Source organism: Mobula birostris, chromosome 21 (genome assembly GCF_030028105.1).
Source record: "Mobula birostris isolate sMobBir1 chromosome 21, sMobBir1.hap1, whole genome shotgun sequence".
In the NCBI taxonomy this organism is placed as follows: domain Eukaryota; kingdom Metazoa; phylum Chordata; class Chondrichthyes; order Myliobatiformes; family Myliobatidae; genus Mobula; species Mobula birostris.
The window spans coordinates 59,454,367-59,526,455 of NC_092390.1; the positions used below are offsets into that span (position 1 = coordinate 59,454,367).

The 72,089-nt window shown below is 40.9% G+C and overlaps 1 protein-coding gene across 1 annotated transcript; it reads left to right on the forward strand.

Annotated features, from left to right (window-relative positions):
* The first annotated feature begins 1,312 nt into the window (after window positions 1-1,312).
* On the forward strand, window positions 1,313-53,467 carry vwa2 (von Willebrand factor A domain containing 2). Its single transcript, XM_072239802.1, has 13 exons — window positions 1,313-1,369; window positions 19,066-19,140; window positions 19,903-20,036; window positions 21,342-21,451; window positions 22,474-22,668; window positions 24,375-24,508; window positions 28,795-28,927; window positions 30,261-30,316; window positions 31,492-31,599; window positions 34,334-34,912; window positions 37,616-38,167; window positions 44,769-44,891; window positions 51,476-53,467. The coding sequence occupies exons 1-13, from the start codon at window positions 1,315-1,317 to the stop codon at window positions 51,604-51,606; spliced, it is 2,385 nt and encodes a 794-aa protein (XP_072095903.1). The 5' UTR covers window positions 1,313-1,314; the 3' UTR covers window positions 51,607-53,467.
* The last annotated feature ends 18,622 nt before the right edge of the window (window positions 53,468-72,089 follow it).

Below are 72,089 nucleotides of genomic sequence, written 5' to 3' on the forward strand. Positions count from 1 at the left end.
ATGGTTAGAGAACAGGATAAGAATAACAGCGTGAAGGAGTTTTCCCCATTGGGAATGATCATATAAAAGACAGATAGATGGAAGACTATGCTCGCCCACGTCATCCACACGATGATGATGACGTCACTTGAACCTTGACATTTTTCAGTGTTAGGTTATGAAATTTGCTGTTGGTGGTTGTTCTATAATCTAGATAAATAAATAAACCCTTATTGTACGGCCAAACATCAGAAATATTGATACTAGCATTCAAATAACAATAGACGTGAGTCATACACAATTCATTTAATGTGAATGTTTTGATTTTACAGTTCAATTGGAAGCATTGGTGTTTCTGAGCCAGGTCTGAGGCTTAACTCACCTTTCAGAATCAGAATCAGGTTTATTATCACCGGCATGTGACATGAAATTTGTTAACTTAGCAGCAGCAGTTCAATGCAATACATAATCTAGCAGAGAAAAAAATAATAATAAATAACATTAAAAAAATAAACAAATAAATCAATTACATATATTGAATAGATTTTTAAAAAGTGCAAAAACAGAAATACTGTATAATAAAGCAAAAGTGAGGTGGTGTCCAAAGCTTCAATGTCCATTTAGGAATCAGATGGCAGAGGGGAAGAAGCTGTTCCTGAACTTTCAGTATTTATTCTAGATTAACACTCTACCTGTAGCACTGAGAGAATGCTATTCCATTGTGGGTAGTCTTGCATCTGTATTAAGTTACATCCAGCTATTCAGGAGAATGTAAAAGTTCCTTCAGCAGGAATGATGGGGAAAAAATACAGACAGGTATTTTGAGCAACTTTTTCTCTCAACCAACAATGCAAAAATAAGTTAATTGGTTAAAAGCAACACACACAAAATGCTGGAGGAACTCAGCAAGCCAGGCAGCATCTATGGAAAAGAGTACAGTGGATGTTTCAGGCTGAGACCCTTTGGCAGGACTTTTTTTCATAGATGCTGCCTGGCCTGCTGAGTTCCTCCCGCATTTGTGAGTGTTGCTTGGATTTACAGCATCTGCAGATTTTCTCTTGATTGTTAATTGGTTAAAAATTCCATTTAATATTTATAGATTCTTGCTGTGCTAAACTTAGCTTTTGCTTTATATTCAATGTCACTACACCTTGAGTTATTGGCTTTATTGGTTATAATGTGCACAGAATGACACATTATAACTGCAAATCATTTACTGTTCTTTTCAGTTGTACTTTAAAATTGGGGGGGGGGACCCTTCATTTGTTCCTGTAAACAAAGAATTGATCATTCAATGGAATTTGAATCACTTATACTTTTGTTTTCAGTTCTGCCATGATGGTTCAAGCCTTCCAGTTTCAGATTGGGTGCATTTTCTTGCTTACACAAGGTAAGTAAATTTTAATCATTTAATGAGTTTGTGCCACACATCCAAGGAAGTGACGAATATGCCTTACTTCAAATGTTTCTAAACTTGTTACTGCATTAAGTGTAACTGTAAATTTAAAAACCAACACTTAGCAGATTATAATTTTAAGTATTAAGTTTGCTTATTCTGTACAAATAATTATAATATTCGTGTTTCCTTACCCTTAAGCTGTCTGATAAACAAAAAAAACTGAAGGTCTGCAGGAAGAGCTACTACTATTGCCATGAGCATTTAGTGGCTGCGCATGGTTATTGGGAGGTGATTTACAACCGAGATGAATTAACTTACTCAGCCGGTAAACAAAGCTTCGACGCAGCATTAAAAAAACAGCTTTTAACTCCATAGCTGAATGGAAATCTGCACCAGTAGAACAGGTTTATCCATAATGCAGAACATGAAAGTCTGTTCACGTAGACTGAGGATGTTTTGTATAATTCTAGACATTGGAATGTTACTTGGATATAAAACATGTCCCTCCAATTTGGAGACTAGAAAAATAGTCATTTGAAGCCACAGTCTCACACACACACACAAAATGCTGGAGGAACTCAGCTGAAAATGAATAAACAGTCGACGTTTTGGGCTGAGGCCCTTCCCCAGGACTGGAAAGGAAGTGGGAAGATGTTCCCTTCCCACCCCCACCTCTGGCATTTTCCCTCTTCCTTTCCAGTCCTGATGAAGAGTCTCGACACAAATTCTCAACTCTTTGTTCATTTTCATAGCTACTGCCTGACTTGCTGAGTTCCTCCAGCATTTTATGGGTGTTGTTTTGGATTCCCAGCATCTGCAGAACGTCTTGTGTTTAGATTGTTTTATAATGGATAAAAACTACAGGTTTTAGCTATAGAAGTACCACATACAAAATGCTGGAGGAACTGGGCAGATCAGGCAGCATTGATGGAAAGGAAAAAAACAGTCAACATTTCGGGCTGAGACCCTTCTTCAGGACTGAAAAGGAAGGGGGAAGCTGCCTGAATTAGCAGATGGGGGAAGGGGTAAGAGGCCAGCTGGAAGGTGATAGGCGAAGCCAGGTGGGTGGGAAAGGTCAAGGACAGGAGAAGAAAGAATCTGATAGGAGAGGAGAGTGGAGAGTAGGCGAAAGGGAAGGAGGGGACCCGGCGGGAGTAGTCGGCAGGGTGAGAAGAAGTGAACAGTCAGAGTGGGGAATAGAGGGCGGGGGGATTTGTTCGGTTACAAACCTTCTTCCACAGATGCTCAACACCAAAAACAAACTGCTTCAGATGAAAATGATTAATGTTTCTTATAAACCATTAACCAACAGAAATATAAAACATTTTAGATTGCACTATACTGCAGACTTTTCCTGCCTCCAGGCAAGGAAATTTGAACGAGGGATATCTTGCTTATGGATCAGAGGCATGCATTGTTTGCACTTGCACACAAGGAGGGGGAAGCTTCAGAGATTATTTTTGTTTGCTGGCTTCTGAAATCTAAATATGGAATCAACAGAACGCCTGTAGTGTTGCATGTTGCAAAGAGTAGCAATGCAAGAGCAATCTTTCTCCTCATTGTGCCCTTGTCAAATTTGTATGAGAAGGTGTAATGGGAAAAAAATGTCTTCCCAACAATTAACCATCGATCTCCCAGAACAAGAAGGCACAGCAGCGCTTCCACTTCTTAAGAAGATTGAGGCAAGAAAGGCTCCCCTCTCCAACATCTTAACTGAACATTACAGGAGCACCAGTTGCATCTCCATCTGGTACAGGAGAAGCTGAGCCTCGTACTAGAAGTCCCTACAAAGGCCTGTGAGAACAGCTGAGAGGATCATAGGGGTCTCCCTACCATCCATCGGGGACATTTATCAGGAGCGATGCGTATGCAGGGCCCTTAGTATTATTAAGCACCCCTCACATCCATCCAGCGTCCTCTTTGACTTCCTACCATCAGGCAGGAGACTCTGATGCAGAAACAAGAACGGACAGGATGAGAAATAGTTTCTTCCCCCAGGTCATTAGGCTTCTGAACTCCCTGCCGCATTGTATTTGATGTGTCACTGGTTAACCTGTTCTGTATCTTACAATATTTAATAGCAATGCACTTTAGTTTGTTATTTATGTGTGATTCATCTGTAGATATTATCCGTACCTTCATTAGTTATCGTGTGTTATATGATCTACTGTGCTTTACACCCTGGTTTGGAGAAACGTCTTGTTTCTATTTACATTATATGCTCTTTTGGATATATAAGTTAAATGACAATAAACCTGACTTGACACTTCAAGTATTTTGGATTATCTTGCAAGGTGTCTCAGATCAGAAGCAAAAGAACATTGTAACATTTCACCAGTTTGCACATCCCTTGCCTCATGACCTCTCTTGAGCAACAAGGTCAAGAAAAGAATACTATTTTTCTGAGAAGCCTTCCAGAGTGAGAGCAAACACTCTGAATTGGTATGTCACTAAAGACACTTGCAATTTTATACAGATGTACAATGGAGAGCATTCTACTAGTTGCATCAATGTCTGGAAAGGAGGGGCCACTGGACAGGATTGGAATAAGCTGCTGAAAGTTGTAAACTCATAGGCACTAGCTTCCCAAACATCCAGGACATCTTCAAAAGGCTAAGGACCAAAAAGGCAGCATCCATCATTAAGAACCCCATCACCCAGCCCTTATCCCATTGCTTCCATCAAAAAGGAGGTACAGGAGTCTGAAGACACACACAACGTTTCAGGAACAGCTTCTTCCCCTCTGCCATCGGATTTCTGAATGGTTTCAAAACGGCGAGGAAGATTGAGGCATCGAGGCAATTACAGAGGAGGTCAGAAGTCACTCACACAGAGGCCACAGGTAGACGGGTTGGTAGTCGAGTCAGCGTAGTTCGGAAGGCCATGGGTCGGCGGTGCGCAGTTACTCTTCATGGAAGGACTGAGTTTGATTCTGACGGGAGGAAGCTTTTGAAATTCTAAGATTTATGTGATTATTGGACTGTAGTTTATATTGCTTTCCTTCAATTTTCTGTGTTTCTTTTTTGTTGCTGCTTGGTGGGTTGGGGTTCTGGGTGGGGGAGGGTTTGTGGACTTGTGGTCTAACGTTCTTGTTGGTTTTTCTGTGTGGACAATATGTTATTTTTTGTGTGCAAGAGGGGGGGTTAGGGTTTGATGCTATTGTCACCGCTCTTTCTGCAAGGGAGGGAGTTGGGGGTTTGGGGTTCAGTATTCCAGCCATCATTTTCCATGTGGGTGATCTGTTAGCCTCTGTACGAGTGAGGAGGTGGGGGATTTGGGGTTTGTGAGTTTTGTTTTTTTTCCCCCTTTCTGTATTTCATGGCTACCTAGAAAAGGCGAATATCAAAGTTGTATTGCACATGCATACTTTGACAGTAAAATGAACCTTTGAACCCATGAACACTACCTCGATATTATTTTTCCTCTCTTTTTGCACTACTTACGGTACTGTGCAAAAACCTTAGGCACATATATATAGCTAAGGTGCCTAAGACTTTTGCACACTACTGTATTTGTCAAGGTGGAGGGGAGAAAGAGTTGTAAATCTGGAAGGAGCAAAGGGTGTTGGGAATGGTGAGGGAGGAGCGTCGTGGGAGGGGTGTGGGACAGGTGGCAGAAAAGGAGTGCCAGAGGTAGGAGGCGGTGCAGGTACAGACACAACCAGCTCTGAGACACCAGGCAAGGACACTTGATTCCAAACAATTGGTTTATTGATCATTACAGAATGTCTCCCTGGTGCTTCCCACTCTCTCCCCTCGTCCTTCCCCTTTTTCCAACCATGATTCCCACTCTCAGTCCACAATAGAGACCCATAGAGATAAATCAGGTTTATTATCACTCAAATATGTCTTGAAATTGTGGTTTTTGTGTCAGTAGTATGGTGCAATATGTAAAATTATAATGTTGTACAAAAGACTTACCCTAAGATTTTGGCACAGTACCATATTTTATATATATATATTTCTTTATTTAATGTAATTAATAGTTTTTATTATTATATATTGCAATGTACTGCTGCTGTAAAACAGCAAATTTTATGCCAATGATATTAAACCTGATTCTGATTCTAAATCTCAAACTCCATACATTAAGGAACATTTTTCCCTGTGCCTAACAACTAATATTAATAGATTCATTACGTCTCAGGAAAAGCCATATTGGTTTTGTAAAGAAGTTGCATTTCATGTGCTGTACAAGACTGAGGTAACGCTCCATGTGATCTACATATTAAGTGCAACATGATCAGACCCTTGTTACGTGGGACTCTGTTGTTTCACTTATCCCTGCCGGCAGGGTTCTTTCATTTTCAAAACACTTTAAAGAAAAGTCATAATCTCTATGATTAGAATCAGCTTGCAAACTGGCGTACATCAGTGCATGTGTTTGTAGCACACTGCTGAGAAATGCTGAGCTGACATTCCTTGCAATTACACAACATGCTGAAACATCCACGAAAGGGGGAAAAACCTACAGTGGTATAAAAAGCTATATGTTATTAAAATATGGGGAAACAGATGAATAGAGTAATAGAACACCGCAGCACACAAACTGGCTCTTCAGCCCGTCTAGACCATGCCGAACTATTGATCTACCAAGTCCCATTAACCTGCACCCTGGATAGGGTTATATGTGAGATAATTGTTTAAATTATAGTACTCCTGGGACTGAAGTAACTGACCTTGAATCTGTTTTTTTAAAGTACAGCTATAAAGAAAACTTATATACTCATCTACTAATCCTGAGAAAAATGAAATTAGTTTTTAAAAAATTTATAATGAAGTTACTTGTTTACCTCACCACTAAAACTTAGCTAAGCAGGGTAGCTGAAAGTATTTGAACTGTCCTCCATTCTTATGCAAGCTATCTCCCTCGGATCATTTATCTGCATGCTCTCGTTTACTCCTACAGTCCAAATTCCTACTGGGTAGGTTGATTGGTCACTGTAAATTGCCGCATGAGTTAATTGGGTTTGTGGGGTCATCGGGGGCGACATGGCTCAAGGGGCTGGAAGAGCCTATTCCACAATGTATCACTAAAGACAATAAATAAATGGAGGGCAAAAACTAGCCTCTCCCGCAGCCTTTTCTATTTTTCTGCCTGTCTCTGAAATTAGAGGTAAAAGATTAAAATATATAAACAAAAATAAATTAATTTGAAATCACAACTTATCCAACTTGTGTGAATTTATTAAAACATTAAGAATTAAAATAATCAATTTTCCTTAATTTCCCTTTTTAACGAAGGGCAAGAGCCACATTTCAATGAAGTAGGCATCCAGATGTACAGTAGAACTGAGAGATCAGATTTGATGTGTGTCTGGCTACTAAGTGTGGAGCTCAGCGATGAAGCAGGAGGTCAGATATTGTTAGGAAATATTCTGGAGTTATGTGAATATAGCATATATTAAAAAAGGAGAAACAGTCTTCGCTTCTTAATGCAAATTGTAAATTGCAAGCAGCAGACTGAAGTTAAAAGCACAACCTCCGGAGGTCAAATATGTCACAGTCTGACCTCCAGTGCATTCTCTACTTACTGTACAATGCACAGACTTAGACAGAGATCTTGAAGACACTGACAAATAAACTGCAGCTGGCCACTATTCCTTTACAGAGCCACAGAGCAGCCATCAGCAGACTGAGGCTCTATCAAAAGGCACAGACAGGGCATCCATTGTCTTGGGGCTGGCCCCATACTAAATCCTACAATTAATTTCACTTGCTTAATTGAGGGTGAACATCTTGTGAGATTTATTGTTCTCCCACAGTAAAGGTTACACGGGGAGGAGGGTGGGGCAGGGAGGAAGACCAAGGAATTTCACAAGACCATATATTTTGACGTATTTGCTCTGCTTCGATATTTTTTCCCTAGCAATTACTGATTTGAAAGCCTCGTTAAGCTTTTCATCAAGAACATAATTCTCAAGTTTAGATTGACCAGCTGTTCTACTTTTTTTGTCTAGTTAGGATAGGATTGTTAGTGCACTTCAATTATATTACCATTATCAAAATCTGTGTCTTACCCAACCCAGTACACGTCCTGCCCAGGTTGTAACAGGGTACATTCCTGAGAACTGTTCATAATCTGAACAGTTCTCAAGTAAGAAATACAGCCATCTGGCTACATATTTAAATAAAAATTCCAGCCAACCAGGAACCGAATCGTTGTCTTTGTGGCAGCAATACAATGCAATACATAATAATAGAAAAAAACTGTGACTGACAGTGAGTATCTATTAGATAGTTAAATTAAGTAAGTAGTGCAAAAATAGAAATAACTTAATTGTGAGGTAGTGTTCATGATTGCAAGAAATGTGCTTACTAAAGTTTTATTTATTTGTTCTCTTGAGAATCTCTTCTTTCAGTTAGTCCAGACAAAGGGTCTCGGCCCGAAACGTCGACTGTACTTCTTCCTATAGGTGCTGCCTGGCCTGCTGCGTTCAACCAGTGTTTTGTGTGTGTTGCTAAGATTTGTTTCAAGTTCATTGCAATAGCGAATTTATACTGCCATTCTGTTTGATGGAGTTGTTCTCGGCTGAAGACGGGATAATGTCTTCACAAGTCACTTACAATGCTATCACGGACAGATGCATCTGCCACAGGTAGCTTGATGAGGACATGGTCAAATAGATATATCCCTTGGTTCAGTCCACTGGCTACTTTCCAGAGTTCCTCAGGACTTGAGCTGCTTCTTTTGTGGTGGTTCTGCCATGTCACACTTACTGATGGATATTGAGGTCTCCCACACACCCAGGATACATTCTGTGCTCTTGCTACTTCCAGTTCTTCTGACTAGTGTTCTACATGGAGGAACACTGATTCATCTGCCGGGCCTTAATTGTAGGTGGTAATCAAGGAGAAGATTTCCTTGCAAGTTTGACATTATATTGTCCAATTTCATGGATGAGAAGCTGAGCTAGTAATCAAGTACCACCTCTATACAATCCCTGGAATTATATGAGAAAGACGACTTATAGAAGATGACTTTTGGTCAAGATAATGACTCCGTATAATGCCCCTTTGGTTGACATCTTCTGGATAGATCATGAAACCAGCTTTTCAGTTCTTTTATGTTTACTTCTTGTCTTGAATGTGATTCTGGAACTGTTGGAGCCTGTGTTTTGCTGTTTGGAGAACATTTGGGTGCTTCAGCATTCTGCGGTCTCCGACAGGTTTCTGGGAAGCAGAGGCAGCGTGAGTGAACCTCATGGCGAGAAAGTTGCAGGATGGCGTGCAAGCCGGTGTTTGACCCCATTTTGCTGATTGATGCTTCCATTGTTCACCAATTAAAGTGACAAGGGTGACTGAAGCTTTGAAACGAGTGTAGAGCATGAGCGCCAGCTGTTTGCCTTTTTGATCAGTTGTTCCGTATTGGAGAGGGAAAGACCTGCTACTGCGGAGAATGTCGTTCAGGTTTTTTCTGCATTTTGGATTTGGTTTTTGGACTGCAGACTCTTTTCTCAGTCTTATAGTTTTTACATTCTGTGTTTTTTTTTCACCCAATCTTCTCCTTTGTTTTTGTGCAGGGAGGGGGGTTTTGGGAATCAATTTGCCTTATCCATTTTGTTCGCTTTTTTGTTTGTGAAGAGGGGTTTGGGAGATCAATGTGCCTGATCCGTTTTGTTTGGGTTTTTTTGTGCAGGAGGAGGGATTTGGGGGTCAATGTGCCTGATCAGTTTTGTCTGTTTTTTTTGGGCAGGAGGAATTTAGATATTGATGTGCCTGTTCTGCTTTTGTTTGGTTTTTTTTGCAGGGAGGTGAGATTTGAGAGTTGATGATTGTTCTGCTTTTCTTTTCTTTTTTGGCTTCATGGCTGCACAGAGAATTGAAAAATTTCAGAGTTGAGGTATAGTCCAATCTTCAGCCAAGAACAAATCCATCAAACAGACTAGTAATACAAATTTGTTATTTGCATTAACTTGATACAAATCTTGCAGCTCAAGTTGGGAATCATTGAATATACACGTCTACAAACTGTAAGAACACCCCTCGCCCCGCCATCACTATCAGGCCAGATGATTGACCCTGATTCAATGTGGAATGCAGTAGGGCATGCCCAAAGCAGCACCAGACTTAACAAAAAATGAGAAGCAATATAGGACTGTGTAGATATCAAACAACGAAATCAGCATATCACTGTGCGGCAACGTCTATGCTCATTCCTGCTCTTGGGATAAGATTTAACCAGAGATTGTGATCAAGTTGCCTGACACATGATCTTTAAGGGAGGATACTGTGAGGACAGCTATGGCAGGTTAACCCTTGACTAGTCTATGGGACATCACTTCCAATTTAGACTCCAATTTCCAGAATTATTTGAAGAAGCCTTGCACAGCTGATTGGGCCAGGAACGACTTTGCTGTGTCTGAATTCAGTGACTAGGTTGTGTTTGGTTGCCTGTCCGGTTTTATTCCTACTCTGAGCATGGTGGCAATGGTGCAACTGAGTGGCTTGTCAGACTGCTTCAGAGGACATGCTTAAGTGGACGTGGAGAGGATGTTTCCTGTGGTGGGAGAGTCTAAGACCAGCAGACACAGCCTCAGAATGGAGGGACGTCCTTTTAGGTTGGAGATGAGGATGAATTTCTTTAGCCAGAGAGTGGTGAACCTGAGGAATTCTTTGCCACAAGCAGCTGTGGAGGCTAAGTCTTTATGCATATTTAAGGCAGAGATTGATTGGTCAAGGCATGAAAGGATGTGGGGAGAAGGCAGGAGATTGGGGCTGAGAGGAAAATCGGATCAGCCATGATGAAATAGTAGAGCAGACATGATGGGCCAAATGGCCTAATTCTGCTCCTGTGGTTTTTTGGACATTTATCTGTCAACCAAACAGGTTGGCTCTGCACTCATCTGTTGACCAGACTGGGGAAAGATGGCAGATTTCCTTCTCTGAACCACCTTGCTTTTTTTTAAAACAACCTGCTAGTTTTCAAAGTTCAAAGTAAATTTATTATCAAGTACATGTCACTATATACAACCCTGAGATTCATTCACAGCATTCACAGTAAATACAAGAAACACAATAGAATCAATGAAAGATTGCACACAACAGGGTGAACAAATTACCAGTGTGCAAAAGACAATGCGCTGTACAAATACAAAAAGAAAAATAAATAATAATAATAAATAAATAAGCAATAAATATCGGGAACATGAGATGAATGATCCTTGAAAGTGAGTCCATAGGTTGTGGAAACATTTCAGTGATGGGGCGAAAGAAGTTCAGCCCTCTGCTTCAAGAGCCTGAAGGTTGAATGGTCATTACCGAGATTGCTTTTCCCCCCATAAATTCCAGATTTTCGCTGAATTTAAGTTTCCCATCTACCCTGGAAGGATTTAAACTCTGGTCTCTGGATTGTTGGTTCACCTTTCGAGATCACTAGTCTAGAAATTGAACAGCTGCTCCTCTGCCAGACCCAGATTCAGCATGTTCAACCCTTTGATATTGACTCGCTGACAGACATGTCGCAAAACCAGCTCAGAAGTGTGAGAGTTAACTTCGATGTATTCACACCTAGAGGTCTATTTTTTCTATTACTTCTCTTCCAAATCTGAACATCTCGGAAGAGACAGGCAGGAAGTAGTAACTTATCTTTCGCTCCTGCTCAAAAGCTGTCTTTTTATGGACAAAAGGAGATGGATAGAAATGAACAGTGACTGCGTTCCTCTCCTTTCAGCTTGAAATGAATGGAGATCAGGGAGGTGCTGTATGAATTGTGAACTGACAAAAAAGGTCCCTAGGAACTCTTTGAAGTATTTACTGTTTGCATGCAGCACAAACTTAGTATAAATAAATGTGAGTGCACTCACAAAACCCATTGAGGAATCCTTTGCTGTTCATAAAAGCTAAATCGCAGTAATTCAAACAGTTAGTGAACCTCTGCTAGCATTAACAAGTAATAACGTGCTCTTTGGCAACAGTTTTGTAGGTGATGATAGGAGTATATTTGATCATTTTAACTTTGCAGCAGGTGTTTTTGGAGTTTGTGTCTTAACCAGAGGTGATTCATCATTGCAATTTTATATTCAAGGAGCAGCTGTTCTCTATTTCAATTTCCAGATGCCTTCCCTCTCCAGTCCTTGGTTACAGATTATTGTAAAGGTGGTAGCTGTATGCTTAACCTTAATTGCTTAAACTGCATATGAGTGCAATAGATCCAACATGAAGCAGAGCTTTCTAACCTGTCTCTCTGTCAGTTCAATGCTACAGGATGTTGAAAGCCCAGCAATAGGAAACTGGTGGGAATGTGAACAACTAACCATATGCTGAATCTAAATTAAGCAAACATTTCCTGCTAAAAATGGACTCTACTAGTGAGAAAAAGAAATAATTGCTGATTGACTAGGATTGAAATAGTCCTTCTCATCTTCTTGGGATTTTCCAAAATGTTCTGCAGCCAGTAAAATATCTTCATGACACAATTCCACACAGCCTTCAATATACCAGCACACCCTCTGGCCTTGGAGGAGAAGGATATTTGAAAATCAAGACCTCAGTCTTGGCACAAAATTTACAATCTGTCTAGGCTCAAATTCTCTTTGCTCTCTTATATACAGTATTTCTGTGACCTGGATGACCTACGACAGGTATTCTGAGGCACTAAAAAAAATACTAATGCCCATCTCTTCAAAATCTTTGCAATTCATAAGCAAATTAATGTCAGTGCCCTCTCCAAGACTAACATCTCTGGCAATGAAGCTCTGTTACACTGAACCGGCTATATTGGGCAGGCCACAATGTTTGCATGCCTGACATTAAATTACTGAAAAGATGCTCAACTGTAGCAGGAAGATATTTCCAGGCATTCAGAGAAAGTGATCCAAAGCTGTATGCGAAGTTTCCATGAAGAAATGAAACATCCCATGGACTCCAGCCCATGATCATTCAAAGTGGACAATGAGAGTTTGGGGCAGTACAAGGGGCAGTGCTTCCATGTGTAGGGAGCACGCTGAAACCCTGTGCAGTGCACTATCCGATGTAGTATCCAAACCCTTACCTGATCAGACACATCCTGGGGCTGAGTCTTTACTTACCCACAAAACTGGAGTGGAAGCAGCTCATCCATGAATCCTAGGGACAGCCTAAGAAGCAGGAAGAAAGGCAGTTTCTTCCAGATGTGCTTACTAATGGGATAGTCATGGAATCATAGAGTCCTAGACACTACAACACAGAAACAGACCCTTCGGCCCATCTAGTCCATGCCAAACCATTAATCTGCCCAGTCCCATCAACCTGCACCTGAACCATACTCCTCCTATCCATGTACCTATCCAAATTTCGCCTAAACATTGAAGTCAAACCTGCATCGATCACTTCCACTGGCAGCTCGTTCCACACTCTCACCACCCTCTGATTTGAAGTTCCCCCACATGTTTCCTTAAACATCTCACCTTTAATTTAATCTTTTCTATGTCACATGATTCACGGAATTGTTATCATCAGCATTATCATTATGTGCCATATCATATGATGTGGTTGATCCTGGTCTTTCTATGACAATGATTGTTCTTGGCAAATTTTTCTATCTAAGTGGTTTGCCATTGCCTTCTTCTGGGCAGTGTCTTTAGACGGGTGACCACGGACATTATCATTACCCTTCAGAGACTGTCTGCCTGGCATCAGTGGTTACATAACCAGGACTTTGGATATGCACCAGCTACTCATACGACCATCCACCACATGCTCCCTGATGGGGGTGGGGGTTAAGCAGGTGCTACACCTTGCTCAAGTGTGACCTGCATGCTAGGGGAGGGGGGGAGTGCCTTACTCCTCCTTTGGTAGAAATCTTTCTCCATCCCTCCACCCACTTGCTTAATAAACAAAAAATCTAACGTTCAGCTTCCTCTTGACACAGAATTAAAGAAAATTAATGTTTATCAGCTGTGTATTACAGAGTGCAATCATAGCAGTGGTGCCATAAAACATGTTGATGCATAACATATAAATGCTTACTTTAATGGGGATTCTGCTTTCATAGTCATAGTCATACTTTATTGATCCCGGGGGAAATTGGTTTTCGTTACAGTTGCACCATAAATAATAAATAGTAATAGAACCATAACTAGTTAAATAGTAAAAAGTAAATTATGCCAGGAAATACGTCCAGGACCAGCCTATTGGCTCAGGGTGTCTGACCCTCCAAGGGAGAAGTTGTAAAGTTTGATGGCCACAGGCAGGAATGACTTCCTATGACGCTCTGTGTTGCATCTCGGTGGAATGAGTCTCTGGCTGAATGTACTCCTGTGCCCAACCAGTACATTATGTAGTGGATGGGAGACATTGTCCAAGATGGCATGCAACTTAGACAGCATCCTCTTTTCAGACACCACCATCAGAGAGTCCAGTTCCATCCCCACAACATCACTGGCCTTATGAATGAGTTTGTTGATTCTGTTGGTGTCTGCTACCCTCAGCCTGCTGCCCCAGCACACAACAGCAAACATGATAGCACTGGCCACCACAGATTCGTAGAACATCCTCAGCATCGTCCAGCAGATGTTAAAGGACCTCAGTCTCCTCAGGAAATAGAGACTGCTCTGACCCTTCTTGTAGACAGGCTCAGTGTTCTTTGACCAGTCCAGTTTATTGTCAATTCATATCCACAGGTATTTGTAATCCTCCACCATGTCCACACTGACCCCCTGGATGGAAACAGGGATCACCGGTACCTTAGCTTTCCTCAGGTCTACCACCAGCATCTTAGTCTTTTTCACATTAAGCTGCAGATAACTCTGCTCACACCATGTGACAAAGTTTCCTACTGTAGCCCTGTACTCAGCCTCATCTCCCTTGCTGATGCATCCAACTATGGCAGAGTCATCAGAAAACTTCTGAGGATGACAAGACTCTGTGCAGTTGTTGAAGTCCGAGGTGTAAATGATGAAGAGAAAGGGAGACAAGACAGTCCCCTGTGGAGCCCCAGTGCTGCTGATCACTCTGTCGGACACACAGTGTTGCAAGCACACGTACTGTGGTCTGCCAGTCAGGTAATCAAGAATCCATGACACCAGGGAAGCATCCACCTGCATCGCTGTCAGCTTCTCCCCCAGCAGAGCAGGGCGGATGGTGTTGAACGCACTGGAGAAGTCAAAAGACATGACCCTCACAGTGCTCGCTGGCTTGTACAGGTGGGCGTAGACATGGTTCAGCAGGTAGACGATGGCATCCTTAACTCCTAGTCGGGGCTGGTAGGTGAACTGGAGGGGATCTAAGTGTGGCCTGACCATAGGCCGGAGCAGCTCCAGAACAGGTCTGTCCAGGGTCTTCATGGTGTGGAAGGTCAATGCCACCAGTCTGTAGTCATTGAGGCCGCTGGGGCGCGGCGTCTTCGGCACAGGGACGAGGTAGGATGTCTTCCACAGTACAGGAACCCTCCGGAACCTCAGGCTCAGGTTGAAGACATGGCGAAGTACTCCACATAGCTGAGGGGCACTGGCTTTGAGCACCCTGGTACAAGCACCACCCAGTCCTGCAGCCTTGCTTGGGTTGAGACGTTTCAGCTGTCTTCTCGCCTGTTCAGCTGTGAAACCCACCCTGGTGGTTTCGTGTGGGAAAGGAGTATAGTCATGAGAGCAGGGTGGGGGACTGTGAGGAGGGGTAGGAGGGGAGAGTGGAATATGTGTTGGTTGGGGGCCGACAACAGATGGCTCATGTGAGGGATGGGCAGGGGCCACAATGTCAAATCTGTTAAAGAACAGGTTAAGTTCATTGGTCCTGTCCACAATGCATTTAGCTCCTCTGTTGCTAGTTTGCCGGAACCCAATGATGGTCCTCGTCCCCCTCCAGACCTCTCTCATGTTGTTCTGCTGTAGTTTCCACTCAAGCTTTCTCCTGTACCTGTCTTTAGCCTCCCTGATCCTGGCTTTCAGGTCCCTCTGTATTGCCCTCAGCTCGTCCCTATTTCCATCTCTAAACGCCCTCTTTTTAGCGTTCAGGATGTCCTTAATGTCCTTTGTCACCCATGGCTTGTTATTTGAATAACAAAGGACAGTTCTTGTCGGCACATTGCAGTCCACACAGAAATTGATGTAATCAGTGATGCATTCTGTGAGCCCATCAATATCCTCTCCATGTGGCTCACAGAGTGCCTGCCATATTGGTTAGAAAAGAATGAAAGTCTTGATGGTATTTTCCCAACACTGCTGATGTTCTTGAGACCAGAACAGAGAGCAGAAACACTACGTTCTAACGTAGGCTTATTTTTAAAGTGTAATTGGCAGGGATGAATACACAAGAGAAAGTTGAAGTTAAAAAAATTCGAAGTAAATTTATTATCAAAGTGTATACATGTCACCATATATAACCCTGAGATTTTTGTTGCGGACGTACTCCATAAGTCCAAGAGTCATAATATTATCAATGAAAGACTGCACCCAACAGGATGGACAAACAAGCAATATGCAAAAGACAGCAAATAGTGCAAATACAAAAAGAAAGAAATAATAATAATAAATAAGCAATAAATATTGAGAACATGAGATGAAAAGTCCTTGAAACTGAGTTTATAGGTTGTGAAAACAATTCAGTTGGAGGAGATCAAGAATTATCTACCAATGGATATCTGTAGCTGAGTGCAGAGCATCATAGCATATTGAAGCATTACCTACTTACAGGAAATCCACAAATTTAGGAATTTAGGAAATTTAGGAAATTAGAAAGTTTCTAAACTTAGGAAGGGGAGATCACCACCAGTCCTCATGGAGGGATCAGCAGTGGAAAGAGTGAGCAGTTTCAACTTCCTGGGTGTCAACATCTCTGAAGACCTATCGTGGGTCCAGCATATTGATACAATTACAAAGAAGATACGAGATTGGCTATATTTCATTCGGTGTTTGAGGAGACTTGGTATGTCACCAAAGACTCTTGTAAATTTCTACAGATATACCCAGGACAGCATTCTAACTATTTTGATGTTTGGAACTAGTATGATATGAAGAGGCCACTTTACAGGATTGGAAAAAGCTGCAGGAAGTTGTAACCTCAACCAGCTCCAACATGGGTACCAGCCATGGGAAATGTACGATAATGCATTTTGGTAAAAGGAACAATAGTGCGGACTATTATCTAAGTGGGGAGAAGTTCATACATCAGAGGTGCAGAGAGCCTTAGAAGTCCTTGTGCAAGACTCCCAGAAGGTTAATTTACAGGTTGAGTCTGTGGTAAAGAAGGCAAATGTAATATTGGCATTTATTTCAAGGGGAATAGAATATAAAAGCAAGGAGATAATGCTGAGCCTTTATAAGACACTAATCAGGCCGCACTTGGAGTATTGTCAAGTTTTCAAAGTTTCAGAGGTTTCAAAGGTACATTGTATGTCAGAGGAATGTATACAATATACATCCTGAAATAGTTTTTCTTCGCAACCATCCACGAAAACTGAGGAGTGCCCCAAAGAATGATTGACAGTTAAATATTAGAACCCCAAGGTCCCCCCCAACTCCCCCTCCCACGCACAAGCAGCAGGAAAGCAATGACCCCCCCCACCCCCACCAGCAAAAAAAAGCATCGATGCCCACTACTGAGCTCTCAAGCGTGCAGCAACCATCAATAAAGCCACAGACTTGAAGTACCCCAAAGACTATTCATTCATCCAGTAATTCGACATACCACAGGCTCTCTCTCTCCCTAATAAGGGAGAAAGAAGTGTCTCCGTTTCACAGCGAGAGGGGAGACATAACAAACAATTTGCTGATTTACAATGTTAAGAGTCCATTGCGTCATTTTTTCCGAGCTCTGTGCCCAAAGAACTTTGGGCCCCATATCTCAGAAAGAATGTGTTGCCATTGGAGAGAGTCCAGAGGAAATACATGAAGATGATTCTGGGAATGAAGGGGTTAACATATGAGGAGCGTTTGTCAGCTTTGGGCCTGTACGCACTCGAATTTAGAAGAATGTGTGGGGATGTTATTGAAACCTACTGAATGTTGAAAGGCAAACAACAAACAACAAACAACAAGGGTCTCGGCCTGAAACGTCGACTGCACCTCTTCCTAGAGATGCTGCCTGGCCTGCTGTGTTCACCAGCAACTTTTATGTGTGTTGCTTGAATGTTGAAAGGACTAGATAGGGTGGATGTGGAGAGGATGTTTCCCAAGGTGTCCAGAACAAGAGGGCCCAACCTCAGAATTGAGAGGTGACCTCTTAGAACAAGGGTAAGGAGGAATTTTTTAAGCCAGAGAATAGTGAATCTGTGGAATGTTCTACCACAGACTGCAGTGGAGGCCAAATCCACTGGTATATTTAAAGCAGAAGTTGGTGGTTTCCTGATTGGTCAGGACATGAAAAGATATGGTGAGAGCAGATTTGAAGGGTTGAATGGCCTAATTCTGTTCCTATGTCCTATGGTCCTATGGTCTTATGGTCTAGCCTCCCCAGCATCAAGGACACTTTCAAAAAGCCATGCCTCAAACAGGAGGCATCCATCATTAAGGACCCTCAACATCCAGATCATCCCTCTTCTCATTGCTGCCATCAAAGAAGAGGCACAGAAGCCAAAAGACAAACTCTCAGTGTTTCAGGAACAACTTCTTTCTCTCCCTCCATCAGATGTCTGAATGTACAATGAATCCATGAACACCATCTCACTAATTTTTCTCCTTTTTTTTGCTCTCTTTTTGCACTACTTACTTAATCTAAAAATATATATTTTACAGCAACTTAAAGTTTTTTTATTATTATGTATTGCAATGTACCGCAGCCACAAAATAACAAATTTCACAATATATGCCTCTGATATTGATTCTGAATCTGAATTCTTTGCTATATCTACATATTTACTTAAATAAAAACAGGAAGTGCTACAGGAACTCAGCAGGAGAGGCATATCAGATCGGCATTGCCCGCAGGTTTTTGTTTTTATTTTCACGTTTACATTTTGGTGCTGTGGATCCATACCTGCACTGAATTCCTACTTCTGCATGTTGTGGTGAAACACCTGTTCAACTGTGTCAGTGTGTTTCACAACAGAGCTTACAAAAGCTGTTATGCCTGCAATTTTCCTTGGTCTAAGATAACATGTGATTCTAGAATAACACACAAAACGCTGGAGGAACTCAGCAGCTCAGTCAGCATGTATAGAAACAGTCGTCATCCTGATGAAGGGTCTCACCCCGAAAAATCAACTCTTTATTCATTTCCATTGATGCCGTCTGACCTGCTGAGTTCCTCCAGCATTTTGTGTGTGTTGCTCTGGATTTCCAGCATCTGCAGAATCTCTTGTGTCTAACATATGATTCTAAAAGTGAAGTTATGTAAAAATCTTGAACTGAGGAAAAATAGAAAGAAGGATATCTATTTGTAAATCACTTTCCCTAATGTCAACAACTTAGATTGTGTTTAACAGTTATGTCATTTTAATGTAGATTTTTTTCTGTGACAAGAAAGTGGTAAATGCCTTGCTGAAGATTAGATTGAGTGAAAATAGTTATGGATGGACTCCACGTAACCCTTCAAAATGCAATTTATCACGTCATCAAACTCCTGATTAAACTGCTTTTTTATTGCTTAAACTAAAATATTAAATCATGCATCTGCATTTTGATTGCGTTTTTTAACATTTTAAATGCAGAGGCCACTTGTACGTGTATAATTTTGTTGTTTTGTGTATCATTAAAATAATTTAATATTTGTCTAATGACATGTATCCTCGTTTCACAGAATTTTAACCCAAAATTGTGTTTTTTTATATTTCAGTCTTGCCATACTTCTGTTTGCAAAAACTTGACATTGATCATGAAACAATTGTGAAGATCTCCACTGCTGGACAATGTAGGTGACCTTCGGTCTTTGAATCATTTTTCAGTCAATCTAAGTGTAGAAAGGTTTCAAGGTAACAAATAGAATTCCACGTACTGTATAATTACAAAGGACAGGTAGAAACTCTGTTATAAATTCTTTGGCTTTTTGAAGACTGTCTAAATACAAGCTGTCTTTAACTTAAACATTAGGTTGCATTAAAGTCATAAATCTTATTCTGCATTTGAAATGAGAGGGTTGGCGATGCTTTTTTTATTGGTGGGTGAGGGGGGATCGTTGCTTTACTGCCGCTTATGCGTGGGAGGGGGGAGCCAGTGGGGGGCTCTGAGGTTCTAACATTTAACTGTCATTCATTCTTTGGGGCATTCCTCTGCTTTTGTGGACGGTTACAAAGAAAAAGAATTTCAGGATGTATGTTTGTATATTGTATACATTTCTCTGACATTAAATGTACATTTGAAACCTTGAACTTAACTGAACTTCACTTGCCCCAACTGACGGACTTATGGACTCTCTTTCAAGAGCTCTTCATCACATGTTCTTGATATTCATTGCTTGCTTATCTATCTATCTGTTTATGTATTTATTTATTTATTTTTGTATTTGCACAGTTTGTTATCTTTTCCACACTGGTTGAATGCCAAATTGATTCTATTGTGGTTATTGGGTTTAATGTGCATGCCTGCAAGAAAATGAATCTCAGGGTTGTATTTGGTGCCATATATATACTTCGATAATAAATTTAGTTTGAACTTTGAACTTCTTCTTTGGCAGTGATGCAGTGTTCTGCAGCTATCGATTTGCTGTTCCTGCTGGATGGGTCATACAGTATTGGCAAGGGAAGCTTTGAGAGATCCAAGCATGTCGCATTCAAACTTTGTGATGCTCTTGATATCAACCCAGGCAGGGTAAGTTCAGAGTTCTTTTTTAATTATTTAGCACCAATCACACCAAAAGATCCTTGCAAATGTCACAGATTTGTATGAAGCCCTGTGGTAATCCTGGCTTGGATAGCTGGTAATCATATTTGTCCGTTATCACTTGCTCTAGATTTCATTACAGGAGTCTCATTAATACATTCAATCTTTGTCAATTTAGTAAAGTTTTCAGAATATGGGCTTCAATAGTTAAGTAAAATAATATCAAATTTAATTGCATGGTAACTGATATGTGCATATATAGATTTTTAAAAATTAAAGTAACATAATTGAGAAATGTAAATCTTTGTACTTGGATTATACAAACATTTTTTGAGGTATATTTTGGAAAGTAATAAAGTACTCTATATATTTTATACTTTATACAAGATATACTATAAAAGATAAAGAGATTAAAAATCTATTAATTTGCAGCTTCAGCAATGAACAATGAAAACTGATGAATAGTAGAAATTAATTCATGCATGGTATTACAGTAACTGTCAGAATATAACATTCCCTCTCAAACTTAAAAACACCATCCTTCACAAATTCCTTTTCTAAACATTCCTGACTTAAAGATATCCCAAAGTGTTTCACCAATGAAATACCTTTGAAGTATAATATAGGCAAAAAAGAAGCAAATCTGTGTGGAATAAGCTTCTACAAATAACTTGGTCAAGTTTTTTTTGTTTCATTACCTCACACCACAACACGTTGTTACTGTGGAGTTTTCTTCGAGTTTGCTGTACTGGTACCTGAATGAGAGGGTTGGAGTTAAATGGTGCTCCTGACTGCCTTGTTGTGTGCATCAGACTCCTCAAGATGGATTGACAGCCAAGTGTTAGATTGGCTTGAGCCAAAGTGAGGATGATGGGAGAGGAAGAGAGAAGAGATTCAGTTGAAATTTAGAGGAAGGGTAGAGATTTCCTGCATGTTGTGGAGGCAATTTTCCAAAAATGAGCAGAAATTAATGTTGCCTTTCCCTCATATCACCTGATTACCTACTCTCACCTCGCCCCTTCCTTTGACCTAGATATTATTATAGAGGTGGAAATAGACAGTCTTATTAGTTGCAACAAACACAATTCATTTTCAATGGTCGTGTTTCCAAAATACATAACATTCTCCCATTTCAATAAGTGCTTGTCACAAATTATTATTCATGCAGAGATTCATGACTATAGTGACAGTTTTGATCATTAAACCATACATCTGCCATGCCGTTTAGAACACAATATGTATGGGAGAATATGGGCCAATAGAAAGGGTAATCCCCGAATTTTCTCCACACAGGTCACAGTTGCAGCGATCCAGTACAGTTCAAGGCCTAAAGTTGAATTTTATCTGAATTCCTACTTAACGAAAGAAGAAGTAAAAGAACAACTTAAGAAAATTGTATTTCGGTATGTTACTGTTTTTTAATGTGTAATATCTTTAATGATTGCAAAAATGAGTATTAGAGTCTAGCAACACACATCAAAGTTGCTGGTGAACACAGCAGACCAGGCAGCATCTCTAGGAAGAGGTACAGTCGACGTTTCAGGCCGAGACCCTTTGTCAGGACTAACTGAAAGAAGAGATAGTAAGAGATTTGAAAGTTGGAGGGGGACAGTCTCGGCCTGAAACGTCGACTGTACCTCTTCCTAGAGATGCTGCCTGGCCTGCTGTGTTCACCAGCAACTTTGATGTGTGTTGCTTGAATTTCCAGCATCTGCAGAATTCCTGTTGTTTGCATTATTAGAGTCTAAACCATTTACTATCAAGCTATTGTGTGTATTACCGACTGAAGATGGAATATATTTAAAATAGGTAAACCTTAGTGCAAACATAACACAAATTTTTAAAATAAATGTAAATTTATATTTAAACTTGAATGAAGAGTGTAGCAATCCACAAGGAAGGTTTCCTTTTACAAAGTAATGATGCCACTTGTCCGAGGAACATATGTCAGCTGATTACTTAGAAGCCAGGAACACAAGATAATTAGAATTGGTTCATTGGGAATGAACCCATGTCACAGCCTGAGCCTCTGCAATCTTCTTAATTCCATTCTAATAGCTGGTAACAATGTTCAGAATTTTAATTAAGAGCGGATTTGTGTCTGATTTCAAGCAGGATGGGATTATTTTTCCTCGACCACATGTAGACACTTCAAATATCCATTTTAAGTATGTTTGGGATACTTTCCCATGGAGTAAATGGAGTATTTATAATGCTAGATAAGCTTCAGGTTAATGGTTACTGCCCCCCAGCATGGCCAAATTTATGTTGCAATTAAATATTCAATAAAATGTCCAAATTGTGTTTTATTAAAGCAACTCCAATTGTTACAAAAGTATGAATAAACGTAGGCCACAGTAGAACAAGATTATTCATGTGGTATTGACTATCAGGTTGATTAAATGTATTTGCTTGATTACCTCAGAGGTGGAAGTACGCAGACTGCCCTGGCATTGAAATATGTACTTCAGAAAGGATTTATAGCTGCAAGAAATGCTTCCGTTCCTCGAATTCTTATCATTCTTACCGATGGTAAATCTCAGGGTGATGTGGCAGAGACAGCAGCTCAAGTGAAAGAAGCTGGTGTAACCGTGTTTGCTGTTGGAGTCAAGTTTCCGAGGTGAGGAGCTTTCTTACGAAGATTTGCCAGGAATGATCATCCTGCGATGATATAATGTATCATTTTCCACAGGAAATTTTGCACCTGAGCTTTACAGAGCATTTTTAGGAATTTCATGGTTTATAGATTTTTTAGTGATATTAAGGTCGAAACACTTTGCATTATGTGTTCGCCTTTTTCTCAAAGTATTGAGGTTCCCAAAAATTTTTATGCCATGGACCCCTACCATTAACCTAAGGGTTCGCGAACCCCAGGTTGGGAACCCCGATTTTAAAAATCTCATTGTGAAAATTAAAATTTTGTTCGTTCCGAAGAAAACACAGCAGATTTCCATGTTGACGGTTGCTAGAGGAATATTGTACCTTGTCTCCCTGCTTCTCAGTTAGGCTGATAGTTAATTGTTGTTTTAATCTGTAACCATCAGAGATTAAAATGCATTGCTTAAGGAGTCATTTTTGAATGAGTATGCATTCTTTCTCCTGTGAGAATCTTTCATAACATCTATAGATTTGGAAGTGAAGAAGCCAGGCTTCAAACTGAATTTTAATTTAGTAGGCAGAATTGTTCCAAGGTTGGATAATTAAACTATGAATGAGCTTTATGTTACTGTTTTCTACCTTGTATATCCAGACACAAGTTCTGGATGCTCTTTTGCCCAGATATTCAGCAGATAAGCCACCTCTGTGGAAAGAGATTTTAATTTTAATTTCAAAAATAGATGGTATTCATAATAACAAGGAATATATATATGTATATATATATATTCACAGACAAACATAACACCATAGACTCTCACATGACTCCCTAAGGCGATACCGCTCTCATTGTTGTAAGAGCTTCCTCACGCAAATCTGCCCCTTTGTGTGTGGCAGCAGAAGGAGCTCAGACCTTGATCCTTCCCACGGAGCCTCAGCATTGCCTGTGCTGAGCTTGAGTGCATCCCTCACTACGTACTCCTGCAGCTTGGACTGCGCCAATCAACAGCATTACCTTGCAGTCATCACGCCGTGCAGGGTGATTGGCATGTTTTAAGCTGACCAAACAATGCCTTTCACTTCGTTGATGACGTTGCAGCAGCATTTGTCGATTTTCATGTGGTCACTGTGTCCCCCCGTGGATCAGAGAGCAGACATCCCACCCTGCAAAAGCTCATTTCAGGGAGGTAGCACCATCAATTTGCAGGAGACTTCCGGAACTTCCGGGAGAGGTGGGATGTCTGAGAGAGTCTTCTGAAATGCAGCTGCTGTGGGCGAATTGAGACACAGAGCCTTGCATCCTTCCCTGCACCCTTTCAGCAAATGCACAGACTGTAAGGAAGTGGGTGACTCTCTCTTCCCCACAACGGCCATCCAAAAGGCAGCGTGCACTGGGGGTGTTTTGCTGTCTGACCTGGAGGGCTCTGCTCACTACCAACCAAACAAAGTCTTGATGCTTGATTGCTAAATCTGGCGATGAAACATTCTGCCTTTTGTTCAAGGAAAAAATTCATAGAATCCATAATGTCTCTCATTTTATTTAGAGATACAGGCCCTTCCTGCCCATTGAACCCACCGAATTAACCCGAGGACAACTTACAATGACCAATTCATCTACGAACCTGTGCATCTTTTGACTGTGAGTGTAAGCCAGTAAAAACCCATGTGATGACCACATGGTGGTAACAAAATGTTAGTTGATTTTCATTGTAACTCTTTCTCTCTTCACAGATGGGAGGAGTTGGCTTTACTAGCTAGTGAACCTACAGACAGCCATGTGCTGTTTGCAGGGCACTTTGATGATGCTGTCAATGGTCTGTATACCACGTTAACAAGCTCTGATGTCTGCTCTGCTATTCCACCAGGTAATGCACAGAATTTTGTAACTAAAGTTCTAAATCTGGGTTGATAGACATCGTGTTGCTCATCCATACAGTAAAAAATATCACTGCTTTAACTACAATGGAATACTGCAAAATCTTTACAAAGTCAAAATCCATTCCAGTTCTTTTTATGTTAACTGCCAATCTGAAAAGCCATGTTAAAATTCAGTGCACAGCAAAGCAACTTCTCTTCTTCCCAAGAATGATTTCAACCATCCAAAAACTTTTTTTTGTCTTTTATTATGTATTATGGAGAATCCTGCCTTAGTGTGCCAGTCTGTGCATCTACAATTACCATCTCATCAATGTTCTGTTTTGAAGCATACTGCACCTAGTACACCTGCTCATTAATGCAAATATCTAATCAACCAATGATGTAGCAACAGCTCAATGAGTGTAATCATGCAGACATGGTCAAGAGGGTCAGTTGTTGTTCAGACCAAACATCAAAATGGGGACGAAATGGGATCTAAGTGATTTTGATTGTTGGTGCCAGACAGGGTAGTTTGAGTATCTCAGAAATTTTCTCCTGGGATTTTCTAGAGTTTACACTGAATGGTGTGAAGAGCAAAAAACACATGCACACACATCCAGTGAGCAGCAGTTCTGTGGGGAAAAACACCTTGTTAATAAGAAAGGTCAGAGAAGAGTGGCCAGACTGGTTCAAGCTGACAGGAAGGTGACAGTAACTCAGATAACAACACATAAAAGTGTGTGCGGAAGAGCATCTCTGAACTCACGGAATATTGAAACTTCAAGTGAATGGGCTACTGCAACAGATAATTACACCGGGTTCCATTTCTGCACCTAATAAAGTGGCCATCGAGTGCATATAAAGTCAAAATATGCCAATTTTTGTGGAAAAAACAAAAAATAAATCACCTGGGATTCACCCACCTATTACCCACTCATTCTGAAATGTGAATGTGAGGAGAATTGTTTATCGAAGACCCACCTAAAGACAGGCAGATTTGAGTCTTAGATTAAGCTTAATCTGGCTAGTTATATTGGAAAATATTGTAGCACTCTGGTTTCTAAGTGTTTATTTTAGTGTGTTTTTATTGTGCATCAAGTGTTTATTCAGGTTTTTACTATGCATTGAGTGTCTGTTACTGAGTGCGTGTGATTACTATGGTATTTCAACTTTGTAACCATTGAATGAAACCTGTGTACTTTTAACCCCTCAAGAAAAAACGAATGTAGCCAAGTAAGAGAGATAAGGGTAATTGATTTATTAGCTAGAGTGAAACTTACAGCATATGCTAATGCTGTTACCCAGAAGGGGTGCTATAAAGAATGCTGCGTGAAAAAATAGGCAGGCATTCAGTGGTGGGCATTCAAAGGCTAGCCCACTGTCTGTCTCAGCTTTACTTTGCAAATTAAAGTTTAAATATTTCTTGAAGAATCTTCGGCGCTTCCTTGTCATTTGTGAAACCACGACAAAACTGGCGTAGTCAGTGGGATCGGGAAGAGGCCCGTGGAAGAAGGAAACGGCAGATTGAGGGCGCTTCCCGGTCCCTGGGGGACCTCCACAGAGCTAACAGAATTCAGGGTGCACCCAAGCAAAGGTAAGCGCTTTTTAGCCACAATTTGGACTGAGAATTCTGCTGGTTTATGAGGAGACCTCGGGGACTCAGAAGTGTGAAACAACTGCCGAAGGGTCTCTCCGATTCAAAGAATCTGGCAGAATTGAGGGTTAAAAGGAGGCTCGGAGGATTAATCAAGAACACTGCAGTGGAGGGTGAGTATGAATAAGGTAACGAGAAGTTAAGTAAGAAAAATTTCACGTGGTGTTGGTAAGCCCCTGTGGATACCGCTTCGTACGAGATGAAGGTCTGAACGGGCAGGGAAAGAAAGAAAAAAGAGAAAATCTTCGTGAATACCGCCTTAAGAAGTGTAAGGGTCTGAATCGGCGAGGTGCAGAAGAGAAAATCCTCGTGAATACCGCCTTAAGAAAAGTAAGGGTCTGAATCGGCGAGGTGCAGAAGAGAAAATCCTCGTGAATACCGCCTTAAGAAGTGTAAGGGTCTGAATAGGCGAGGTGCAAAAAGAGAAAATCTTCGTGAATACCGCCTTAAAAAAAGTAAGGGTCTGAATAGGCGAGGTGCAAAAAGAAAGTTCTGTGGATACTCCCCGAGAAAGGGGTCTGCATGGGCAGAACAGATTAGAAGATAAGGATAGCTTAAGTAGATAATTTAGACGCGGTTGAGAAAAAACCATAAGGTTAGATAGAGAAATAGGTTACAGAAAATAGTATCACCGAGGTGTGAGACATTAAGAATACATTAAAAAGGGGAAGCATAACATGACAGGGAAGCCAACGGCGGTAGAAATATTGAGCAAAATATTCTCGGTGTGTCAAGGTAAGATCGTGGAAATTTCAGAAAAATGGGAAAAAAGAACCAAAAATCTGGTCATGAAGTGGTCGAAAGAAGGAACATTTGATGTAAACTTACGTGAGGAAATGGAGGCGCTGATTAAAAATCACAAACCAAGAGATAAATCCAAGAAAAGAGAGAAAAAAGAAAATAGGAGATAGAAGTGTTAAAACTCTTTAGGATGGAGGGAGAAAGATTGAGAAGGAAAGGAATAATACCAGTAGTAAGTAAAGAAGACACTGAGAAACAAGAAAAGCAGTCTGGTAAACCCCAGAGGAGAAACAGAATAAGGATCCGACTCTATACCCAGACCTGAGAATTGTAGAAACCCCTCCCCCTTATTATGAGAAGGAGAGTCTTAAACAGTGTCCTGTATTATCAGGAGAACTAGAACTGGAGGGAAAGTTTAAAGTCTGGGATACCGAGGAGGAAAGAAGAAAATATGAGGAGTTGGGTGAGGAGGAAAATCAGAACACGAAGGGACAGGTTTTTGGCTCAGTGGCCTAGGAAGATAGGGAGAGAACACTTCAAGTTCTAAGCACAAGAAATTATAGTTTGACCCAGATTTGGGAGTAAATTCTGGAGTTTATTTGAGCTTTTGTGTGTGGACTCATAGTTTCCTCTCTCTATGTAGGACCTTATAGGTCTCAAAGGAGAGATGATATTGGAAAATATTGTAGCACTCTGGTTTCTAGGTGTTTATTTTAGTGTGTTTTTATTGTGCATCAAGTGTTTATTCAGGTTTTTACTATGCATTGAGTGTCTGTTACTGAGTGCGTGTGATTACTATGGTATTTCAACTTTGTAACCATTGAATGAAACCTGTGTACTTTTAACCCCTCAAGAAAAAATGAATGTAGCCAAGTAAGAGAGATAAGGGTAATTGATTTATTAGCTAGAGTGAAATTTACAGCATATGCTAATGCTGTTAACCCAGAAGGGGTGCTATAAAGAATGCTGTGTGAAAAAATAGGCAGGCATTCAGTGGTGGGCATTCAAAGTCTAGCCCACTGTCTGTCTCAGCTTTACTTTGCAAATTAAAATTTAAACATTTCTTGAAGAATCTTTGGCGCTTCCTTGTCATTTGTGAAACCACGACAGTTAACCTTTCTGCCTGAAGCTAAACAAATGTAAGTGTAGGACCCCAGGATAACTTTTAGATAGGATAGATCCAGATGGGACAAATACTTTTGACTTATGAGGGACCACAAGCAGCACAAATAACAGCACCCTCTCACCCCCAGCCTTATCAAAGTCTTCTCACCCATATGCTGGGTTTCAACACTTTAAAAAGGTATACATTCTCGTCTAAGAAAAGTATTCATACAGTACTGTCCAAAAGTCTAAAGCACACACACACACACATATATATATATATATATATATATATATATAGCTGGGGTGCCCAAGTCTTTTGCGCAGTACCGTATTTGTCAATGTGGAGCACAGTGTGAGTTTGTAAACCTGATGGAGCAAAGGGTGTTGGGAATGGAGAGGGTGGAACGCTGCGGGATTGGTGTGGGACAGGTGATGGAGGAGGAGTGCCGGGGTGGGCGTGGGGGGTATGGATGCAGGCACACCCAGGTTATTTGATTCCAAACAATTGGTTTATTGATCATTACAGAACATCTCTTCGGTACTTACTGCTCCTTCCCCTTTTCCCAACCATGATTCCCCTCTCCCTGCCCCTTCCCACTCTCAGTCCATATTAGAGATCCATATCAGAATTAGGCTTATCGTCACTCACATATGTCATGAAATTTGTTTTTTTTTGTGGCTGCAGAATAGTGCAATCCAAAAAACTAAAGATGTGTATGTATGTATGTATACCTCTGCACAGTACTGTAAACGATTACGTGTGAGCAAAATATAGTAATTTGCTTCTTTCAGCTTGCAAGCTTGAGACCCATGTCTGTCTACGTAAATCTCTAGAAACAGTGAAGGAATTCAAGGGGAATTTCATGTGCTGGAGGGGATCATATGCATATGGTGGACCTTTCTCAACACTATGTCCTTATTACAGGTTAGTAACTCCTATTCTGAAACTTGGCTGTGGGAAAACATAAAGCACTCTGAAGCATTGTACGTGGATTGTCGCCTGATCCAGCTGCAGTGTACTGCATTGTCCAATTGCTTTTAACTTGATGAGTGAGGGGGTACTTCGAGTAAAGTGACTGGAAAATAAATCGGTGCTGAGCTGTCAATCAAATGTTGAAGTAGATAGATCATGGAAGGCACTCTAACTGGTGGAGGAAAATAGATAACAAGTTCTCACTGTCTCTGCACAGTGCTCTTTAAGTACAGTATGTATGAAGATTGTGGTAAATATTGTAAGCAATGGGAAAGCAGAATAGATAAATATCAGCGAACCTGTTAGCTTGATATCGGCTATGGAAAAATGCACAGAATTCATTGTTTAAGATCAAATTAGTAAATTCAAAGTTCAAAGTACAGTTATTATTAACATATGAGTACAATATACAGCCTTGAGATTTGTTTCCTTACAGGCAGCCACAAAACAAAGAAACCCAGTAGAGCTCATTTGAAAAAGACCTTCAAACACCTGATGTGCAGAAATAAAATCATGCAAACAATAAAAGTAAACAATCAACTTTCAGAACTGAAGTTCACGGAAGTCAGCCAACAGCCTCAAAGCCAGTCATCACTACAGCCGATCCAGGAGCCTGTTAGTTGCAAGCCACAGCCTCAGTTCAGCACAGAGACGAGTAGACCTTGCAGAACAGCGAGCTGAACACTGGCCCATCCCTCACTTCCAGCCCTGACACCCTCACCTTTTCTGTCCTTCACCTTTGCTCCACACACCCTGAGCTTTTCAGTCCCTCACCTCAGGCCCCAGCACCCTGAACTTTTCAGTCCCTCGCCTCAGGCCTCGACACCCTGACCTTTGGAGGTTCATGGGAGAATCATTATCGTTACTAGTGACTTGCTTGGCATAGGTTCTATTTGATAATATTAAAGTGTTTCTGGAGAAGTGACAAGCCTAAGGAATACTGTTAAATTGTACAGACATTTCCAGAGACTTTAAGTAGAAAAATCACAAGGGAGGCCTTTGCAAGCTTTCAAAAGGCCACCAAAAGATGTCTTTGGAAGAAAAAGATCATTTGTACTATCAGAATGATATTATATTTCCATATGCCCTCACTACTCTACTGTGGGACTTTTTTGTTGCAAACTTCACACTATGAATGAATTTAGATAATAATTGACTAATAAGTTAATTATTTGGGGAAGTTTCAGAGTGGAAAGAATAAACTCTGAAAAGTATTCCATAATATTCCACATTCTTTGCATGGAAATATCTTGATAATTTCTCACAGAAATTAATTTTTTTCTAGTTGGAAGCGAGTTTATAAGACGCATCTTGCTCGATGCTACAGAACTCTGTGCCCAGGTAGTTAATGTTTTCATCCTACTCCAATGTCCAGTTTTGTTGTTTTAGTGGAGTACTTTCCTTCTTGCTGAATTTAAATGCAATGTTAAAGATGTCTGTGGTAAAATGTTTTATTAAGTGCTCATGTTGTTTTCTGTAACATTGTTTAATAAGGTTGAAAAGATTATTCTTGTTAATATATTTCTCTGTGTAATTAGTCTGTTTGAGAGTCTGACATCAAATCAGTGTAAATAACCATAACTTCAAAATAAAACATAAAATGATGAACCTCAGTAATCTCAGGGTCATAGACTGGAATTAGTGATCTATATCTGCGCCCTCAAGTTTATTTATTTGAGCGACAGGACAGAATAGGCCCTTCTGGCCATTCGATCTGCACTGCTCAACCCCCCGATTTAACCTAATCACAGGACAATTCACAGTGACCAATTAACTTATTAACCAGTACATCTTTGGACTGTGGGGTGAAACCAGAGAACCCAGAGAAATCCCATACATTTCACGGGGAGGAAGTACCGTCTTCTTACAATGACGCTGGAACTGAACTCTGAACTACAATGCCCCAAGCTGTAATAGCATTGGCCTAACCTCTGTGCTTCGTGGCACCCAAATCTTTTGCACTTGGCAAGTTGAATAGCTTAGCAATTCATAAGAGCTATAGTTTTATACCATACAAAATATAATGCTTTAAAGTCACAAAAACTAATTGCTTTTAACTAGAGTATCAAGCCAATCAACGACAATTGTTCAAGAAAAACCATATGGTGCAAGATCAAACACTTTGCGGTTATTCTTCAGATTGCTTGTTAAAGTCGGCATGAAATATCCAACTTTCTAAATGAGATTGACAAGAATAATTTTAGAGTTATGTTTTAATCGATTCAGATATTTCTTTTGACAAGAACGTTTTAGGTACAATTAATAAACAGCACCTAATTCAAAAATATGTGAATGTTGATTTAATTGCCAATATAATGTGTCTGTGATTGCAACTGAAATATCATCTGGCTGACAAGAAATGAAAAAGTATTGCTATTCTTTATTTTATCAATCAATGCACATGAATGAAATAGTTATTTCTTCTGGATATTTATTAATCTCATATGTAACTTCGTTTTCAAAAAGTATAAGGTCCTTGAACATCCTATCAATATTTTATGTAAACCCTTTTACAGATCCGTGTGATTCACAGCCTTGCCAGTATGGCGGCACATGTATCTCAGAGGACCTTGAAAAGTACCACTGTGTCTGCCCTGCAGCATTTGGAGAAGACTTTAATTGCGGTAAACTGGTCTTACCTTTTTTTTTATTATTATTTTCCCCAAATGTGTGTAAATTTGTTCATCTGATATCTCTGTTCCATTAAACCATGCTTTGTTTGGTCTGAATTATACTTGCAAATCTGTTTCAACTGGAGTGGCACCTTACAAATATTGTTTGAAAGAAAAAGAAATGAAGATCAAAAAAAAGCTGCAAATGCTTGAAATCTGAAAAAAAATCCCTGAAAATTCAGTACTGCTAAAGTTGTGTGTTATTCCTCTCCACACCTTGTGGCACATCAGGTGACAACCTTGCCGTTGCATTAGCATTTGCCTGTTTTTTTTGAGGCCTAGTTGCTAGCTCAAAGCTCAACCCAGCATGGCTGGAAAGCATGTAGGGAAGTGGCTGGATTTGAACCCGGGACTACTCACTTCAAAGTCAGTTGCGGACATCACTACACCTTCTGCAGGCTTAATGTTGTGTAGTCTGACAGAAAACGTACAAAAGATTAGAGGAAAGGAAAGGAAAGAATCAATATTGAATTATCCAACTTTAGACAACTCACCCTTTCATTTTATTTATATTAATAACTAGACATTTTTGCCTGCTGTCTCTTTATTTCCTTTTTGTACGCAGTCAGTCTGTACACAATTAGCAACACATTTTCTCTGATCTTAGCTGCTCCTGAAATAGGACATTATTTCATCCTATCAGAGAAATTCTCAATGCAGCATCAATTGCCTTTCCCTGCCCCCTTTGCTACCTCAAAGAGCTTGTTCTTTCTCTTTCTTGGATCAGATGAATAGTGCTGGACATGAATCATTGACTGTCCCTCTTTCCATAGATGCTGACCGAGTGGCTGAGTTTGGCTGTTTCTTCGATTTCTATTTTTGTTTGAACCAGTTCTGTGTAATCTCAAAATTGATCTACCATTGTTTGAAGAAATGTCTGAGTGCTGAAACTCATGAGGAAGATTGTACATTCAGACAAAATTTGTGTATCAAGGCTGACTGAGAATCAAATATTGAAATTGCTGTACTTTAATTCATCCAGGAAAATTAGACTGTAAACTTCCTAATGCCTAAAATATTATTGAAACCAAATCAGGTTTATTATCACCGGCGCATGTTTGAAATTTGTGAACTTAGCGCTAGCAGTACAAAGCAATACATGATAACATGGAAAAAATAAGTAAATCAATTACAATAAGTACGTATATTAAACAGTTAAATTAAAAATAATGCAAAAACAGAAATACTAAAAAGAAAGTGATATAGTGTTCATAGGGCTCAATATCATACCATGATATATATTGGTATATTTTGCCATGATTATATTTGGTAAATGGTTAACTAGTGGAGTGGTGTCACAGCAGCACCCTTGCACTCAATGTCAGTAAGATGAAAGAGCTGATTGTGGACTTCAGGAAGGGTAAGATGAAGGAACATATACCAATCCTCATAGAGGGATCAGAAGTGGAGAGAGCGAGCAGTTTTAAGTTCCTAGGTGTCAAGATCTCTTAGGACCTAACCTGGTCCCAACATATCAATGCAGCTATAAAGAAGGCAAGACAGCAACTATACTTCATTAGGAGTTTGAAGAGATTTGGTATATCAACAAAAACACACAAAAACTTCTATAGATGTACTGTGGAGAGCATTCTGACAGGCTGCATCACTGTCTGGTATGGAGGTGGGGGGGGCGGGGGGCAACTGCACCAGACTGAAAGAAACTGCAGAGGGTTGTAAATTTAGTCGGCTTCATCTTGGGTACTAGCCTACAAAGTACCCAGGACATCTTCAAGGAGCGATGTCTCGGAAAGGCAGCATCCATTATTATTATTTCAATGACGGTCCTAAGCTGTAGAATTCAATATGTAAAACTATAAGGGATGCAGACTCAGTTGACACTTCTAAACACCAGCTCAAAACCTATTTATTTAACCTTGATCTCATTGTAAAGCACTTTGAGCTACACGATCTGTATGATCTGTCTGAAAAGTGTTCTATAAATATTTGTTATTATTACTATTAATAACTGTACTTTGCCTAAATGTCTGCTGGCAATGTGTGATCTGATGTCAATCTTTTAACACAGTCACAGGAGAATAGTCAGTTTGAAGTCACATTCCTTGAAGGAATGAAGCTTTGTTTCAAAATACATGTTCATTATGTTTTATATTTTAAGCTTTATGCCTTTTATTTGCTGATATTTTTGGCACCTAAAAGTCTACTTTGTTTCATTGGCTGAATAGTAGTTGGTGAACAATAAAACTCTTTCATAATCCTTTATTTAATGTAATGAAAAGTTCAAGCAAACACGTGGAAAACCCATTTTAAAAGGACTGAAAGAAACAATTGAACACACTTGCATTAAAGGTGCAATTCCATATTGATAGTATATTGTTATATAGAGCACAGTATTATATTTGAGTTTGTGCCAGAGCAATGCTATCAATATTGCCTTTCCATTCATGCATAATTCATTTTAGTATGAATTTTTTATATCAAAGTTCAAAGTTCAAATTTATTATTGAAGTATGTATACCACAAACAACCTTGAGATTCGTCTTCTTCCACAAAACAAAGAGACACAACAGAATTCTTGAAAAGCCACACACAACAAAGACTGGCAAATGTCCAGTCTTTTTATTGGAGAGAAAAATAATCCTTTTGAATGACTGTCTGTAATTTTAGTTAAGCTTTGCCACTGTCGGTGCTTTTTGTTATTATAATGCTTTTTTAAAAATTTTAACAGCTCCACAACAAGGACTTGAATGCAGTGTGGATCTTTTGCTGCTAATTGATGGCTCAGCCAAGACAACCCTTGAAGGATTTCTCCAGCACAAAGCCTTTGTGAAAACATTTCTGCAGGTAGTGCTGACTGCAGACAGTCAAATTAACGTTGGCGTGGCACAGTACAGTGACGGAGTCCAAATGGAACTGCCTATGGGACTGCACCAGGATATATCAGATGTTGCTCGTAAGATTGAACTGATGCATTTCAAAGGAGGCAACACAAAGACTGGGAAGGCTTTAGAATACCTCACCCAGATTGGATTTAAAACCAGATCGACGGTTCCACATGTTCCCGAGGACCGTCCCCACGTTTTAGTTCTGCTAACAAACTCAAAATCAGACGATTCCATAGCTGAATCAGCCAAATACGCCAGAGAGCGAGAGGTCTTTCTCCTTGCAGTTGGAAGCCACAGTCTTCAGTCAGAACTGGTTGCAATTACAGGAAATCCCCAGCATACAGTCACATATTCAAATCCTCAACATTTCTTCAATCAGATTCCTGAACTAAGAACAAAAATCTGCAACATTGACAATCAAGGTATAAACACTTTCCTAAACTGTCCTTCATCTGGCTGAGCTGATAGCACTGTGGTAAGATTGAAGACATGATCAGGGTCATCGCATTACATACTATGCAGTCTTTAAAAGGATGAGTGGGGATCTCATTGACATTTACCACGTATTAAAAGACCTGTAGCCCAATGAACTTGTTTGCCTACCCAGTCAGTCAGGGAACCAGGAAAGCTAGAGAGGACAAGCGATTTTTATTATAAATAAAGAAAAGTATACAAATGACAGGGAAGAGATTTGTCCTCTGTTAAATGTGATGAAAGTGGAATGTTTTAATGTATTCCATTAAGTGGCTGAATTTTGGAAGTAAAGTAACAGCACCTTCTCTGCCTCCTCCGCCACCCAGCCTTTTTATTCTGGTGTCCTCCCCTTTCCAGTTCACTCCCGAAACATTGACTGTTCATTCATTTCCATAGGTGCTTCCTGACCTGCTGAGTTCCTCCAGCATTTTGTGTGTTGCTTTGGATTTCCAGCATCTACAGACTTTCATGTGTCAGCACTGTAGGTTTTAATCAAGACAGGAATTATTTGTACTCTATTTCAAATCAATGGTGCATTCACTTTACAGAGGGTAAAAGCTGAAAATTTGGCATACAGCAAGCTCATCACAAATCACCCCAGCACTACGTATAAACTGTTACTTTCTGATTTGGATCTCTTAAGTTGTCTGTCAGACAAAATATTCTTCATGTTTAGTCTGACAGACACCCTCTTATCACATCCACATTACAAGAAAATGCAAGGAATGCATTCACAGCGCTGGTTAATAACTTTACTGTTTTATGTTCTGACATTACAAACATCCTGGGAGAGGTGTGAATATGTTCTAATTTGTGAGCTGAACAGTAACTCCACAAAACTTCCTTCTTAAAAAAATATAATTGATTCTTCTACTTTTGCCAAAGAATCCCTTCACCTTCAGGAATATGTTTTTCTCTAATACCATGTGCTGTCAGGAACGCTGTGTGTCACCCTCACACCAACAGTACTATGTATCTGTGCGGCTCTTATTCACACAACCTACTTATCCCTCCATAACATTTTGCTGCCCTAAACATAATTTTGTAGTTTATTACAACCAGACTGAGGGATCTAGTGTATTTCCTTTTACCCTTAATCTTCAAATTCAGCAGTCCTGCAGTTTCTGACCTTGGCACTTGCCCTTCACTGCATGTTGATGTTTAGTAGGAGCCAGGCTTATCTTCATTCCTCAAACCACTTTATGCTTTAGTTGTGAGTTACTGAATCCAAAGGCCATTCTCTTTGGATGTTGTGATACATATCTGAATAAACATAATGGTCATCTTCATGCTCCAGAATACTTCCTTTCCTTCTTCTAGAATTGTTTCTCTTTCTCTCTTTTCTTTAACCCCCAAACTTAGCTTCAGGTGCTGTACTTTGACCTCTTTAACCCTCTCTTTGCCCCTTCATGTCTGAAATCATTATGCATGCAACCATCTCCAGAATTAAATCTTTCTATGCTTTTCTCACTTACGATTGTAAAACTTGTGGAATGCTCTGTAACATGTGTCTTGCCTTACCGAGTCAAGTCATCAGGTCAAGTTTATCATCACATGCACAAATACAAATACAATGAAAAACTTGTTTGTAACACAGCTGTTATCCTGTTGAATAGTATTGGCTTCCCATCATCATTTGTCTTTGGATCACTTCAAATCCTTTCTTCCTTTTTATACCTGCAGTTTGCCCCTGGCCCTGCATCGTAGAACATAGAACACCATAGCACAGTGCACGCTCTTTAGCCCAAGGTAGTGTACACACCTTTTAACCCTCTCTAAGGTCAATCTATCCCTTCCCTACCCTATAGCCCTCCATTTTTTCTTTCAACCACATGTGCCTATCTCAGAGTCTCTTAAGTATCTGTAATGTATCTGCCTCTAGCACCACCCCTTGACAACATGTTCCATGCATCTGTGTAAAAAATGTAGCTCTGACACCCCCCGCCCCATACTTTCCTCCAATCACCTTAAAATTATGTCATCTCTTACTAGCCATTTCTGCCCTGGGGAAAAAAGTATCTGCCAATCCACTTTAGCTATATCTCTTATCATCTTCCTTTCACCCTCCTTCACTCTAAAGCCAATAACCCTAACTTGCTCAACCTATCCTCATAAGGCATGATCTCTAATCCAGGCAACATCCTGGTAAATCTCCTTTGCACCCTCTTTAAAGCTTCCACATCCTTTCCTAAATCCTCATGTTTGTGGACTTTGGATTTATATGTGTAGACCTGCTTTTAATTCTCTGGAATTTTCAACCTATCGCTTGGAATTTGTACTCGAGAACTCTCTATCACTTTTAAAAATCCTTGGAAGTGTGGTCAATGCACACCATTAACATTCTGTGAAGCTGGTTGGTGGAAAGTATAGGTGGGATGTCAGGGATGGATTTCTTTTTACTCAGAGTGGTAGGTGCATGGAATGGGCTGTCAGGGGTGGTGCTAGAGGCAGATACGTTGGAGACATGTAAGAGACTCTTAGATAGGCACATGGCTGAAAGAAAAAAGTAGGGCTATGTGGAAGGGAAGGGTTAGATTGATTATGAAGTAGGTTAAAATGTTGGGGAACATCGTGAACTTGTCCTGTACTGTCCTATGATCTATTATATTACTGGGAATTTCTAATTCTGGGTCCGCTCTCTTTCTGTGCAGGATGCTTATCCCAGCCTTTAGATCTCGTGTTTGCTTTGGATGCATCATCTGGAGTTGGAAAGGACAACTTTGATAAAGTGAAAGATTTTACGAAGGCTGTCACCATGCAGTTTGAGATAAACCGTGACGTTACTCAGGTTGGCCTCGTGATCTATGGCAGCAGTTCGAGGACAATTTTTGGTCTTGATGCGTTTGATTCAGGCCTTAACCTCCAGAAGGTCATTGACTTAGCTCCTTATTTGGGCGGAACTGCCTCCACTGGCAGTGTTCTCCTTCACATTTACGACGATGTGATGACTATCCGACAAGGCGCCCGGCCTGGTGTGAATAAGGTGGTGGTGGTGCTAACAGATGGAGCAAGCACCGACGATGCAGCAGTTCCTGCACAGACTCTGAGGGACAACGGCATCACCGTCTTTGCTGCAGGTATTGGTGACGTGCAGAAGGAGTCATTGCTAAGGATCACCAGCTCTGCCAATTACATGATAACTGTGCCATCCTTCGAGGATTTGAAATATTTTGACGAAATCATTGCTCACAGGATTTGTGAAGGTAATTAGATGTATCTTGCCAAAAGAATTTCCATAATGCCTTTTTTTAATTATTCTGTCAGATATTTAATTCATGGTTGTTAATTAAAGTAAATCAAATGCCTAGAGAGGAGTTTTTCTTGAGAATTTGATTGTGACTTGCACCAGGGTAAATCTGTAACAAGGGTCCTGATTTGATCCCAAAGTGACTGGATTCGTACACTGCCAGGACCACTACGTGTAGGTTTTGAGGTGTATATGTAGGAGATTTAAGTGGTGGTCTGGAGATACGTCTCTACCAAAGGAGGTGTAAGATGCTCCTTCCTTCACCAGCCTGCAGGTCACACTTGGGCAAGGTGTAGCACCTGCTTAGCCCCTGATCTGGGTCATGTGATGCCATGGGAGCAGGTGGTGGATGGCCGTATTAGCAGCTGGTGCAGATCACAAGTCCTGGTTATGCGACCACTGACGCCAGGTGGACAAACTCTGAAGAGTATTGATAATGGCTGGGGTCACCCGTCTTGTAAATTCACAACGCCGAAGAAGGTAATGGCAAACCACGTCTGTAGAAAAATTTGTCAAGAACTGTCATGGTCATTGAAAGACCATCATTGTCCACGTTATGGGGCACGGCATGTAACAAATGAAGAATGTAGAAGACAGAGTGGTGACCGTAGAGATGTATCTAAGAGGAGAGCAGACAGGGTGAAAGCACACCTTGTTTTCGTAGGGAGTGGGTGTTAAAACAAAAAGTATACAAGTGGATGAAGACCAAGGGCAAGAGATTTACAAGGGATGTCGTGGCAGCTTCTTCATGCAAAGGGCAGTGCGTATTCGATGTGAGCCATCAGAAACAGCTGTTGAGGTGGGCACATTAGGAACATTCAAAAACCACCTAGGTAAGTACGTGGATACTAGAAGTTTATTTATTTACTGAGCTACCATGTGGAGCAAATCCTTCTGGCCCTTCAAGACATGCCACCCAGCTACCTTCGATTTGCCCTCGCCTAATCATAGGACAATTTACAATGACCAATTAACCGATAAAACGGTATGTTATTGGAACGTGAGAAGAAAACGGAGCCCACATTTCACGGGGTGGACATACAAACTCCTTACTGAGGACACTGCGATTGAAGTCTGAACTCCAAAGCCCTGAGCTGTAATAGTGTTGTGCTGACCACTACACTATGAGCCAAACACAGACAGCTGGGACTAGCCCAGTTGGCATAGACAAGTTGGGTTGGAGGACCTGCTTGCATGTTGACTCTATGATTGTGACGATGACCAGAGTGGGAAGAAACTTCTTCCCATGGCAAATCTCTGTCTGGAAGCATTAGGTGAGGAGAATCTTAAGCTCAGTTTTGGTGCCTTCCCTTCATTGAAATATCCACTAATGCTAACTGGCGGAGCATATACTTCAATAAGATTAGCTCGGAAAGATACTGGAAAGTACCAAGCACCCACTACAGTCTACCCCAGTAAGTTCAAAATTCAAAATAAAATTTATAATCAGAGTACATACATGTCACCACACACAATCTTGAGATTATTTTTCTGCAGGCATACTTAGCAAATCTATAGAACAGCAAGAAGTCTATGCCCTTCGGAGTTCAGGGAAAGCTTGAATGTGTTAACCAAACATTTTTTTATATGTTACTTTCATTTTTAAAGAGCCAAATTTAAAACTATAAGGCATAGGAGAAGAATGAGGCCACGAAGCCCATTGAATCTGCTCCACCATTCCATCATGGCTGATTTATTATCCCTCTCAACCCCATTCTCCTGCTTTCTCCCCATAACCTTTGATGCCCCTGTTGGTCCGGGCTTTAATGTTGCAGTACCGTTTGCCGGACAGAAGCAGCTGAAACAGTTTATGGTTGGGGCGACTAGTGTCCCATAGTAATCTTCCAGGCCTTCCTGCTGCTGTAAATGTACTCATTGGATGGAAGTTCACATCTACAGATGTGCTGGGCTGTTCGTACCACTCTCTACAGTGCCCAGTGATCAAGGTTGGTGCGGTTCCTGTGCCAAGTGGTGATACAGCCAGTCAGGATGCTTCCTATGATGTGCCTGAAGAAGGTCTTGGGGATTTGTCTATTGAGGCCTTTCAATGTTCAATAGGTTTCAATGAGATCTCCCCTCGTGCTTCTAAGTTCCAGAGAGTACAAGTCCAGAACCATTAAATGGTTCAAAGATGTTAACCCTTTCATTTCCAGAATCATTCTTTTGAACCTCTCTGGACCTTCTCCAATACCATCTTTTCTTAGATAAGGGACACAAAACTGCTCAAAATACTCCAAGTGCTGTCTGACCAATGCTTTATAAAGCCTCAGCATTACACCTTTGCTCTTATATTCTTGTTCTCTCAAAATAAATGCTAACATTGCCTTTCTTACCACCAACTCAACTTAAAAAGAGAGATTGAGTTAATCTTTCTGCACCCTTAATTGTTTTTTCACTCACTTGCAGCCAGGTTTGTTGTGATTGGAATGCCCTTCTGCATTCCTCTAGCTGAGAACTCTTATAAGACCTCAGTTTTGGACAGTGTCAGCACTCAATGCCTTCTGCCTTGACAGATCTGGCAGATAATATCAACAATGCATTTACTGTAAATCTATCAGCAAGTTATAATAAAGTTCAAGAAGCCATTGGCACACCGACCTTCAGTGTTAATACTCAAACTAAACATCATCAACAGAAATATATAAAATGCAGTTGAACCAATACTGGTGCACAGAGAAAAGGAAATTTAAATTAAAAGATAGCAGATGGTAACTTCAATAAGGACACATGTCACATAACTGAATTACACATCTGGAACTAGAAATAGACTTGGATAGTTCATAGTCTCAAAGTGACATTGGGAAGTATCACGTACTGAACATAATCAGACTAATGTTAGGAAGCATTTCTTTACACAGATTTGTGGACACATGGAAGAAACTACCTAGTTGTGTAGTTCAGAGAGAGGTACCTTAAAGACGTTCAACTTTAAACTAATTAGTTATTTCAACACATTATGTGAACAGGAATTTGGCAAACTTTGTTGGGCCGAATGGCCTGTTCTTGTCAACAATTTTCTAATGTTCTAGTGTTCTAAAAAAAAGGTAATTCCCTAATCAGTAATGAGATTCAAATGTATAAGAATAAGTAATTTCCTATTCAGTAATAAGTTCCAAGAGTGTAACTTATTGACACCAAGCTAGCTGGATGTGGAATTCTATCTCACTAAATCAGTGAGCCTCTGTACCTTCTTTCATCTTACAAACTACCAAGGACTGTGATCTTTTTTTAGCCTTCCCATTTTCTCATTGGTATACCAAAGGTCAGGAACTATGATTCTAGATCTCTCCACCTCTTCCTCTTTTTTAAGACCCACTTTAAATTCAAAATAATGTATTGTCGAAAAGTTATAGTGAACTGATTTGTTGCCTTGTTATATGCCATGTCGTGTGATGTCAGCAATCATGATCTTTCTATGACCATGATTGTTCTTGGCAGACTTTTCTACAGAAGCAGTTTGCAATTGCCTTCTTCTGGGCAATGTCTTTAATAGACCGATGACCCCAACTATTATCGATACCCTTCAGAGGCTGTCTGCCTGGCATCAATAGTCGCATAACCAGGACTTGTGATATACACCATCTGCTCATACGACTGCCCACCACTTGCTCCCATGGCTTCACGTGACCCTGATCGGTGGGGAGGGGGCCACTGAGCAGGTGCTGCACCTTGCCAAATGGTGACCTGCAGGCCAGCAGAGGGAACGAGTGCCTTACATCTCCTTTGGTAGAGACGTATCTCCATCCAAGTAAACTGATTGATCAAAGTAAATTGGATGTGGCATACAACAGAGAAGTTTAGATTTGGCAGGTTACGTTAAGGTGATTTTCCTACTCTAAGATTAAATTTCACAAATGATATTTAGATGACTATTGATAGCAATTTATCTTGTAATCACAATAACTTTGAGTTAAATAAATGCATCAATTAATTATTTTATACCTCCAACATATTTTTCCTTCTGATGTTATTCAGTCTTCTTGAGCACAACTTTACGGTAAAAGTGACCAGGCTGAATCTTCCACAAAGGGCAATTCCAACTTTTATGATTCCTGGTTGAAGAAATAAATGAGTAGGCTATATTCTAACCAGGGAGAAAATCAGATGTGCAAATGAACTTGGGGGTCATTGAACAGAATTCCCTAAAGGTTAACTTACAGGTTGAGTCAGTGGTGAGAAAGGAAAATGCAATGTTGGCATTCATTTCAAGAGGACTAGAACATAACAGCAAGGATGTAATAATGCTGAGGCTTTATAAGGCATTGATCAGACCGCACTTGAAGTACTGTGAACGATTTTGTGCCGCTTATCTGAAGTGTGCTGGCATTGCAGAGAGTCTAGAGGAGGTACACGAGAAAGATTCTGAGAATGTAAGTATTAATGAATGAGTGTTTGATGTCTCTGGGTCATTGGAGTTTAGAAGAATTGGGGGTGGCGGGGCGTGATTTCATTGAAACCTGTTGAATATTCAAAGGCCAAGAAAGAGTGGATCTGGAGGGCATGTTTCCTCTGGGAGCAGAGTGTGTAGTCTCGGAATAGAGAGGCATTGATTTGGAACAGAGAACAGGATGAAATTTCTTTAGCCAAACCGTGGTGAATCTATGAAACTCATTGCCACAGATGGTTATGGAGGCCAAGTCATTTAAAGTGGAGGTTGAGAGGTTGATAGGCACCTGATTAGTCAGGGTGCCAAAGGTTATGCAGAGAAGGGAGGAGAATAGAACTGAGAGGGGTATTAAATCATCCATAATGCAATGGTGGAGTAGACTCAAAAGATAAATGACCTAATTCTGCTTCTATGTCTTATGGTCTGTTTGACCAGTCAGAAGGGCATCACAATATGGCTACTGCATTCAGCAGTAAATAAGAGATAATGTTAAAATGGAGTATAAAGTTATTGACCAAAAATACTTCTTGCATTTTTTTTTCAAAATGGGTGTGTAACAGGCTATGCAGGCTAACTAACCTCTTTACTTAAAATAAAAGGAATGAATATAACAAGGACATTGTCATGGGGTTTCCAGACCTTTAGTCTGAGCATCAGCATTGCCAGTTCAGTAATTTAACCTCTACTATGATCCTTGCTGTTTGCTGACCATGTTTATAAGATTGTGATATGAATGCTCCTTTAACTCTCATTACACAAGCCTGTTTAGCAGAATTGCTCGGTGATTTCATGCATTGAAAGGAGAATCATCCCCACCATGCCAATCCAGAATGGTAAAATCTGTCCAGTGCGAACTGTAACAGGCCAGTTTGTAAAGGTGTTGCAATGTTACCAATGTCATATGGTAAACCAGTTGGAGCTACTGGCTAAAATCAGAGGAGCTATTTGATCCCTCTGAATTTGTTGCACTGTGTTATTAGTGGTTTATGATAACAAAACATGTTTTGAAAATGTGTTTAGTTTGTGAGGAATTTTACCTTTGATCTTTTTTGACTTTGTAACATGCTCTTTTCTCGGAAAGTATAGGCTTGCACTTCAAAAGATGAAGCCTTTTTGAACTTGGAGATAACTTTGAATCTGTCTCTTAACTGAGTTTACTTTACTGTAGAGATCTTTAGAAGAAGCATGCCTACTTTAAGAACTGTACAAGCCACAGTATGTAATTCGAATTATGCATTCTGGAGCTTGCAAATTTCCAGTGTATTTCTATAAGCAGAGGAGTAATGCTGTGCATTGTCCGTGCTACAGTTTGAATAATAATTCCTTACATAACTGCACATTTCTTCTTTTTGTCATTATTTGAAAGCACAGGAAAGTGCCTTTACGAATGCATACCTTTTGTTTTGGATGGACCATAGTTTTCTTAATAATTGCAACTAGAATAAATGGGTAACTTTTTTAATTAAAAGGTCCTCTACAAATTTGATTAAGTGAATTATGAAGCCAGCTTATACTCAAATGTATTACGTGAGAAAAATTGCCCAGTGCAGGCCTACTGAACAGTCCATGTTAATGTATTTGGTCATTTGCCAGATCAACTAGAGCCTGATCGATATTGAGACTTGCATGAACCCACCTTTTACACCATGTTTTAGTGAAAAACATTCATAACTCTAATGGGAATCGCTAGCTCACTCTGCTGACCATCGTGGTATTTCAAAACACAGTGAACTAAAAATTATTATTTTCTTATAAATGCAAGTTCAAATCATAATCCTGTATATAAGGATGTATTTGTGCTGATATCAAGTGTTTTCACTAGTTGCACTCAATAATTGTGATTAATTACTCTGCAGTTTTCAATCCCTTTTGTGAATTGAATGGGATGCTTATTGTTTCAGTCAATTGATTAATGTTGGAATATCTTATATTAATTCCCAACCCCGCCACCTGCTTTTCAAAGTGAAAGGCTGGTCAGATTAAAGGATTAGGGTGGTTTATTACCTAGAAAAAAGATTATGGCGAGTAAAATAGATGGTTTACGACAGAGAAATGGAATGTATGGGAAAGATAAGAGCTGATTTGAGAAGGTGATGAACATAAGGAATTACATCAATGGAAAATATTTTGACACCATTTTGGTGAATGTGTTTCTGCATTATTTTAACAGTGGCCAAGCAGCCAGTCAACTTGTGCAGACCCAATCCATGTATGAACGGAGGGGAGTGCGTACTTCATGCTGGAAGATATCATTGTGAGTGTAAAGGCTGGGAAGGAGTGCACTGTGAACACAGTAAGTATTCAGCTCAACTGCAGTGTTGTTAAACGCTTGGTCTGAACGCTAATGTGGGACAATAAACTATTCCGTCATAAGCACTGCCTATCAGGTTATTTATCTCTAGGTCAGCCAGGAGTGAAGTTTCAGCAGCAGCCACTGGCGTCAATGTTATGGCTTGCCAGTGCAGATCTGTACTGCGAGGTAATCTTTGTCATTTTTAACCACCCCCAACTCAATGACTATGTAGATAAACAGGAAAAATGCACAAAGCTCCACAAAGCAAAAGGTAAGACAACCAACAAAGCACTTGAACCGATCCATAAATAAGCCTGATGTGTACTGAATTGAAAGTAGTTTAAAAGGCCATAGAGAAATATCCTTCATGATTCAAAGAATTTTGTAGTATGTTTGGAAATTTCAAAGCGTTTTCTCCACTTGCCAAGAGTGGTGAATTCATAAGTTGATAATTCATCAATACTTCATGAGAGTGTATTTACATTTCAGAAGAATTTTTTGACTGTAAAATGCATCAGTGTAATCTGTGGTTATGAAGACGTTTTTTAAAATGCCTCTAACTTATTTTCCTTTTCTCAAAGTTATTTTATAATTCAACCATTTGGGAATCTCGACGATTCAGCATCTCACTCAGCTAGTGTTGTTTGCTGTGTTCTCCTGAAGCTCACCCAAGATCGAGCCCCCGCATTTCCCTGAAACTCACCAGGGACCTGGTCCCCACACTTCCCGGAAATTAACCAGGGACCTGATCCCTACACTCCCCTGAAACTCACCCGAGGTCGAGTCCCTGCATTTCCCTAAAACTCACCAGGGACCTGGTTCCCACACTTCCATAAAACTCACCAGGGACCTGGTCCCCACATTCCTCTGAAATTCACCAGGCACCTGGTCCCCACTCTTCCCTGAAACCTACAGGGTCCTGGTTTCCACTCTCCGTTGAGTCTCAACAGAACCCTGGTTCCTCTGCTTCCTACTTCACTGGCAAACTTATTATCATACAATGTAACATTTAAGATCAACAGTATTTTGCTATATTAATAAGAATAACCTCCAACAGTCTTGAAAATCTGCCAGTCTGGCATCACAAAAGTGTGTTGGATTATTACACATAGAATAAATTTTAGTCATTTTCTACATACTACATCTTGTTGTGTTTTTTTTTCCCAGCAGTAAGTTTTAAACCTAAATTTAAAACCATTTCTCACTGTCACCAAAATGTTCTTGTGGCTAATATAATTACTGTTCTGTTTGTAAAAATATTGTATTTGGTTTTGTGGCATCCTACAGTTTCCCAGCTTTGTAAAACCAGAAGAAACCACATTGCCCTTGGCCCTTACCTTTAGTTTCTCTGACAATGAACAGGGGTTTGGAACAGATGCTATATTTTTGTTGGGAGGTTACGAACGTGAGATATCAACACTGACTGAATATGTTGGCGCTTTAGTTTAAGGATTGAAGGGTGGCAGCAGTTTATGAAAAGTAGATCTGTTGGGAAGTTATGAACGTTATGCTGTGAATACTTCACAATTCAGAAAGCTACCGTTAGTCCTGATGAGGGGTCTCGGCCCAAAACAGACTGTACCTCTTCCTAGAGATGCTGCCTGGCCTGCTGCATTCACCAGCAACTTTGATATGTGTTGCTTTAATTTAATGCATGTTCACTTATGGAATTTAGAAAATTATTTATCAACAACCAGTTCTTTTCATGAAGCGCTGCTGTCTACATGAAACAGAACAACTCCTGAGAGAAGTCTTGCTGCTTGACAGCATGTGAGGCCTTGCTGTTTTAGTCAGGACATATCGACAACAGCAGCACTCCCACACATTGTTTAGGTTATGTGGAAGGGCTAAAAAAGTTAATTTTTTCTTTGTTTCCTTTGGAAAATTGAAATTCTCGAAATAATGATGGAAATTGGCAAAAAAAATTGGACACATTTTACCGTTTCAGAACTGATTTGAAGTAAAAGAAAGGTGCTTCCCCTCAGAACATACAGGCCCATATCGTGGTCACAACAGCAGTACAGTCGTTAGTGAGACACTTTCAGATTGGGGTGTCTGAGTTCCGAGTTCAGTTTTAACATCATCTGTAAGGAGTCAGTACATCTGCCCATGGAATGGGTGTGTTTTCTCCGGGTGATCCATTTTCCTCCCAAAGATTTCTGGAGAGGTAAGCAAGCTGGGTTTGCCCTTCCCCCTGACAAAGAATGAAGTTCGATTGGATTCCCATTCCTAAAACATTTCTTACTTTGCAGAAATTATTACTATATAGTACAGTATACCACTGGGACCAAAGCTGACATCTTGCACTGCTTCCAGAAGGTACTAATATTGGCTGCTGTTTTGGCACTGCTTACTAAGATAGTGCTTTTGGTGGATATCAGGTATCTTTTCTACAAACAGAAGTATGACCAGGAGCTCCTCCAGACCCTACTCAGTATCTGTCTCTGAAGCCATACTACCTAGCATTGATTAGCATTGGAGGACAATAAATGGCTGAGCTGTTTTGCACAGCAGTGGCTACTGTTCTTCAAATTGGATTTGCAGGCATCCCACCTCTCCCAGAAGTTCCAGGAGTCTCCCGCATTTCGATAGTGGCTCCCTGACGCCCAGAAATTACATACAATATCCCGGAAATAGATTTTTGTGAGAAAGAGTGGGAGAGGGAGAGGGAGCATCCTGATTGGTCTCTCTTCATGCTAAGAGTGGTCCCCATCCACCGGGCCGCGAGGAAACAATATGATTTGGCGATATGAGTCAGCGGCACTTTTCCTCATTCCCTGTCACCCATCGTTGAGCTTGAACGCACGCGAGGTCATTATCCGTGCGTCATCCATGTCAGCGCGGGGAGATGATCAACTCCTCGAGCTTGCAAGTGACAGTGGGCTGAAAAGTATGTTTGACATAACATCTCTGCTGGCATTCTGGATCAAAGTCAAGGCTAAATATCCTGAGATAGCTATGTAAGCACTGAAAAAGTTGCTTCCATTTCCAACATCATATCGCTGCGAAGCGGGGTTTTCTGCAATGAACGCAACGAAAACTAAATTGCGGAATAGACTGGACATAAGGAACTCCCTTCGAGTATTGCTGTCTCCCATCACCCCTCGATAGGACCGTCTTGTTGCAGGAAAACAAGCCCAGGGCTCCCACTGATTCAGCGATATTGGTGTGTTGCAATGATTTTATATGTTCATACGGGGAGAATGTACGCTGTGTGTTTAATATCCAAACGTTACTTAAAATGTTATGATGCTATTGACTTATCACCTATATTCTGGCTGTGATTAACACCCCTCCCACCGTCAGCTGGCCCGCAAGAATGTTGTCAATATTAAACCGATCTGCGGTGCAAAAAAGGTTGGGGACCCCTGCTAAGTAGACCTATCAGTTTTCTGTGGGCAGGCTTTACAGTCGACCTCAAAAATAATCACAGTACTGCTCACTGCACTGTTTGCAACAGTGACTTTTCTATTGTCCATGGTGGGTTAAAATGTAAAAGACATGTTGAGGTGAGTTTAACAGGTGTCATTCATTCATTAGCATATCTAACATTATTTAAACTAGCTGGCTGGCTGCTAAGGAGCTACGCTATTGATGTCCTACATGATGAGGCCAAACTCCCTGTAGACTTGCTTAAAGTTGTAATAGAATAAACATGATAATATAATATAAGTACATATTTTAATGTCACTTTTTCTGCATACACCCAATTTGGTTTACAAATTAGACAAAATAATAAAATCACTAAATAAAGTATTACATATACCCTTGGAGGTCGACCGGGGAGGGGGGCGGGATATGGGGTTGCGGGGGGCGGGGGTGCTACCTCCCTGAAATGGTGGTGATACCTCCCTGAAATGAGTTTTTGCAGGGTGGGATGTCTGGATTTGAAATGCAATGAAACCAAAGTCTCAGTCATCATGCGTTGAATGCTGTGTATTTCAGAAAGAAATGTCATTGCATTATTTATGAATCTAAATCTCATGACCAGTTTCCAGTGGTAGTCACCTCTACGGTTTTGTAGATCTTGATTCCTCCCACTATTATATGGTATATAGTAGCAGCAGAGCAGTAGATAAACATTGGCTGTGTTCAATTACTCTGAAGGTGTCAAGGCTCAATGAATTCAGGGATAAAGTTTGCAGCTTACCCCCACACTCTCTCCATGGGAAATCACTGAGAGGAAGCATTTGGTAAGAATCTCAGAATGGACAATACTCAATTCATGGACACGTTGCCACAGGTGGGTGCGTCTCCTACAACGCTCCAGTAGTTTAACGCTGTCCAGGGCAAAGCAGCCCACTTGACTGATCACACTCAACACTGGCCTGGTTTGTGCTTGCTCTGATCAGCTGCCTGCCTGCACCTGAACCTGAGCTTGCTCTACAGCTGCTGGTGGTGAATAGCAAGACGGCTTCTGATAACCCAGAGGCTTTGGTTTCATAGTCATCCTGCAAAATATTTGAGCTGTAAGCAATGATTGGGCCTCTGGATAGCACATCTTATGGCCTTTCCCCATCACCTCAGATGACCTTTAACAGCTTGTGCCGTTTTTGGTGATGATGCCATCAGCAGTGGGTGTGAATGATCCCATGCCAGAACGTTGAAGGAGAGAATGTTTATTCCTCATATGATTTTAATGAAACTGATTATTTCAAAGTCAACATCGAGTTTATTGTCATGTGCGTAGGTGCAATGAAAAACTTACTTGCGGCAGCATCCCAGGCACAGAGACACAAACATTCACAGGAAAAACATCAATTAAACCTAACGTATACGTACATTTTACAAGGAGGAACACAATTACAGTACCGTGCAGAAGTCTTAGGCACCCTAGCTGTATGTGGGCCTAAGACTTTGGAACAGTACTGTAAATAAAAAATAAATAAGTCTAAGTGATCAATGTGGCAACAGTGTTGCTAAACTATAGTGATTAAGGTTTTTCAAGTCGATTCAAGACTGAACAGTTGAAAAGAAGTAGCTGTTCTGGAACATGGTGGTGGGGGCTTCAGACTCTACCTCCTTCCCACTGAGAAGACTTAGATGGTGGAAATCTTAGACAGATGTTGACAGAGAGGGATGCGCCTGTGATGGTTTTGGCTGAGCTCACTACACTTTGTCACATCTTACGTCCCTGCACATTTGAATTGTAGTATCAGACCATAATGCAACCAGATAGGATACATTAAGCAGCATATGTTCGTTAGAGTATTCCAGAACATGCTGAACTGCCTTAACTTTCTAATGAAGTAAAGTTGCATGCCTTCCTGTTGATTGCACCTATATGCTAGACCTAGGAGGGTTAATCGATTTGGAAATATTCATACCACTGATTGCGGGATCCTGTTCTGTGCAAATCGGTAGCTGTGTTTTCTGTATTACAGCAGAGGCTATATGTAGCACAAGAAACTTTACTGGCTGTCAGATATTTTGGGATGTCCTAAACTCTTGAAAAATACTAACCCGAGAAAGTCTGCAGGTGCTGGAAATCCAAAGCAACACACATACAGAAAGCTGGATGAACTTAGCAGGTCAGGCAGCGTCTGTGGAGTAAGGTCAACATAATGGGCCAAAATCCTTCTTCAAGACTGAGAAGGCAAGGGGAAGATGCTAGAACAAAAAGGTGGGGGGGTGGGTAGGGGAAAGAAGCTAGCTGGAAGGCGATGGGTGAAGCCAGGTGGGTGGGAAAGGCCAAGAGCTGGTGAGGAAAGAATCTGATAAGAGGGGAGAGTGGACAATAGGACGGAAGGAGGAGGGGACCCAGGGGGAAGTAATAGGCAGGTGAAAAGAAGCGACAGGTCAGAGTGGGGAATAGAAGGGAGGGGAATTTGATCACCGGAAGGAGGAATCGATAATCCGATCATCGTTTGGATGGTACACAGATGGGATGCAAGGTGTTGCTCCTCCTCCTCATCTTGGCACGAGGAGGCCACAGGTCGACATCTTGAAAAATACTGTCTAAGTTCTGTCCAAATCTGTATAAGAGTAAAGTTTCCGATATCCCAAGAAAGTGACCTTTATTACATCAGTGCTCTAGGCATTGATCAATCTTGAACACTTATGTTGCTGTTGCTGGATCTCTGTTTAATTTCTGATCGTTAAGCTTCTTCTGCGAGTCAGAAATGGTGAGCAGTCTTAATTCCACTGATAGTTTATCTTAGAGTACAAATAAACATACAAACACTAAGCAAACTAAAGAACTGAGAAATGATGCTAAGACAAGCAGAATAAAGAGGCAAAGGAAAGTCCATCACTTTTGTAGATGAGATAAGAAATTCCTTAGACAGAGAATAAACTGGTTAATAGGCTACATAATTAAAGCTATTACATCACATGGGTAATGTGCTATTACTTAGCCAATGAAAAACGAGAAAGGTTAGTTTAGCAATTGTACCATTTTCTGCCGGTGAGTGGGATTGAATCACCACATACTGTGAAAAATATGTGAGTTTGTTAAAAAGTACAAATCTTATAAGGAGTATTATTAATAAAATAATGGTTTCTAACATTGGTGATGGAACAAATGAATGAATTATTAGGGAATTTTGGTAAAATCTGATGCTATCCTTTTACTCTTCCTGTAGGAATTGCAGGCCCAGTGCCTCGTGGAGATGTCCCCAGGACACACAGGAGGCGGCTGTGGCACTTAAACAGAAGAGGGAAAAGGTTTCACAGAAGACGTAGGCACCGAAGGAACAAGAATACGTTATCCTAACTGGGCTTACTCTGTCCTGTTTCCACGTTCATACTGGGCATATGATCCGACATGGAGCAGATGGAAAGAGGCTGGCATCAGCAGCTTTTTGCTTTGATTTCATTGACTTGAATACCTGTACTGTTTTCAGTTCCAAAGTAACTGGTATATGATCATTTGAGAAGTTACTCATGTTTCTTAAGGGAACACTGTTACCAAGCTAATGATTTAATTGTTTGTCAGGTCCTCATTTACGTGGACTTCCACCGTATCTGCACGAACTGTTCAAGCTTTGGTTTACATTCAAAGAAATATGTTCTACAGTTTGTAATATCTATGCTTTTATAACATTATCTTAAGTTTAACTGGTCATGCTAGTATTTAAACATTGTTTCTCATGTGACACTGCATGGTTTTGAGATTTCAGAAAGGCAATGCATTGTAGTATCCTTTTCTTCATGGTTTTGTTTCTGAAAGAAATTTTGCGATTCATTGCCTCCATCTATTAATGGAGTGGATTTGTCACATTGGTGAGTTTTTTCATCTGTGATACATGCTAAGTATGCAAAAGAGCTAACACAGAGGTTATCCAGCCAAACGAAGTTGTTTATTAACAAGGAAGTGATTGAAATACATATCAGGATCGAAAGATGCAAAACTTACAGTACTGTGCATAAATTGTAGGCACATTCACACAACTAGGGTGGCCTAAGAATTTTGCACAGTACTGTATTTGTCAATGTGGAGTGGAAAGCGAGTTTGTAACTCTGTCAGGAGCAAAGGATGTTGGGATTGGCGAAGGTGAAGTCTCATGGGAGAGGTGTGCAACAGGTGGTGCAAAGGAGTGCCAGGGCAGGTGCAGACACAACACACCCAGCCCTGAGATGCCAGGCAAGGTTATTTAATTCCAAACAATTGGTTTATTGATCATTGCAGAATGTCTCTCTGGTGCTTCCCACTCCCTCACCTCTCCCTTCCTATTTTCCCAACCATGATTCTTCTCTTCCTGTCCCCTTCCCACTCTCAGTCCACAATAGTGACTATATCAGAATTAGGTTTATCATCACTCACACATATCATGGAATTTGTTATTTTTTTTGCAGCTGCAGTACAGTGCAATACATAAAATTACTACAGTACTGTGCAAAAACCTTAGGCACCCTTGCTATATATATGTGTGCTAAGACTTTGGCATTGTACTGCTGGACAAATCCTTTGAACATGTAGAGAGGCGTGGTTCATGTTAAGAGTGTTGCAAAAATACAAATTTAAATTAGTATGAGGTTTAACCAAGTGTTGAAGGCTCTTAATCAAATCTGATTATATATGTGTGAGCAATAGCTTAATTCACCAGTGAACATTAAAAATATTCATCAATGGAAGATCTGCTGTGCAATGGCTATTCATTGGAATGTCACGCTTGTTATACTTAAGCCAGCAATATTGATATCCTTAACCCAAATTTCCCTTTTTAAAAGATTTTATGTGTTGCTTTATAAATTTGTACAGATCCAAGTATATGTTACTTGTAGCTGGGTACTTTTCACTGAGTTTGGGTTATAAGTGAAAAGCTAGAATCTTATATCAAGAGTATTGAATTGTACTGTGTGACAGACCCAGTGCGAAGCTTACATTTTATTTAGAAACCTTGATTGTTATCATAAATGTAACACAAGCCATTCCACGTTATTGACAATCTACTCTGCATATTTTACATCAAGACCTTAATGCAATTACTTTCAACAGCTTATTTTGCATAAATATCTCTTTGGCATTCCTTTGATTTAGTGGTGCTGGAAAATAATGTGCAGAGAATCTATGTACTCTAATTTGAATTCCTAGATGTATATCTAGAATCTGTGTTGTTGAAGATATATGTATTCCAAGCCTGCTGATCGTACAATAGGTATTTATCATAGGCTTGAGTGAAATGCATTCTGAATTGAGATAAAAGTACCACTTAACTCTGCTATGCAATTACACTACAGATGTGTATGCTCGTTACTTGCAGCCCTAGCATGCCATTTTCCAAACAATTACCATGTGTTCCTGCTTGAAATCCACCCCAATTGCTTGATGTCAGAAGTGCTTTGCAGTCTCTTCCCTTTCTGGGTGTGTTTGTCTTACTTCAGGCCTTTTCTTGACCTAGTTGCTTTAGCTTCCCTACCTGTGGCGTCTTCCTGATGTTTTTCATTAGTGATACAAGGTAAGAAGAAGGCAGATTTCTGATAGTTTGCAGTGCCACTCCAATGAATTAGAGGGCTTTGCTCCTTCATAAAACACATACTGTTCAGGAGTATCCACAAAGAGCCAATTTAAATATGGAGGGAATTTATGAGAATGATCATCGAAACGATAAATCATAAACACAAGAGATTCTTCAGATGCTGGAAATCCAGAGCAACACACACAAAACGCTGGAGGGTCTGAGCAGGTCAGGCAGCATGTTTGCAAGCGAGTAAACAGTAAACATTTGGGGCCGAAGCCTTTCTTTTGGAGGAAAACGTCGTAATTAAAAGGCGGGGGGTGGGGAAAGGAAAGGAGGAATACAAAACAGTACTATTGTAGATAAAGTAGCCACTTAAGTCAATCAGCTGCCTATTATTTCCATGGTCTTGCCTGATAGGTTATGTTCTTGTAATCATCTTGTTAAAATGGTTGACCTTGGTTTGTGGCACCCAAAGACAAGTTATCCACCCTGTCCACTAACTTGCAAATAGGTGAAGCAATTGGGCTGTTAAGATGTCGATCAAATCACAATCGTAAGTTTACTGGGTGGCCAGTTACATAAATGGGAAATGACTCTAACCCCACACTATCTTATTATTAGATATTGATAACATGCTTCAAGTTAACTAAAATGCAGTATTTTATTTTATAAGAGGTACAGCACAGTGACAGACCCTTCCAGTCCAACGAGCCCACACCGCCCACTTATGGCCATGTGACCAATTAACCTACTAACCACTGAGGCTTTGGAATGCGGGAGGAAACCAGAGCACCTGGAGGAAACCCACACCAGGTACAGTTTATCAGAATGGCTAGACAGTATTAAAAGTAAAATCTTGGTGTGGCAGTCAGTCGCCTGAGGCAACACGGGATGAAATGTAGTCTTCAAATAAAGTGGGTTTAGCTCAACAGCTAATAATTTTGAAGAGGCTATGCTATTGATAGTTGAGTCCCTGTTTTAGTGTATGTGTTTTTGTATATCAGAACATTTCGTATTGCTTTTGTAGCATAGCAAAATCCCAGAGCGGAGTCTCCTAGCTTGTGGTCCACAGACACCTTGCTTAATGGTATTGGTCCATGGCATGAAAAGGTTGGGAAACCCTGCCCTAGAGTAAACTAGAAAGTGAAGAAGTGTTCATTGGAGCTTAAGTTTTTTTTATCTGAGATACAGGCTGAAGTGCTGGAAGATGGAAGTTATTCTAGAGGCAAAGGATACCACATTCATCATCATTATGTGCCTTATCGTACAACGTGGGCAATCATGGTCTTCCATCTGTTAACCATGATTGTTCTTGGCAAATTTTTCTACAGAACTGACCTGACATTGCCTTCTTCTGGGCAGTGTCTTTACAAGACGGATGACCCCAGCCATTATCAATACTCTTCAGAGATGCTCTGCCTGGTGTCAGTGGTCGCATAACCAGGACTTGCGATATGCACCAGATGCTCATATGACCATCCACCACCTGCTCCCCTGGCTTCCTGTGGCCCTGAGCAGGGTGCCGAGCGGGTGCTACACCTTGCCCAAGGGTGACCTGCAGGCTAGCGGAGAGAAGGAGTGTCTTATACTTCCTTTGGTGGATATGTTTCTCCACCCCACACTCCACCACTACAGATAGGGTGGTGGAAGTACAATGTGACACATTTATATGAACAGCTTGAACTTCAAACATAGACAAAGGAATCTGTCAAACTAAGGAATCAATTGTTGCACTTATGCATTAAAATTGTATTGAAAACCAGACTGAATCAGTGCCATTGTTTGAAAGAAATACTGATATATCCCCTTCACTCTTCAGCCGAGTCCCACTCTTTGCTTTTCCCACTTGACAAGAAGGAGCAGAATGGTTCTGCAGTGAACAGCATAATCCTATCTTCCAAATAGACCAACAACCAACATGTAATGAGTGAAGCAAATGGGTTAATACTCCTTTGGGTGATTAGTTTAATCTCTGCTTGGACCTACAGCGTAGAAAGGAATTCTATTGGAGAATCACCCAAACTGTGGTTGAGCCCCTATTTTTATTTTATTGCCGTTGTAGCATAGAAATATCCTAGGGTAAATTAGTAAGTGGAAAAGTGTTTAAAAGTTCAAAGCTCAAAGTAAGTGTATTATCAAAGTATGCATATGTTATTATACACTCTTCTTAGATTCATTTTATTGTGGCCATTCACACTAAATGCAAAACAATAGAAAACATTCAACAAAGCTTGGAATTTTAATGTGAAGAAATTATAATGTTTCTATGTTAAAGAATAGTGATCAGTTTACTGAAACTAGAAAAATATAGCCTTCTTGTGACGTGTTAAAATTTGAACTTAAGCTGGTGTGGTATATCTGAAAGTAAAGGTACATTCCTATTGACAATGTCTCTAATGTATCATTGTATATGACAACGTTAAAGAATTTCGTATGTAAAATCAGATATTAATCTTTGAACATTTTTATGTCTGTGTTGGATGTAATGCAACAAAATCTTTACGCATTGCTTTATATCTTGAAGTTTACCAAGAAATCAGGCTGGCTTGTAAAAGGTCCATGTGACATACTCAAAGGTGCTATAACATTAGAAATTAATAAATAGCAAACTTCTCTAGTATTTTGACAGTAAGTGTTATGATTCTCTACAATACTAAAATATTGAGCATTGCTTATTTGTTTTTTATTGTTGATTTGTTGTGGACAATCCACTATGCCAAGCTTATATACAAGGATGTTATGCTGAGGCTTTACAAGTCACTAGTGAGGCCTCACTTGGAGTCTTGTGAGCAGGCTTGGGCTGCTTATCTAAGAAAGGCTGTGCTGAGGGTGTCAGGGAAGAGAAGTGTGCGCAGTCACAATTACGACAGAGAAAGTACTCAGGAAGCTGAATAGGCTAAAGGTCGATAAATCTCCTGGACCAGATGGAATGCACCCTCATGTTCTGAAGGAAGTAGCTGTGGAGATTGCGGAGGCATTAACGATGATCTTTCAAAAGTCGATAGATTCTGGCATGGTTCTGGAGGACTGGAAGATTGCAATGTTACTCCGCTATTTAAGAAGGGGGCAAGGAAGAAGAAAGGAAATTATAGACCTGTTAGCTTGATGTCGGTGGTTGGGAAGTTGTTGGAGTCGATTGTCAAGGATGAGGTTACAGAGTACCTGGAGGCATATGACAAGATAGGCAGAACTCAGCATGGATTCCTTAAAAGAAAATCCTGCCGGACAAAACTATCATAATTTTTTGAGGAAATTACAAGTAGGCCAGATAAGGGAGATGCAGTGGATGTTGTATATTTGAATTTTCAGAAGGCCTTTGACAAGGTGCCATACATGAGGCTACTTAACAAGATAAGAGCCCATGGAATTACAGGAAAGTTACATACGCGGATAGAGCGTTGGCTGATTGGCAGGAAACAGAGAGTAGGAATAAAGGGATCCTATTCTGGTTGGCTGCCGGTTACCAGTGGTGTTCCACAGGGATCAGTGTTGGGGCCGCTTCTTTTTACATTGTACATCAACGATTTGGATTATGGAATAGATGGCTTTCTGGCTAAGTTTGCTGATGATACGAAGATAGGTGGAGGGGCCGGTAGTGCTGAGGAAACGGAGAGTCTGCAGAGAGACTTGGATAGATTGGAAGAATGGGCAAAGAAGTGGAAAATGAAATACAATGTTGGAAAGTGTATGGTTATGCACTTTGGCAGAAGAAATAAACGGGCAGACTACTATTTAGATGGGGAGAGAATTCAAAGTTCTGAGATGCAACGGGACTTGGGAATCCTTGTACAGGATACCCTTAAGGTTAACCTCCAGGTTGAGTCGGTGGTGAAGAAGGTGAATGCAATGTTGGCATTCATTTCTAGAGGAATAGAGTATAGGAGCAGGGATGTGATGTTGAGGCTCTATAAGACGCTGGTGAGACCTCACTTGGAGTACTGTGGGCAGTTTTGGTCTCCTTATTTAAGAAAGGATGTGCTGATGTTGGAGAGGGTACAGAGAAGATTCACTAGAATGATTCTGGGAATGAGAGGGTTAACATATGAGGAACGTTTGTCTGCTCTTGGACTGTATTCCTTGGAGTTTAGAAGAATGAGGGGGGACCTCATAGAAACATTTCAAATGTTGAAAGGCATGGACAGAGTGGATGTGGCAAAGTTGTTTCCCTTGATGGGGGAGTCTAGTACGAGAGTTCATGACTTAAGGATTGAAGGGCGCCCATTCAGAACAGAAATGCGAAGAAATTTTTTTAGCCAGAGGGTGGTGAATCTATGGAATTTGTTGCCATGGGCGGCAGTGGAGGCCAAGTCATTGGGTGTATTTAAGGCAGAGATTGATAGGTATCTGAGTAGCCAGGGCATCAAAGGTTATGGTGAGAAGGCGAGGGAGTGGGACTAAATGGGAGAATGGATCAGCTCATGATAAAATGGCGGAGCAGACTCGATGGGCCGAATAGCCGACTTCTGCTCCTTTGTCTTCTGGTCTTATGGATATTGGAAAGGGTTCAAAGGAGATTCACAAAAATGATTCCAGGATTGCAACTTTATAAATCTCTAGTTAGGCTACATCTGGAGTACTGCATACAGTTCTAGTTGCCCCACTATAGGATGGATGTTGAAGCTTTAGAGAAGGTGCAGAAGAGGTCAGCAGAAAGCTGCCTGGTTTAAGGGTATGTGCCTAAAGATAAGACAACTTGGGTTGTTTTCTCTGGAGCAACAGAGACTGAGGGGAGATCTGAAAGAGGTTTACAAGATTGTGAGAGACATAGCTAGAGTAGACAGGGAGTATCTGTTTCCCAGGGTAGAAATGTCTAATACCAGAAGGCATGAATTAAAGGTAGAAGGGATAGGTTTAAGGAGGATGTGAGGGGTAGGTTTTTTACTCAGAGAGTGGTGGATGCCTGGAATGCACTGCCTAGTATGGTGGTAGCAGCAAATACATTGAATTGAATTGACTTTATTTCTTACATCCTTCACGTACATGAGAAGTAAAAATCTTTACATTACATCTCCGTCTAACTGTGCAATGTGCAATCATAATAATTTATACCAAACAGAACCGTTGATTTAACATATAAATACACTCAAATCTGTGTGAGTTAATCAGTCTGATGGCCTGGTGGAAGAAGCTGTCCCGGAGCCTGTTGGTCCTTGCTTTAATGCTGCGGTACCGTTTCCTGGAGCTGGAATAGATTGTGGCTGGGGTGACTCAGGTCCCCAAAGATCCTTCAGGCCCTTTTCTCACACCTGTCTTTGTAAATATCCTGAATTATGGGAAGTTCACAACTACAGATGTGCTGGGCTGTCCGCACCACTCTCTGTAGAGTTCTGTGATTGAGGGAGGTACAGTTCATACCAGGCAGTGATGCAGCCAGTCAGGATGCTCTCAATTGTGCCCCTGTAGAAGGTTCTTAGGAGTTGGGGGCCCATACCAAACGTACTCAACCGTCTGGGGTGAAAGAGGTGCTGTTGTGCCTTTTCACCACACAGCTGGTGTGCACAGACCACGTGAGGTCCTCGGTGACATGGATGCCGAGGAGCTTGAAGCTGTTTACCCTCTCAACCCCAGATCCACTGATGTCATTTGGAGGCTTTAAGAGACACTTAGATAGGCACATGGATGTGAGGAAGATAGAGGGATACGGACATTGTGTAGGTAGGAGGGATTAGTGTTTTGCTGTTTTGGATTTGCTTTTTAGCTGGTTTGGCATAACATTATGGGCCAAGGGGCCTGTTCCTGTGTTGTACTCTTCTATGAAAGGCTTATCATATGAGGAGTGTTTGAAGGCTCTGGGCCTGTACTCGCTGGAGTTTAGAAGAATGAGTTGGTATCTCATTGAAACCTATCGATTGTTGAAAGGCCTTGATAGAGTGGGTTTGGAGAGGATGTTTCCTTTAGGGGAGGAGTCTAGGACCAGAGGACACAACCTTGAGGGATGCCCATTTAGTGTGGCGACAAGGTGCAATTTCTTTAGTCAAGGCGAATCTGTGGAATTCGTAGCCTCAAGTGGCTGTGGAGGCCAGGTCATTCATGCTGTGTTTTTAAAGAGGAGATTGATAGATTCTTGATAAGTCAGGGTGTGAAAGGTAACAGGGAGAAGGCAGGAGGTTGACAGCCAAAGGGATCAGCCATGATCTAATGATGGAGCAGACTCAGTAGGCCAAATGGTTTAATTCCGCTCCTATGTCTTATGGTCTTATGTATCAAAATAAGCAAGAAATTGTCAAGTGGAGGAAATCTTGGCTGAAAAATCTTTTGTTATTCCTTAAGGAGATAGCAGGCAGGGTAGACAAAGAAGAATCAGTGGATATCGTTTACCTGGATTTTCAGAAGGCCTTTGGCAAGATGCCACAAATGAGGCTGCTTTACAAGACCCCATAGAATTACAAGAAAGATACTAGCATGGATAGAAGATTGGCTGATTGGTAGGAGGCAAAGAGTGGGAACAAAAGGGGTCTTTTCTGATTGGCTGCACTGCAGGGGTGACTAATACTGTTCTGCAGGGGTCAGTGATGGGACCACTTCTTTTCGTGTTATATGTCAATGATTTGGATGACGGAAATGGATGGCTTTGTGGCCAAGTTTGTGGACAACATAAAGATAGGTGAAGGAGTGGGGAGTCTGCAGAAAGACTTCGATCGATTAGGAGAATTGGCAAAGAAGTGGCAGATGGAGTATAGTGTAAGGACGTGTACGGTCATGCGCTTTGGTAGAAGGAATAAAGACATAAACTGTTTTCTAAATGGGGAGAAAATTCAAAATCAAGGTGCAAAGGGTCTTGTGCAGGATTTCCTGAAAGTAAACTTCCAGGTTGAGTCAATGGTAAGGAAAGCAAATGCAATGTTAGCATTAATTTTGAGAGAACTAGAATATAAAAGCAAGGTTCAAAGGTTCATTTATTATCGATGTATACAACTCTTCTCCAGGTAACCATGAAACCAAGAAAGAAAAGGAAGAAAGGCAGCATGATCATCAACCCCAAATTCCTCCTCCCCCCACAAAAAATGAGAAAGATTGGGTGAAAAATACAGTATATAAAAAACCATAACACTGAAAAAAAGTCTATCGTCCAAGTCCATATCCAAAACGCAGAAATCCTGAGTAAAATTCTCCGGGCACAGTGGCAGGCTCCCCTCTGCGGTAGCAGAGTGATCCCATCAGTGATCAAAAGACAGGTAGCTGGCGCTCACCGTCTGCACTCACCTTGATATTTCAATCTCCCCAGTTGCTTTAATCGGTGCACAGTGGGAGCTTTAATCAGTGAAATGGAGTCAAACATTGGCTCGTGCCCCATCCTGCAGCTTGCCCACCACAAGGTTCGCACACCCTGCCTCTGTATCCCGGAATCCTCTCGGAGACTGCAGAGTGTTGGCGCATCCAAACAATCTCCAAACTTCCGCATTCGCCTCAATGTTTCAATCCCCTCGTCGCTTTAATTGGTGAACAATGGGAGTTTTAATCGATAAAATGGAGTTGACCATTGGCTTGTGCCCTGTCCCACAGCTTGTTTGCTGTGAGGTTCGCACACGCTGCCTCTCCTTCCCGGAATCTGCTCGGAGACTGCAGAGTGCTGAAACACCCAACCGCTATCTCAACAGCAAATCACAGGCTCCAACAGTTCCAGGATCACATCCAAGATGAAAAACAAACACAAAAGACATGAAAGAAGTAAATATAAGGTTTCCTGATCTATCCAGAAGAAGTCGACCAAAGGACCATTGGCAGATGCCATCTGGATCGGAAGTCAAGGATGTAATGCTGAGGCTCTATAAGACATTGGTCAGACCACACATTTGAGCAATTCTGGACTCCCTATCTAAGAAAAAATGTGCTGACATTGGAAAGGGTCCAGGGGAAGTTCTTCAGAATGATTCTGGGAATTAAAGTGTTAATGTATTAGGAGCATTTGATGGCTCTGTGTCTGTACTTGCTGGAGTTTAGAAGAATGAAGTGATTGAATATTGAAAAGCCTGGAGTGGATATGGAGAAGATGCCCACTGTAGTGGGAAGGTCTAGGACCAGAGAGCACAGCCTCAGAACAGAAAGACTTCCCTTTAGAACAGAGATGAGGAGGAATTTGTTTAGCCAGAGGGTGGTGAATCTATGGAATTCATTGCCACGGATGGCTGTGGGTGCCAAGTCATTGGGTATATTTAAAGAGGAGATTGATAGGTTCTTGATTACTCAGGGCTTCAAGGTTCTGGGGAGAAGACGGGAGAATGGGGTTGGAAAGGGATAATAAACCAGCAGTGATGGAATGGCAGAACAGATTCAATGGGCCGAATGGCCTAATTCTGCTCCTATGACTTATGGAACATTTCATGTTATCAATTTTGGAAGGAATAATGAAGAGTGATCTGGAGGTCTTAGTGGATTTTATGGAATAGAGATAGAAAATAGAAAGAAGAACAACACAGAGGGACTCCTCCAGACTCATTGACAGAATGACATTTACCATCACAGTAGTAGTTATAGGGGATTCCATAGTGAGGGGAACAGACAAGAGATTCTGCGAGCTGGACAAGGATACCCGGATGGTGTGTTACCTCCCTGGTGCCAGGGTACGGGATGTCTCAGATCCGGTCCAGAGTATTCTGAGGAGAGAGGGCGAGCAGCCAGAAGTCTTGGTGCATGTTGGTACCAATGACATAGACAGAAAAAGGGAGGAGGTCCTGAAGCTGGGAAGAAAATTGAAAAGCCAGACCTCCAGAGTAATAATCTCAGGATTACTGCCTGAGCCACGCGCTAATGAAGGTAAGAATAGCAGAATTAAGCAGATGAACGTGTGGCTAAGTAACTGGTGCAGGGGGCAGGGCTTCAAATTCTTGGACCATTGGGATCTATTTTGGGGGAGGTATGACCTATACAAAAACAATGGGTTACACCTGAATTCAGAGGGTACTAATATCCTGGTGGGATTGTTTAATATAGCTGTTAGGGAGGGTTTAAACTAAGTTGGCAGGGGGAAGGAAACCAGGGTGTTTGGGTCGAGGAAGAGGAAAATAAAAATAAGTCGAAGATACTGTGCAGCAAGGATGGCAAGAAGGACAGGCAGGTGAACAGACAGGATAATTTGCTGTGCAATAGAAATATAGCAAAATCGGTAACAGATTCTGATCTGAATGTACTCTACTGGTTTCATGAAGGGAAGATTCTGCCTCACCAACCTATTGTGGTTAAGTTTGCGGGTGACAGCAAGATAGGTGGAGGAGCAGGAAGTGTTGAAGAAACGGAAAGGTTGCAGAGAGACTTGGTCAGTTTAGGAGAGTGGCCAAAGAAATGGCAGATGAGATACAATATTGAGAAATGTATGGTTGTACATTCTGGAAGAAGAAATAACCGGGCAGATTATTATTTAGATGGGGAGAAAATTCAAAAATCGGAAGTGCAAAGGGACTTGGGAGTCCTCGTGCAGGATACCCTAAAGGTTAACCACTAGGTTGGATTGGTAGTAAGGAAAGCGAATGCTATGTTGGCATTCATTTCAAGAGGAATAGTGTATAAGAGTAAGGAGGTGTTGAGTCTCTATGGGGCACTGGTGAGACCTCATTTGGAATACTGTGTGCAGTTTTGGGCCCCCTATCTTAGAAGGGATGTTCTGATGTTAGAGAGAGTTCAGAGAAGATTTACAAGGATGATTCCTGGAATGCAGGGATTAACATATGAGAAGCATTTGTCAGCTCTTGGACTGTATTCACTAGTGTATAGAAGAATGAGAGGGGATCTCACAGAAACATTTTGAATGTTGAAAGGGTTGGACAGAGTAGATGTGGAAAGGCTGTTTCCCTTGGTGGGTGACTCCAGGACAAGAGGCCATAGTCTTAGAATTAGAGGGTACCCATTTAAAACAGAGATGAGGAGAAATTTTTTTAGCCAGAGGGTCGTGGATTTATGGAATTCGTTGCCACATACAGCTGTGGAGGCCCGATCATTGAGGGTGTTTAAGGAGAAGATTGATAGGTATCTAATTAGTCAGGGTATCAAGGGATATGGGGAAAAAGCCAGAAATTGGAACTAGATGGGAGAATAGTTTAGCTCATGGAAGAGTGGTGGAGCAGACTTGATGGGCCGAATGCTCCTTTGTCTTGTGATCTTGTGAATGAGTGGAATGGGAAGGTGGGAATAATGAGAGAGCAAAATTCAATTTACAACATATGTTAATAAGCAATTAAATGATTGGATTGTGTTTGATTTCTCAAATAGAGATTGGACTGATAGCCTAATCTGGCTGTGCTGCAATTTGGAAGAATTATTTTACAAAAATACCTTGAGGTGCTTATTGTTAACTGTTGTAACACCAGCAGAAGTAACAGCACTTATGTAGGAGATATAAGGGATGAAAAAAAGTAGTTAGGCCTTTCATTTTAAGTAGACAAGCAGGGTGGAGTGTGTCTGGACAATTCTATAGCAAATGTTACTGAGACCGGGTAGAAATACTTTTCATAGCTGAGCCAGATGGTAAAAGCAATAAATTCAACAGTAAGCCATTGATTTTTTTTTTGCATCTTAAAAATGCGCTTGTAAAAATCAGGAAATAATTATGTGTTGCAAGCTTTGTGCCTTGAGACTTGGGCTGGACCTGCAATTACCAAAGACCTGGCTAATACCTTACTGAATAACCTGTCAAGACAGCAAAGACATGGGACTATCAGCATTTCACAATAGCTACCCAGTTCACCCTTACAGTAGAAATTTCCAACGTTCTTTTCACAATCCAGCACTACCATATATAGTGGATTCCGGTTAATCGGGACACTTTGTGACCAGTATATTTTTGTCCAAATAAGCAGCTGCCCTAATGAGCTGAAGTTACATGGAAATAGTTAAAAAATTATAAAAACACAAACTACCCTTTATCTGAGTAAGAAATTATGTATTTAAATGGAATACCGAACAAATTAGAACACTACCAATACTACTACAGTACTATAAAACTGTATATTGGTTTCTAATAGTTATCAGTGGAGGAATTTGTTCAGAGTTTGCTGCCGTGATCTTTTGATTGACTGGAAATGAACAACATCAGTGCAGATAATGGACTGCCTTCATACAATGCTTTTGAAGATTGCATCCTCCAAACCTTCATTTAGATTGTACCTTTCAAGATGATTGTCAATAGCATCAAATTCCTCGTAGTTCCTAATCTGTTGAAGTACTGAACTTGCTTCTTTTTCACTCCCAGCTACTTTTGGCATCTCCAAGCTTCTGTGCTTGAAACTGCAGTGAGCTAAACAGTTCTGAGTCGTCTTACTGCTAATTTCTCGCCAACAATCAGTAACAAAAGTCATTGCTTTTTGAAAACAAACAAACACAACTGACATTATTTAAAAACTGTTCACTCTGAGCATGGTGTAGTTGTCTAATCCCCGCACAAAAGTGCATGTGTATGATGCTAGTTAGAAACTATTCAGCAACAGTCTCCTATCCCAATTACACAGCACAGTGTCCGGGGAGGAGTTGTGTCTCTAGCAAAGGTGTTCCTTCCCACCACTAGCCTGCGGCTCATCCTTGGGCAAGGTGCTGTGTCTCCCGATCAGGGTCACGTGAAGCCATGGGAGTGGGTAGTAGACGGCCATATGAGCAGCTGGTGCATATCACAAATCCTGATTATGCAACCACTGATGTCAGGCAGACAATCTCTGAAGAGTATTGATAATGACTGGGGTTATCCATCTTTTAAAGTCACTGCTCAGAAGAAGACAATGGCAAACTACTTCTGTAGAAAAATTTGCCAAGAAAAATCATGGTCATAAGACATATGACACAGCACATAATGATGATGGGTGTCTCAGATAAATGAAGGGGATCCCAGCTGTTTTTTTTCCTATTAGTTTTTTGTTCTTTGTGTTCCCAAATAATTGGCTGCACTGGTTAACTGCAGGCCTAATTAACCAGAATTTACTGTACAAGCTAATCTTTGCTGTGTACAACATGGTGTTAGGAAGCTGATCTTTTTAGCAAGGCCAGTAGTTTTGACGTTATTCCTTTCTGAAAAAGGACGAGAATCAACTGAAATATGTCCTAAACGTACTTGGTTCTAAATGTTTTTGTCATAGAATTGTAAAGCATAGAAACAGGCCATTCAGCCCAACACTGACACTTGGGAACCCTTCTTGTTAATCCTTCCTCCAGGAATTGGTCCACTGCCTACTATGACTGGGCTATTGATATGCTCATCTGGACATATCTTAAATGCTGATAGTGACCCAGCTTTCAGACAGTATATTACCTCTCTCTGGGCGAAGAATATCTCCACTCATTCTCTCTTATCATAAATCTGTGTTCTCTAGCTTTACCTACCTCTGATTCAGGGAAATGTTTGCTACAGTTTAACCGTTTTGTACCTCCTATCACTTTAAGTGCCTCAATCACATCCCTTCTTCATCTCCTCTGCTCCAGGGCAAACAGACCGAGCTCCTCATAACTGAGAGGCTCCCAGGCAACATCCTGGTTGATGTCCTCAGCACCCTCACCAGCTCACTTGATCTATCTATCTACCTACGTAACTATCTATTTATTTAATGATACATTGAGGAACGGACCCTTCTGGCCCTCCAAACTGCATTGTCCCAGCAACGCTGGTTTAACCTAGGTTAATCACGGGATAATTTACAATGACCAATTAACCTACTAAGTGGTACACATTTGGGCAGTGGGAGGAAATCAGAGTACCTGGGGAAAACCTATGCGTTCCACAGGAAGGACATGCAGATCCCTTATAGGTGACGCTGGAATTGAAATCCGATGTCCCGAGCCCTAATAGTGTTGTGCTAACCTTTATGTTACTGTGGCACCCATCACATGCATTGCTCACATTCTTCCTCCAGCAGGTTGATAGAACTGAATGCAATACTCCAACTAAGGACTGACCAGCATTTTATGAACTTGGATAATTATCTCCCTACACCTGTATCCACATTCCAACTAACGAAGACCAGTATTCCATCCACTTTCCTAAACACATTAATTATTTCTGCTGCAACCTTCTAGAATCTATTGCCTTGTATCCGAAGGTCCCTCTGTTCCTCTCTAGTCTCTATGATCTTACCATTCATAGTTGAATTCGCAGCCTCTTTAGTGTTTCCAAAATTCAACACCTTATATTTGCTTGGACTAAACTCCATATGCCATTTTCAGCCATTTCACTTGCACATCATTATTTACCTGCAGTCTAAAGCTACCTCTCCACACTATCCACAGCACCACCAGACATTGTGTTACTTGTGAATTTACAGATTTTATCTCCCACATTCACATCCTTGTCATTCATGTCTCAAATGTCTGGAATTCTTTTTCATTTTTAGTTATGTGTCACTGAAAGAAAATAAAACTTCTTCTAAGCACATTGCAGCCCTCTGGCCTATACTGTTGTGACATCAACTCAGTTTTCTCTTTGCTAGAGAAGTCTTATCAGCTGGCATTCCTTAGACCTTCGCATTTCACAATTTTTAATTTCTTGTTTGTCTTCTGTCTCAGTAACATGTCAACCTGATAATTTCATCAACAGATTATAACCAAGAGTAAATGTTGTCTTAGTTATTCTTCGTCCTGTCCATCCATTTCTCAGCCTCTTTGCTATTTAAAGTTGTCTTGTTGGAGGTGAAGGTGAAGGTTGGCAGCTTGTTTGTAGGGTTGTATACTGAGCCTGGAGGTCAGGTCACAAATGTTTTGTCACCAGTCGCAGTGACATCATCAGTGTGCAATCGAATGTTGTTTCTGCCGAGTGCTCATGTTTCTGTAATCCAACGCGCTGTTCTGATTGGTTGGCTGTCGTGCAGGTCGCTAGTCTCTGCTCAATCCCAGCCAACCGGATAGCTGAGTGATCTCTGCCGGTCTGTATCCCTGGTTATCCGTTGTTGTGGCCAATGAACCAGTAACCAGGGATATGGGCCGGTGTGGATCACTCAGTTATCTGTTTGGCCAGGACCCAGCCGAGACTAGTGGCCAGCAAGACAGCCAACCAATCAGAACAACGAGTCGGACCAATGCAAACATGAGCACTAGGCAGAAATAATGATCAGGTGCGCACTGATGATGTCACCTTGACTGGTGAAGAAATGTTTTTAACAGCTCAGCAAACAATCCTACAAACAAAAAGCTATCTTGTTTTCTCTTCTTCCCAATTCTGACAAAGATCTTCTTCCTGAAATTTTAAATTTTTTTGCTTTCACTTGATGCTCACATTTCCTAGTTTTATTTCTATTTGCTTAATCTAATGTAGACCAAAGCAATTACACTAATAATCAATCCAGCTGAATTTCCTGTATAGTAATCAAGGCTCACCCAGACATAAAAGATCTTATGATCCTATTTCAAATTAAATAATTGTTATGGCTAATATTTATCTCTAATTCATTGTTACTGAGGAAAATCCCATTATCATGTGTTTATTCCTGAAGGTTGTCGTAACCAGACTGTTAGTGGGGATAAGCTCCCACGACCTACTAAATGCTCCCAGTGGCCTGCGACTCAAATCGCTTCTGACAACCAAGTTCAGCTCCTGGCTTTAACGTGTGGCTTAGCTGCTAAGCCCGGCAGAACCACTTCTGACAGGAGGTGGGCTACTGGCGCCTTAAAACCAGTCACCTCGGGCGGGATGGGGCTCACCATCAATGTTGGCAGCTTTCCCAGGAGAGGGAAAATTCTGATCTCAAAACTCTGCTGCTTTGCGGCTATGGCCACTCATGGGGAAGGCTTCAGGGCTAAACCCCAAGAGGAAAATCCAGAGCTGGAGCCCTGAAGCAGTTCTATGTGAGCTCAACGTTGACTAGCAGTGCTGCTGCTGAACAGTACCGGTGACTGGTTTTCCTTTGCATTCATCAGCTGTATGGAGAGGGGGAGCCTACTGCATGGACAACAGTCTGCCCTCCATATCGTACTACCCTAGCTGCATCCGGTCTTACGTATCACATAGACAGCTAGGACACAACATCCATAGTCATCCACAACCATTGGAGGGCCTCATCACGCTGCTATATCTGGAGTTAATCCTGCAAGCTTCCTTTATTACAACTTTGCCTACATTTTCCAAGTGCTTCCCTGGCTACCAGATTCTTGTAAAAGTCTTAAAAAAAACATGGAAGTTACAGTATAAACACAGAGCACAAAGAAGTCACACAAAATGCTGGAGGAACTCAGCAGGCCAGGCAGCATCTAGGAAAAGAGTACAGTTGATATTTCGGGCCAAAACCTTTTGGCAGAACTTCGCTGGACCCTTTGGATTTCCAGCATCTGCAGATCTGCTCTTGTTTGGGACACAAAAAAGTCAGCCCAGCAAGTCAGATGGCAGCAGTGGAGGGGAATAAAACTGCCTGCCTTGCTGCATTCCTCCCGCTTTTTGTGTGTGTTTCTCAAGGTTTCCAGCATCTGTAGAATCTCGTGGATTTCATATCAACAGAACTCTTTCTCTCCGTGAAGAACATTTGCACATTGATTCTAAGCAGAATTATTGTTGCCAGACTAGCAAACAGAAATTTGCTAACAAGGAGAAAATGAGAAGTTTTAGAATGCATAGGAATCAACAGTTTACTAATAGGAACAACTCACCTTAAAGACCTTAAATAGTGGGAATTCTTTCCAAAATATCAAAGGGAATAAAATAAAGGCACATAGATCCTGCTGAGTATTGCAGTCCCGAGAATGAATCTGCAATATATGAGAGATTTCTATAAACATATTTATCATTGCAGAAATGCTCTTATAGCAAGGATCTTTTTATCTCAGAGGTGGGTGTGTAAAGCTAATCCATATAGTTTATTTTAATCTTCCTTCAAGCCTGTGAGATGATACCTTGCTGAAAGGCAAATACTGCAAGATCTTTTGAATACTTCAGCATGACATGTACAGACTAAAACTATCTGCTTGTGTGGCCATTTGGTAAAGCTGATGATACAATAATTGCATCACTCTGCCAAAAAAAGGTTTGGCAAGCAACACAAAATGTTGGTAGAAGTACATAAATGTAACTGTTACATGCTTTATGTCCATTGTTCCTGAAAACCAAATACTAGGATAGGCCCATACATGCAGATCTACAGATTTAGCTGCACACTTGGCTGCCTCATTTATGCAAATGCTTCATAACATTTCTTTTGTAAATTCCTTATTCATTCAAAACTTACAATTTTAGCCATTGTTTGTAACTGAGGGGAAATATTGATTTGAAATCTGTTTAATTTTCTCTTTTAATTGGAAGGTGTGGCATAAACACAGCTCTCTTTTTCTATGAAAAACACTTGAGCAGTTATTGTTGCTGGACCAACAACCAGTAAGAAACTTGTTCATGAAATCAGAAAATCGAAAGGCCTCTTGGCACGAAACGTCAACTACTTATTCATTTCCAAAGCTACTGCCTGACCTGCTTAGTTCCTCCGGCATTTTGTGTGTGTTGTTTTGCATTTCCGCATCTGCAGATTTTCTCATGTTTATAACCCATTCCTGTTGTCACATTCCCAAGTAGTTTAAATCTATGCCCCTAGGTTAGCAAGCATTCTGCATTGGGAGCAGTTTTCCTAATCTATTCTATCAAAGAACTGCATACTTGTCAAAGACCCCAACTATTTCCCTTTTTTCAGGTTCTCAGAATCAGGTTTATTATCACCAGCATGTGACATGAAATTTGTTAACTTAGCAGCAGCAGTTCAATGTGATACATAATCTAGAAGAGAAAAAAATAAAAATAATAATAATAAAAATAAATAAGTAAATCAATTACTGTATATGTATATTGAATAGATTAAAAAAGTGCAAAAAACAGAAATGCTGTATCTTACAAAAAAGTGAGGTAGTGTCTAAGGGTTCAGTGTCCATTTAGGACTCGGATGGCAGAGGGGAAGAAGCTGTTCCTGAATCGCTGCATGTGTGCCTTCAGGCTTCTGTGCTTCCTACCTGATGGTAACAGTGAGAAAAAGGCATGTCTTGGGTGCTGGAGGTCCTTAATAATGGACGCTGCCTTTCTGAGACACCATTCCCTGAAGATGTCCTGGGTATTTTGTGGGCTTGTACCCAAGATGGAGCCGACTAGATTTACAACCTTCTGCAGCTTCTTTTGGTCCCGAGCAGTAGCCTCCCCCCACCCCGCCCCCATGCCAGACAGTGATGCAGCCTGTCAGAATGCTCTCCACAGTACATCTATAAAAGTTTTAAGTGTATTTGTTGACATGTCAAATCTCTTCAAACTCCTAATGAGGTATAGCCACAGTCTCGTCTGCATTGATATGTTGGGACCAGGTTAGATCCTCAGAGATCTTGACACCCAGGAACTTGAAACTGCTCACTCTCTCCACTTCTGATCCCTCTATGAGGATTGGTATGTGTTCCTCCGTCTTACCCTTCCTGAAGTCCACAATCAGCTCTTTCATCTTACTGATGTTGAGTGCCAGATTGTTGCTGTGGCACCATTCCACTAGTTGGCATATCTCACTCCTGTATGCCCTCTCATCACCACCTGAGATTCTACTAACAATGGTTGCATCATCAGCAAATTTATACATGGTGTTTGAGCTATGCCTAGCCACACAGTCAGGTCTACACAGAGAGTAGAGCAGTGGGCTAAGCACACACCCAGTGTTGATCGTCAGTGAGGAGGATATGTTACCGCCAATCCGCACATATTGTGGTCTTCCGGTTAGGAAGCTGAGGATCCAATTGCAGAGGGAGGTACAGAGGCTCAGGTTCTGTAACTTCTCAGTCAGGACTGTGGGAATGATGGTATTAAATGCTGAGCTATCGTTGATGAACAGCATCCTGACATAGGTGTTTGTGTTGTCCAGGTGGTCTAAAGCCGTGTAGAGAGCCATTGAGATTGCGTCTGCTGTTGACCTATTGTGGTGAAAGGTGAATTGCAATGGGTCCAGGTCTTTGCTGAGGCAGGAGTTCAGTCTAGTCATGACCAACCTCTCAAAACATTTCATCACTGTAGATGCAAGTGCTACCGGGCGATAGTCATTAAGGCAGCTCACGTTATTCTTCTTAGGCATTTGTATAATTGATGCTTTTTGATGCAAGTGGGAACTTCTGCCCGTAGCAGTGAGAGGTTCTGTAGTTTATCAATCAGGACTGTGATAATGGTGTGTTAAATGCTGAGCTACAGTCAACGAACAGCAACCTGCCCTAGATGTTTGTATTGTCTAAGGTCATATGACAAAATTCTGAGATTGAGTACGCCGTAGACCAATTGTGGCGATAGGCAAAGTACAATGGATCCAGGTCCTTGCTGAGGCAGGAGTTCATTCTCATCGTGACCAACCTCTCAAAGCCATAGATAATGGAATTATATAATGACAACAAAGAGGAC

Excerpts from the sequence above, each read along its gene's own strand:
- vwa2 (XM_072239802.1), top strand. The coding sequence starts at position 1,315 with ATGATGGTTCAAGCCTTCCAGTTTCAGATTGGGTGCATTTTCTTGCTT. Across the intron at positions 19,141-19,902 it reads GATCTCCACTGCTGGACAAT|TGATGCAGTGTTCTGCAGCT; the intron begins GTAGGTGACCTT and ends CTTCTTTGGCAG. Across the intron at positions 44,892-51,475 it reads AGGAGTGCACTGTGAACACA|GAATTGCAGGCCCAGTGCCT; the intron begins GTAAGTATTCAG and ends CTCTTCCTGTAG.